Raw genomic sequence first — 72,089 nt, forward strand, 5'->3', positions numbered from 1 at the left:
TGCCTGAAGTCAACCATTCACACAGGTTTTCAACGTCAGTAAAACGCTGTTACCTCAGATTTACTTTCACAGACATTATTGCTTGATAATCTATGTTGAATGTTACACATTTTGGTGTAGAAATGCGATTAAATATATTCCCAAGCTTTCATCATCTGGCACTGCCCCTAGAAAACAGGGACACTTCTAGGGTCTGCACCTCTTCTTCTTCCCTCAGACCTCATCTGAAAACATACAACTTTTGTGAACCTTTTTGCTGAAGCAGAAGAATGTAAGGAAAGCCTGCAGGATCAGGCCAATGACCCATCTATCCCAGCATCCTGTTCTCAAATTGGCCTGTGGGAAGTCAGCAAGCAGGACCTGAGTGCAACAGCTTGTGATTTCCAGTAACTAATGTAGACAGTCCTATTGCCTAGAAAGTAAAGACGGGACAAAGCAATTAGGGCTGGCAGCCATTGATAGCCTCATCCTCCATGATTTTGTCTAATCCTCTTTTAAAGCCATTCAAGTTGGTGGTCATTGCTACCTCTTGTGGGAGTGATTTCCATAGTTTAACTAAGCGCTGTGTGAAGATCTTCCGCTAATACCCTGAGTTCTGGTATTATGAGAAGGGGGGGAGAGGGGAGAGAAGCCTCCTCTGAGTCCACTTTCTCCACACCACGCATAATTTTATACCTCAGCACTTAATCTCAAATTAAGCCAAAGTAAACGTAACTGCTTTTTCCTCGTGTTTTGTCCTTTTTATACACACCTCTCTGGGCCCTGTCTTTGTTGTCTTCCCTGCCCACTTTAATACAGGAGATGTACGGTGCTATGTACAAAAACAATCCTATATGAGACATTATCCAACTTTCATTGCTCTTGGATTGAATTTGAAATGCTCTTTGGCTGTACAGTTTTGATGGAAGCTAGTGCATCAAAAAGGCGGGGGAGCAGCCTCCACCTTTTTAGTACATGATGTCTGAGAGTAAGAAAGTGAAGGCTATAGTAGATTTCAGTTTGTTACAGAAAATAGCTTGAAGCTATCTGTGTGCATAGGCACTGGCAGACACCACATCACTGGGAAATGGGTGCTCTTTTCTCAGCAATTCTGAAGTAATGCATTTAGTTCTGGAGACTTTTGGACTGGCAAGACATAGATAAATTAAAGGGAGCCCAGGGAGACCAATACTACTGATTAGGTGGCTGGAGGGATTGATTTAACTGCCTTAAAATAATTGAAGTAAACACCCAGACTGGAGGATTATTTAACATGGTACAAAGAGTGTTAATTAGGGGTAATGGGATAAAACCAAGAATAATAAATGTGAGCTATTAGGTAAAGCATCCTAGCTGCATTACATTGTAGGCTAAGCTCCCAAAGAAAGGAAAGGTCTTGTCACTAGGGCTTTTTCCTTTGAACTATGCTAAATATCAGGGTTTGTTCATTCTGCAGGGATGCTCCAGTCCTCCTGTATGCCCCGGCCAGTGCTCTATACAAACTCATAAGAGACTATAAGAAATTAAATGTGCATGAGCTTCATAAAAAGACTAGGACTACAGTCCTGCTCATGTTTTCATGGAAATAAGGTTAAACCATTTACACATTTTAAATATACATCAAGTGTATCTTTTTAGGAGAATTCCAAAAATGATTTTAAAGAAACGGGATATTTCTCCCCCAAAAATGTTTCCATATCACCGTCACCCATACAATGGCAGTTGCAAGACTTGAATGTGTCATATTGCTCAATTCTTCATCGTTACTAAAAAGTAAAACTGTGCAAAGAAGTCTGGGCCAAAGGCCTGTGTGAAAAAATATTTTTCTTCTCTTCCATTCCTTCAACTAGCTTGTATCCTGCATACAATATTAAATCCAAAGCAGACAAAGATACATTCATATTCCCAAGTCTATGCAATTTATGATTTATGCATCAGATTTATTTTTTATTTATTAGAGATTTGTGTTCACAGATGCGGAACTCTTGCTGCCACACACTTTAACTTTGAAGTCCAAAAGAACTACAGGTTTCACAGGTTGCTGAAGAAGGAGGGTTAACCCCTTCATAAAGGAGTAAATCCATCTAATGATTGATACCGGGATATCACAGTATTCTAACCACGAAGCCATACTGGATCAAGGCATGGCTAATCTAATCCATCATCGTGTTTCTGGGAAACCCATAAGCAGAGCTTGAAGTTTAGCAGCCCTCCTGCAAGTTTCACTAAAGTTTACAGAAAAGATTAGCAGAAACTGATTTTGAAAAGCACACTGCCTCTTAACCAGGAGGCATCATCTAGCTAAGGTGACTAAAAGCCAATGATGAATTTGCCTAATACTTTTTAAAAGGGCAATTATATCCCTCAATGACCTCTTGAGTGTTTCTTCCTACTGGACCAACCCTCCTTCCTGGCACCAAAAAGAGGGAGAGATCAGGTTTTAGCTCTTGTATCCAAAGGATCATTGCAGTTGTCCCAGTGTTTTGAAAGAGGAAGGAGGGATTTTATTCAAGGGATGGGAGCAGCTGAATGGTCAGGATTGGGTTTAGGGGGTAAACTGGAAGTTCTCATTTCTTTGGAGTGATACCAAAGCTCATATCCAGACCCAAGTCTGGTGAGTTTCCTGGAAACTCATCTCCTAGAACTCATTAAAAGTTCAAGAGTTTGTATTTTGCACACTATATTAGAAGCTATATGCTTCATTTGGTGCTTATTTTAACATCCAGAGTCTGCATGTCATTCTGAGAAAATGACCCTATCTACTTATCTAGGGACCTAGCAGAGGAGAGGCAAGAGCCCCTGATTATCCAGTGGCTTTTTTTTTAACACTTTGAAAATGGATTATCTCTGATTAACTCTCTGGATCAAATAAATAGATCAGAGACTGGAGTTAAGGGGTAACAAGTGATTGTGTAAACAGACTCCTAAATGAGGTTTTTTTTTTAAATGCCTACAAAGCTCTGCTCTAATTTTACAAAGATGTTCCCTGTGGTGTTCTTTCATGAGACAGTAAGTTGGATCATGTTCTCTGTGGTTTCCATCTTCCCTTCTTTTGTTGGGGCTTAATTTAATTTAAATATTTGGCTGTGTGTAAATGGAAAATTGCCATTCTGAACTACCATCTATTACTTTTTCTGCAAATTCTGCAGGATGAATACAATCATTGTACATTGTGGAAATTTAGTCTGGCACAGATGAGTTTGGATTAGGGATGTTGCTTTTGGTTCTTTCAAGTTTTAAAAATTGTTTTCATGATTACTGCATGCATCATTAACCCCTTTATTGTTGATATCCTATGGAGACTTGATGTGTAGTCTTAATTATTTTAAAAGACACTTCTTTGTTATTTAGCTGGTGATTAAAAATACATTAAAATGGAAACAGAAGACTGTTTTTGTTCATTAGTTGATCTTAAAAAACACTAATCATCTGGTAAGGGATTAATTTTCATATAATTCTTAAAACAATAAGTACACAACTGTAAAAATTATTTGTGCTGCCTCTCTATCAGTTAATTAACTAAATCACAAGAGCCAGAGAAAGTGATTATTTTCTATTACTCAAACGGAAAAGTCAAGAGTAGAAGCCTCAGTCAGGGCTTTTAATAATAATTCAACAATTTACCAATTACAAGGGCTTGGACTAGAAATGCTGGATTCAGCAGAAGCCTGTCAGTGAGAAGAACAAAATGATGATCTTGGAAGGGCAGAGGCAGCTATAAATTCATGGTCTTTCTTTCTTTATTTCTGACACAAATTGTCAGGGGCACAAACAGAAACAAGGCAAGAACCTTTGAGAACCTGGGCACTTTATCTCGTGTAGTTCTGGTTCATTCCTGTGTATGCTTGCTCAGGAGTAAGTCTTCTTGAGTTCAAGGAGACTTACTCCCCGGAAAGTTGGTATAGGATTGCACCTTCTTTCTTCAGCCAGTAAAAACGGGCCAATGCTGAAGTGTACAAGAGTGGAAAAAAGGCAACTTTCCCCATAGAGATCCCTAGATGCGACACTTCTCCGGAATTAGCTGCTGGAATGGAAAATAATATTGAATCAATTATGTTCCATCAAGGGAGTTTTACAGTTGCAGTTTCCCTATCATCATCATGACCACCGTGGCATGGATGGGGCAGGCTTCCCTAAATAGCTTGTGTGTGGCCCAGAAGGAGGCTCAGTCCTCCTTCTGGTCCACTCATGGGCCCCACCTCCCTGAGAGCCAGCAAGCTCCTTGATTTGCTGTCAAGCAGAGCCAACTGCAAGCCATGTGACCCTGCAGCTGCATGACATGGCACATTCTGCCTGTCTCTTGAGTTGCAGAAGGAGAACCCCTAGCAAATTGGGGGACTCTGGTATATACAGTAGTAGTCAATAATATCTTTTCCTCCTGTATACATAAAAAAATGTAAAAGACTGTAGCTACGTTGGGGAGGGGCAAGCTGTCAGGTAAGGGGGATGGTTTGGGCAAGCTATAATGGTAGGTCTGGCTAAGGAAAGGATTGGGAGGGTATAAAGCAGCCTTCCTCAAACTCGGCCTTCCAGATGTTTTGAGACTACAATTCCCATCATCCCTGACCACTGGTCCTGCTAGCTAGGGATCATGGGAGTTGTAGGCCAAAAACATCTGGAGGGCCGAGGTCGAGGAAGCCTGGTATAAAGAGAGGGAGGAGCATTTGGTGAGGTGTAAAAACATTGGGGAGGGAGACTGGTGAGGTGCAGAGGGAGACAGGGTTGATCAGGTGTAAAACTGCCCTGTGATCTATGGGTATAGGGTAGAATAAAATAAAATAAAATAAATAAAAAAGGAAGGTGGCAAAGGGCTAGGGTTGGTGGGGTCAGATGGGCCTGGTGAGTGAAGTTAACATGGCAGGCAGCCCCTGGTTATATTATAAAATCCTCAAGTTCAAATGTAGGATATTTGGCAAGTCAACATAATAGTGAGGAGGGATTGGTGATTGGAGTGATTGTTCTGTGGTATAATGGCAGTGGACAAAGTTGAAGTATAACTTTGGAATTAATATGTTATTATTAAAAAAATAATAAAAAATGCATCTAAACACTTTGATTTTAGCCAATAAGTGTGTTTCACCATCCTTTAGGTAAACTAATGTCTTATCTAGATCTGTGCATATAATTTGCTGCAAGATTAAAAGATTCAGGATTAGGGGTCCCAAACCACTAAATGAAACCACAAAACTATTGTTCAAATTAAAGTTCAAAATTCCAGGTAAAGAGAAATGTATTTCCCTAAAACTAGATAAAGATGACATAAGCTGCGCCTTCCTGTGGATAGCATTTTGCGAATGGGCAACCACCACTGAAAAGGCCCATTCTCAGGTTGCCAAACTCTGAATCTCCCATAGAGGGGACACATGAAGAAGATCCTCAGATAATTATCATAGGGTCCATATTGGTTCATGTGGGGAGAGGTAGTCCTTGAGGCACATAAGGCTTCATAAAATAAAACTTTAAAGTGAGTCTGGAAACACATTGGTAGCCAGAGCAGTCATGCCAGTATTGGTGTTATATATTCAAACCATCCTGTCAGTCAACAATCTGGCTGCTGAATTCTGTGCCAGCTGCAGTTTCTGAACCATAGTCAGTTTCTATTCTATTCAGAGTAATTTCAAATAAAAATAAGAGGCTGATCCCGTAAAATTTTTTAAAAAAATAATTAGTGAGTAGGCAAATAAATAAATAAGACACTTACCAGATGGTAAAGCTAAGCTCCTGATGGAGATAAATGTAGGTTTGAAATGAAGATGGTCCCACCTAACATGGGTCATTTGAGAGGTAGGCAGGATATACAATTTGTTCTGATAAATACGACTTTTCTGGAAGTACCACAGTAATCATGATGAATAACTTACCTCTATAAATCACCCAGGGATCCATGTGACACAGGAGACAAGGCCTTTAGACTTCTTAATGATTTTATAATGGGTTGCTGGAAAGGAAAAATCTTGCTCTTCTTTGATCTTTAAAAGTTGCTTATTATTGTTTAGGGTGAATAAGCCACCAGCCCCAACACTTCCATTCACTTGCTGCATCATTTCTTCAGTCATTTCCATCTGTGTGAATGCCTCTGAATTGGTGAACAAAGGTTTTGAGACCTGGAATCTTCAGCACCAGAAATTACGTGCATAGTTGTGGAACAGCATCGAGTGTACATCTGTCTATCATCACAAAAATGTTACAGTAACCCATCTTTCATCAAGGAAGACAGGTGGTTCAGGTAAAAATGTTCAAAACTTGTAAGTCAATCAGCCAAAAGAGGACTTTTGCTGATGTCTGTGAGCCCATACTGACTATTCTACCACACATGCTCTTTTTCCACCTAAAGTGTGATAAAAAAACCACACTTCTCTCTTGGAAAGGTCATACAGAAGAAGACCAAGCTACCTCAAGGTCAGAAAGCGTGATGAGGGAAGAGCAATACAGAAATTTCATCCTAACCACTTAGGGCTTATCCACACTTCCTCTTGCCCCTCTGCTTTCCCTGGGATAAACTGCTCTTTAGGGCTCAATCGGAGCAAACAGCAATTTGAACTCATGCCCAGAAAGTGTGGGTCAAGTGGAAAACTCCTTTCTAGGCACAGCACAAGCAGGTGGATGAGCCCTCACCTGCAAATTCAGTGCTGTACATTCTGTAGCAAAAAGTAGCTGTCTCCTCCTCCTTCAGACTTCTTCCCCACCTCATGTCTTGAATAACAGTGGCTGTAGCTCAGTGGCAGAGAATTTGCTTTGCATGCAGAAAGTCTCAGGTTCAACACCTGACATTTCCAAGTAGAACTGGGAATGTCTCCAGTCTGAAAAACCCCGGAGTGCTGCTTCCAGTCAGCGCAGACAATCGTGAGCTAAATGGACCAATGGACTTACTTGGTATAAGGCAGCTTCCTATATTACAACATCAAAGATCCTCACAGAAAAAAGAAATAACAAGGGTGTGTGCCTCACATACAGATTAATCTTGAACCAAAGCCAGGTGCCTTGAGATTTTGGGCCTGGCAAAAGTGAAATGGGATCTGTACGAAGTGCCACAAAATGAAGTGGGGACTCCTGAAGTGTCTTGTGCTACCTCAGCAATTTTGATGTCAGGAAAATGTTGCAAACAAGCATCTACCAGAAGGGAAACTAAATGTCTTTCAGCTTCCCATATAAGGAATAGTGCTATAATGGGCCGATTGGGAAAGCAAATGAAAACAACAACAGCAGAGTGGACAGAGGGAGAGCTCTATTGTGACTGACAGATCAAACTTGTAATCAGTGGAATGATTACCCAAAAACCGAAGCTCCTTTAGTTCTCTCCCCTGAAAAAATCAATATCAAAGATGCCTAGCACAAAAAAACCTGGACATACTTGTCTGCAATGGGGAATTTTTACCCAGGGGCACCTCTCATGTCTGCAGTTTTCAGACCAATTGTTCTCAAAACACTAGAGAAGTTTAAGTGATTCCTTTTTTTACTCACCCCAAAACTTATATATGGCTGCCCTTGAAGCTATTCTGAAATTTTGCATTGCATTGCAGTATGTCAGGATTAATACCTCAGAAGGGCTGAACTTGTCTGTGTACATCAGTTTCCAGAAGAAAATAGCCACTTATGTTACTAAAATAATAGTATTAATAGCAACCATATTTTACAGGAGTGCACAGAACAGAAGATTCTGTTTGGATCCTACTTTGGCGCTTCTGAGAGTGGCCCCTTCCCTTCAGATTGCTTCAGGCAGTGTTTCTCAAACATGAACCCCACCTGTTTTGGGACTACAACTCCCATAGTCCCTGACCACTTGTCCTGCTAGCTAGGGATGATGAGAATTGTAGTTCAACAACAGCTGGGGACCCAAGTTTGAGAAATGCAGGCTTCAGGCATAACCTACTTTGATGCAGGCCTGAAGTGGAATGAGACTTCAAGTCTCACCACTGACTACCATGAAGAAAAATGAACAAAAGGCTACTGTTGCAGTTTACTTTCTCTTTATAAGAAGCCCCACAACTTTCAGGAGCCTAAATTCCTTCAGAACGCCAAGTGTACTTTAGGCTCTAAGAGGAAACTTGTTGAGGCTATTATATCTACGGGAAGCCTCAGCCTCTTCTCATCATCAGGAACTTGAGTTCCAAATACTGTTGGGCCACCTTGTTTAATTTTTTCTTATACAGATCCCAAGCACACTTTCTATATATTCTCCCCTCTTTACAGAGCAGTGGTGCTCTGTCACAGTGTCCACCTGACTTCTTTCCCCCAGCGTCTGGAATACTAATCACTTTCATTAGGCTTCCTTCCCCAAGATGTTAAATGCTTCAAGTTGCTAGCCTTTGTAGGCTGTGGAGCTTCCCAATCACCGTATTTTTTGCTCTATAAGACGCACCAGACCACAAGACGCACCTAGTTTTTGGAGGAGGAAAACAAGGAAAAAAATATTCTGAATGTCAGAAGCCAGAACAGCAAGAGGGATCGCTGCGCAGTGAAAGCAGCAATCCCTCTTGCTGTTCTGGCTTCTGTGATAGCTGTGCAGCCTGCATTCGCTCCATAAGACGCACACACATTTCCCCTTACTTTTTAGGAGGGAAAAAGTGAGTCTTATAGAGCAAAAAATACGGTATATAGCTGCTGCTCCCCATCTCGTTCTTCTTTGAAGTCTTTATCTATGGATAAGGGTTGGACCGCTGACCAATCCCCCTTCTGTCACCATACCAGTCAATCTCTGCCCCAACTGTCAGAAGTGGTCCTCAGGTGAATAAAGTATTAAAGATATGAATAAAGGATCTACTAGTATATTATTGTATATAGCTTCCATCAGTTCTTTTTTCTGGGGGGATGCAGGGGTATGCATATCCCTAAACCTTTTGTGAATATTTGTACTTTTGTACGTTTACAGAATTTATTTTCCCCGATTTGAACTATAAAATGGTGATTTTCTTGAGTCAAAATGAGAGTACCCCTAAACATTTTTTTAAAAGAAAAAAAGCACTGGCTTCTGCCAAAAAATAGCCAGGGGAAACTTATTTCCAACAAATCTCTCCCATTTCAGAGTTGTGTTTCCACTAGAATTTGTATGGAATTTTTATCATATTTGCTTTGTATGCAGTATCAGTCCCTTGACTAATGTACCATCCTCTGCTTTTATGAAGTGTAAGTGAAAAACACTAGAGTCATCTCAGCATTGTATGTATAGCTTGCTGTCAAATTAGCTTTATCTGTGCAACCTGTGATAGGGCATCTTTCCAAAGGTAGTCTAGAGTCTCTTTCACTTGCATTGTTTAACTGCATTCATTCTTCAAGTGAGTTTCTACAGGCAGCTTGTCAGCAAGTGCCGGCTTCTATTTATCATTCTGTGGGATATAAAATATATTAAGCCTATTTTAAGGAATTTGAATTCGCTCCTTTTCAGCATATGCAGCAAAAGACAGTTGTGGTTTAGAATCGGAGAAAGAACTGATTCTAAAATAGATGTATTGGTTCTGATCCTCCAGGCGCATCATGTGGAAAGTCCAGTTTCCCCCCCATCCCTCCTGAGGACAAACAGGGCTTAGGCACAAGTAGTGCAGAACATTCCAGAGAACAGGAAAACAGTGTACACAACTCCCAAATCCCGATTCAGTCTTGTGGTCCACTTTTCAAGTGATTCAAGCTCCAGAAGTAGTGTGAGAGGATGAGAGATTGTATAGGGAAGCTGGAGGCGCACACAGATTTCCTTTGTTGTGTTGCCTACTGTCATGGACCAAAAAGGAAAGGAAATCAGTGGTCTCTGCTGAGCCCATAGAGCACCCTTCAAGCACAGGTGCTACACCTGTGAGAGCAAAGAGATACTATGCATAATTTAGGGATATACAAGTTAAAGTATCGGAATCAAGCCTTAGTCAGAGGAATTTGCCACTCTCCAGGCACCTGGCTTGAGTTCCTTGTTGACCTCCCCGTCTGCGACTCCCGGCAAGATCAGGCGAGATCTCAATCGGCGATCCTCCTCTAACATGAGAAGAGCACACCACTCCTCCCCTGCCATCCCCAGGGAGGGGAAGAGACAGACAGAAATGTATTTACATGCCTTTATTTCTGTCCTTTCAGCAGTACAGAGAAAACGTGTCTGCACTCTCTTAACACCAACAGCAGAGAGAGAATAACTCCTCCCATGTACTTCCAGTACAGGTCAGGTGACACTCTGAGCTAACATCCGGTGCTCAGTGGTGTGAATAGACTGTTCCTTTGTTCCCACGGAACAGTCCCAAACATCAACATCCTGTTTGGCTTTCCAGCCACCTGGAGCTCGCTTCTGCATTGCTCCTTTTTCGTAACAGATATAACAAACTCTGGGTGTATAAACAGAAACAGAGATAGCAATAGATGGTATATAGCACATAAACACCCATATTCCATTAAAAAAGGCACCTGTTACCAGTCTTAAATTATTAGAGAATTTCTTTCATTGTAATCCAGGAAACGTGTATATAAGTGGATATACAACAACAACAATAATTGTCATACAGCAATTCTCACCACCACAATAATCCCCTGAACAAAGCAAAGCATTTTCAATTTTACAGTGTGAACAGCAAGACCCAAAGGCTTGCTCCTAGATACACTCAATGTTTCAATTGGTGAAATATAGTCCTCTAAAGGTGGAAGGGGAATGGGGGAGAGGAGGCATATTTCACAAAAAGAAAAATGTTCCTAATGTTTTCACTATGTCTGTGTTAGTGGTTGTCAAGATGCAGTCAGTCCAATGGTTCCAGCTTCTGTAATAAAATCAGCCGCTTGAATTATGTCCTGCATCTGCACTTGGCAGTCACTGTTTTAAGTTCTTGTAAGCCCTTTTTGTGCATTGTGAGACAGCTTGGAATCCTCTGTATTTATTACGTTCTTTTCTTTTGACATTCCCACCCATGACTAATCTCCTAGCCATTTTGATACATCACTCTGTTGGAATACTCTGGAGTTTTCAAGCTGTGGGCCATCCTGAACAACACTTAACATGATGTATTTCCAGACCACATGACATCCCAGCACAGCCCACTGGGTACTCCAGTGAAGGGGACTATGATCGCTTTGCTAGAAGCAACTCATTCATCTTTTCAGCTATCAGCAGCAAGCTGAGAAACCCCCCCCCCCGCTAAAGTTAACAAACATGTTTTGATGTGTGATACTACAAAAGATTGACTTAAAAGGATACCTGGCTTCCCCCATGGTCTTGTGGGCATAATTTAATAGGTGGAATGCTTATGGGATGGAATTCATCGCTAAGAATTTCAATGAGTGACTTAGAGATGTTGGTCAATCCCAATGAAGTCTACAGCAAGAGCTATTGGTTATTGTTCTAAGAGCCTACTCTAACAAATATCCACCTGAGATATATCTATTCACGGCAGGCAGAACAGAAGCAAACATCTTGTGAAAGCTATTACCTACCTCCTAGATCTGTAATGAGAGTTCAGGTGAAGATTCCTAGAAATTTCAGAGTAACCAAAGGGCTGTCTCACACACTCCTTCTTTTCTTCAAAGGTTTATCTGTGTCAGAAAAACCTGTGTGTCTGCATGGCATCCCGAATGTCTTTGGGCTATGGCTGTATGAACCTTGAAGCTTCCTTAGCTTCTATTTTTGTGTTCACCTGCTTTGGAAACCACATTAAGATTCTGAGTCAACATAAAGTTGTGCCAACTTTACCCTTGATTGGGTGGGAAATAGCTAAATTCTTTTCGCACCATTCACACATTTTGAGACATTTTAACATGAAGTCGCAAGGCTAATATTTCTTAATAAGTACCCCCATCTTGCTGATGTGAACAGACTAGTCACACCATTAATTTTACAGAGTGGGAATAATTGGAACCCGGTAATTATGCATAGAAATATACTATGGCGTAATGATACACTAATTGTCTGTGTGCATTGTATATGAAAACCAATATTAGATTAGCAGGTCTAGCATGAATATCACCACACGTGGTTTTCTGTCTATGCCTGAAAATCTAGCTGTTGCGACTCAGAAGGAAGTGTACTTTTTTATTCCAGTGTCACCAACTGTTATGAGCTTTTTAAAAGGCCTTTTTAAAGAGGCATTGGCTGGGAACGTATTGTAGGTAAAACAAAAATTCTGAATTTCATTGTGTTCAAGGATTGGTTTGGCAGGGTAGAATGTGGGGAAAATTGGGAGCATGAGTTTTTCTAAAAAAAAGAAAATACATAAATGAACAGACTCTCTAAGAGAGTCGGAACATAAACATCTAAATGCCACAGGTTTTAAACATATGATTCAGAATGCAGAGCACCTAATTATGAGCACCATCCTGCTAAAATCAATTAGTAAAGGCTGCAGTGCTAAACACACTTACTGAAGAGTAACAGCACACTCCTAGCCATGCCTACTTAGAAGTACTGAATTCAGTGGATCTTGCTGTTAAGTAAATGGAGTTAGGATTGCATCTGAAGTCTCCTTGAACTCAGTGGGACTTCCTTCTGAGTTAACATGCTTACCATCCTGCTGCAAATCCCATTGATTTGAATGAGTTAGATAAGTATATGCTTAAATCTCTCCAGTTCAAATAGAATGGAACTTCAAAGGGACTTTTCCACTAAGTACAATTATTTGGTAAGATAGCATGAACTGAATGTGAAATATGTTCCAAAACTGCATTTCTCAGAGATGGGAATAAACTACCAAGTGTAGATGAATGTCCACTTCAAGCATTGCAACTTAGCCTGAATAAAGCACTTCACTATGCACATTTCTAATTTGAGATAGTACTCAGAGGACGGTTTCTAGATCTTCCTTTTATAACTCCACGTATTGTCATAGCAATACAATCATCAAATCGATCTCTGAGTTTTCACAATTAACAATGAATGATGAATAATCTATTTTAAGGTCACCACACACTTTGCAAAAAAAAAAAAAAGCAACAGGAGGAAAAAAGATAATAACAAGCTCTGAATATTTCAGATATGGCTATCAATAACTCCCAATTTGCACCTGTAGCTTACTTTGTTTCTTAGGACTCAGCTAGACTGGTAAAGAAAAAGCAATTTGTGTGTTGTATATGTGTGATATAACATTGTGCCACCAGATGGCAATGTAGAGTCAGTTTTTTCTCTACCTGTTTTCCCTGTTTAAATTTACAACGCTTTAAACTGAAACACTTCTTTGATGCATCTAGATCCAGCCTAGATCTGATTATTTGTTTCCTTCACAGCCACTGTACTGCTTGTCAGCTCTATAGACTGCCTCCCCTTCCAAATGTTATGATATCACTAGAACTAAGCCACTAGGAGAATCAAGGCAGAGATAGGTGACAGCCTGCCTTCATACCAACATGTATGATAATAATCTGATATTAATAACAGCAGGAGAGTGATATATGTTAAGGGGAATGCAAATAACTGCATAATAACTGACCATTGTGCACATTCACTAGGCATCATGGAGAACGTTGACATAAGGCTTACACGAAGAAGGAATTATGCACATTTACCATTCAATATACACAGTCCTCAACAGACCTTGGGTAAATGTTCATATCTAGGCTGAATTTTGCATAGTCTCCAGTCACTATGCAAAATTCCTAACAGGGTTTAAGGAATATGCATATAGTGGCTGAAATTTGTACATTCTCTGTCCATTATGTGTGTGTTTTGAACCTGGTTCTGGTTGGCGGGCCTCAGGGTTCAGGAAAAACAAGAAACAAAATAGACTGTGAAAGTTGGAAGTCTCCCCTGCCCCCCTTGCTATGGAAAAGGCAGGAATATATCATTGCTTCTGCAACATGTAATTTTCCTTGGGCTTTTAGCATGTTCCTACTAAGTAGCTTCCTGGCCCTGGAAGCTGCTCCTTATCTTTGGCTCTTTATTTTGTTTATACACCCCCCATGTTACTGATTTCTTCATTGGGATTCCTGATTTCTTCCTTTGATGTGATGCTTTGCTTTAGCTTTGTCCTATATGGTCACACGTACTAAGCTTGCTTCCCATTTCTCTCACTCCTGATCCTGCACAGATTGCTCATGCACTTTTCCATGACACAGAATTAATTGGCGCAGCTTCCTTTCACCAGACAATACCTCCAACTGATGACAATCAGCTTTATCTCGTGTCTGTTGCCGCTTGGAATTGAACTGACAAAGATCAGCAGAATCCAAGCTTCATAAAGTTTGATGTGGGAAGCAACGAGAAAGGGCCGCGGGGAAATTGGTCTTAAAAACTCACAGCTGCTTCTGTGGAAAGAGTTGGAGATTTGTCCATGAAGAGACTCACCAGGGTACGTCCCAGTGGGACAAAATGGGAGAGCAGCATAAAGGCAGGAGTGACTAAATTTCTTAAAATGTTGTGGAGCAATTAATGTTAGCTTTGTGGCAAATGGATTTTGAATTTCAGAGTTTTGAATGTCTGACTGGGGAATTAATTGACCTGCTGGGCTTGCAGTAGGAGGCCATCTATCCTGCAGCCCCTTACAGCACTGCTTATTTCATGGTACATATTCTAATTACAATGAATCTGCAGGTTTATGTGCTATTATATTATCCGTGAAAGTAACTATATGCAACAAAGTTTTGATTTTTCATAATAGTCTATAACTGAGACTATCTATTCCATTTTCTTTTCTTTTCTTTTCTTTCTTTCTTTCTTTCTTTCAATATTTTGGTCAAGATATACACTTAAGGCTTGAGCTGAAAATGCTTGTCTCCAAAGCTGATGTTATTCAAGCCTTGGCCACATCTTTTATTTTATTGTCTTTCCAAATCTCATGCATGCAAATGTGTTACTCCCTTCAGAAGTAATTTCATTCATAGCCCCGTATACACTGCTAGCAATTTATTTGCATCCCTGGGGTCTTAGAACTAAAGAGATGTCCCGTCACTAAAGCATGGAGCTTAGCAGGTTACAAAAAATAAAATAAAAAATGTCAGCCTCTAGGACTACTATGAATTTTGCAAGTTCGGGTTTCAAACAGAATGTGTGGTTTCACAGAAACCAATTTGCCTGTGTATTTTTTTTTATTCTACTTTGCTGATTCCACGCTTGATTCATCAAACTTTTATTTCTTGGTCTATTGCTTAAAAAAAAAGTCCTGAAGCCTCTTTTGCTTCTGAAATGAAAAGAGATGCACCTGCGCCTCTGTTTTCCACTGCAGTGTACTACTTTCTGTTTGAAGATTTCCCTGCAAAAATCCCAGCCACTGCTAACTTGGCATTGTTCTAATTAGAAGACCAAGTGTGAGATTTTTTTGATCTCTAATAAACAGTGCATCAGAATGCAAACCACCACCAGTTTGTCTCTCATAGGCCAACTCCCATTCTTAGGTGGTAGAAGGCCTTCTTTCTCCAGTTCCATGATTCTTCTCCTCAATAGCTAATCAAAGATGATATTCTTTGAAACAGACAAAAATGCAGGGAGCCATGTTGGCCCATGAGAAATCTGAACATTCTGCCACTTAAGGATAGGAGTTAGCCTGTGTGAGAACTCTAGAGCCAATAAGTAATACTGTGGTACCTTGGGTTACAGATGCTTCAGGTTACAGACTCCAATAACCCAGAAATAGTACCTTGATTTACTTTGCTTCAGAATGAGAACAGAAATCGTGCTCCGGCGGCGCTGTGGCAGTGGGAGGTCCCATTAGCTAAAATGGTGCTTCAGGTTAAGAACAGTTTCATGTTAAGAACGGACCTCCAGAACGAATTAAGTTCTTAAACTGAGGTACCACTGTACTCCTCAATAGTATTTGAAGTATCTGAAGAAGTGTGCATGCACACGAAAGCTCATACCAATAACTAACTTAGTTGGTCTCTAAGGTGCTATTAGAAGGAATTTTTTTACTTTGTTTTGACTCTTCAATAAGGCATTCATCGTTTCTTTACTGGGTTCACCATCTAAAATTTATCTGGTGCTGTGTTGATATGACTTGCACATTTTTGTTTACTTCTGGTCTCTGCCTTACAGGGAACCCAGAGGTGGGGAACCTGTAGCCCTGCTGATATTGCTGGATTATAATTCCCATCCTCACTGCCTGGGGCTAATGGGAAATGGAGACCAACAGCATTGGCAGAGGTTCTTGATAGAGAGGCATAGTGTTGGGGTTCCAGGGTTGCTGTGGCCACACGTGCAATTTTGAGAGGGGGTGAAAGCGTTCCACACCAGAAAGCGTTGTGCCAGAAGGATCTGACCCAGGGTAGCAGAGCAGGCGGGTGGCAGCTCTGCCGCCCACCTTCCTCAGCCATGGCACACCTCGCACCCAGTGGCAGCAGCTTTTCCGACCCAGCAGCAGAGAGCATCCCACCTTGGCCACAGCAAGGCACATCTCCACCAGCTCCAGCTCCACAGCAGAGAGCAGAGAGCAGAGGGGAGTGAATAGCTAAGCAGCTGCCCGCTCTCCTAGGCCTGGCCGTAGCAGTTCCTCTGCTGGGTCAGGCCTGACCGGCGGTGGAGACCAGGAGGAGAGTGGGCATCAGCTTCCCCATCCCTCTACTACCTTGAACTGTGGTGCACGGGAGGGCACCCCCTGAACCCTGCCTGTCTTGGGCGGCGTGGGCATATGTTCCACCGGTGCCTGATAAAAACCTCTCAAAAGGAGGTAGCCCTTTCTTCCTCATCACAGCCCACCTTGGTGCAAACTGACTTATTTATATTTTTGTTCCAAGTCTAAGTGGACTAAATCTGCCTAACGTTGCCTTCACTATTGCAAGCTGCAGACTTGAACTTTTCATCATATCCAACAACATACTCACCTACTCCCCCCCCCCTTCAATTCAGGGATGCAGAAAAGTTAAGGTAAATTCCAAACCTTGCCTGCTTGTTTGTGTCCTTAAGATGCATATTTTTATTTTTAGTTTGGAGTTTGTCAGCAACCTGTGTCTCCCCAGCAAACTTGCCAGGGAGAGAGGACAGTTAGGAATCTGTCTAGGCTGACATGACGTTTCTCCCCTGACCTAGATGGAAAAGTACTGGGATGTCTGTTGCCTGCTCCCTGCCACAGAGTAAGCTTACTGTAGGGGTGCTACCAGGATTGGTGCTTCCAGGAGATCCCATTCCAGAAAGTTACATAGTAGATACTTAAGGGGCACAGAGGGCTATCGGGGGAAGAGAGAAAACAATCACACCACCTCTTGTTTTGCTGGTGGGAGTATCCTGTGATTCTCCAAGGCAATGTTTGGCCTCAATATGGAATCATCATGGTTCACAGATAAAGAAACTACTGGGGGGTTGGGAATGTTGCAGCCCTGCATACACAAACTTGGCTGGTACCTGCAATGTTTTTGTGTCTTTAATGAGCCATCATTCAAATGGATCTTTGATTATTCCTGTAGCTCTGTGTGTGTGATGATTTGTGATATCAGGGAGGACCAGAAATCATTTTAAATACTTTTGTTACAGTGCCATTCAAATCAACCATGGGGGGGGGGACAAGTAGCATGCTCTGCTGGCTACTCACTATCCCAATCAGAAGGGAGCACTTTAGGAGGTCCCCTTATATTTTCACCAGCTGTGTGTGCCTTAATTTAAAAGTAATTTCAAATGCTTAATTTGGTCGTTTCATTTTGAAAAAAGGACTTTTAATAATGAAATACACGCACACCTGCTACAATGTAAATACATCCCCTTGGTCTGAAGATTTTTTAAAATATATATTTAAATAGTCCTTTTTATTAAATCTGAAATGTCCAAATCACCAAATCATAGTCAGTTGCACGGAAAAGTAGTTTTGCAGGATTGCTTTCCTGCAATCTTATCTCACAGCTGCAGAATGTCCGTTGATAATGCTGCCTTCATGTTAGACAAGCAATCAAATAATTTGATTGTTCTGTGCTTCAGAGCTATGCTTTAAAAATTAAGACTGCTTTGTGTCTTGTGGTGTGACAAAGTCCTTCATTTTATTTGTTGGCAAGTTTTGAAAGCTCTGGCTTTCGCAATATTCCCTTCCTCCTCCCGCCCCATCTTCACACAACCAATTGATTCAATGTGTTTCCTATATTGAATTATTCACACCTTTATCCTACTGTGAACTCCTTTCAATGTTCTTCAAGCAGGCCAGCTGATAGTATCATTTCTGTCTGGAAAGAAAGGGGAAAATATGGGTGAATTCAACCCATCTAGTAGAACAAACATGCAGAATCCTGTTATTCAGAATATGCCTTGAGTGGCTGTGTTTCCACTATGCCACATGCAAGCACATTTAGAAGAACCAGAAACCACAGAATAATTAAAGGGATTTCACACCTCATGCTGAGATCTTTTAGAAGAGATCTTTAAGAGCTAAAATTTGAAACAGTGTAATGTTGGCTACTTCAACAGTTCTACTGTTCCTTTTAAATGGCTGCTGAGGACATTTAACTGCTCAGTGACCCTTAATAGTGTAATGGTTGTTTATACTGGTTCCCCTTAAATCAGGTTGCAGAATTGTAGGATGTGGTTCTCTAACCTCTGTTGGTCCTTTGGGTTCCTTCCCTCCTCATTCCTGACCCACATCCTCTCCAAATGTTTTTCTGATTAGAATGTGCTCTTGAATAGTGATAGTGTTTCTTGTTTGTCTGGATAGAGTTGTGTGGGGTAAAGGTAAGAATCACATCATTACTCCAACCTCTGGCACCTGCCCACCATGGACCTGTAGTCTCCAGAACATTCACCATCTGGAATGCAGCCCTCAACCTGATCCCTACCCTTGCTTTAAAGGCTCACTGGTAGGTAAATCATAGAATCATAGGTTTGTAGAGTTTGAAAGGACCCCAAGTGTCATCTATTCCAGCTCCTTGCAATGCAGGAATCTCAAATAAAGCACCCATGACAGATGGCCATCCAACCTCTGCTTAAAAACTCCAAATGAAGGAGAGCGCACCACCTCCTGAGGTATTATGGACCTAGTAATATACAGGGACGTGGGTGGTGCTGTGGGTTAAACCACAGAGCCTAGGACTTGCCGATCAGAAGGTCGCGGTTCGAATCCCCACGACGGGGTGAGCTCCCGTTGCTCGGTCCCTGCTCCTGCCAACCTAGCAGTTCAAAAGCATGTCAAAGTGCAAATAGGTACCGCTCCAGCGGGAAGGTAAATGATGTTTCCGTGCGCTGCTCTGATTCGCCAGAAGCGGCTTAGTCATGCTGGCCACATGACCCGAAAGCTGTATGCCGGCTCCCTCAGCCAATAAAGCGAGATTAGCGCCGCAACCCCAGAGTCGGCCACGATGGGACCTAATGGTCAGGGGTCCCTTTACCTTTACCTTTAATATACAGTGACGTCCCTTACAATCATACCATTTTACAATATTGAGAACCCTAGAGCAAAGCACCTGCTCATTTGTAACTAAAGGAAGTTGCTTTGGGTTGGCAACATTCACTACGCTGGGCCAGTAACCAGAACAAAAGCCCCATTAGTTCCATGGATGGGGCAATAATTATATTAATGTGCAGGTGAGCTCACCAAAGAAAGAAGGGGGGTTAAATTATTTAGGTAATTCAGGTAGGCAGAAGTTTTGTGAAGAGACTCAGCATGTGCATTTTTAAAAAGGAACACAGTATGATCCCAGGGATGAGTGAAAAACATGTTTGTTCCATGCTGTGTGTTCTGGCATGAAGGAAGCCTTATGGAAAAGAATACAGAAAGCAACAAGGTAGACTGTGAAACTTGCAAGTTACTTTTATGTGTGTCTTCTGATGGCAAGGTAAGAGGAGCCAGGAAACTACTGTACACACAATCTTGGCTTGATAAGGGTTCACAATGTTATTTTCCAAATCTTTTAAAGGATACCAGAATTCATCTAAAAAACTAAGGCAGGGGCAAAAAGTCATACACACCAACTCAATTTCCATGCCTTGTACCAAAGACGTAGGATGGGGAAGCTGAGGCCTTGCAGACCTTGTTGGACTACAATTCCCATCATACCTCACCATTCCCCATCCTGGCTGGGGCTGATGGGAGTGAAAGCCACAGGTTCCCTGCCAGTCACATAGATTGAGCATAGGTGGAAGATGGTAGTAGAAAAGTGGCTCTCAGTCAGTGCAGTAAGTTCTCCTCAGTCTCACACTTCAGTAGTCCTTGAGTTAGAGAACAGGATATTAAATTATTTCTGGTGGCAGCCAAGAACAAAGGTATGTTCGAAGAAGGAAATAGTATACTACAGTGGTACCTCGGGTTACACACGCTTCAGGTTACATACGCTTCAGGTTACACACTCCACTAACCCAGAAATAGTGCTTCAGGTTAATAACTTTGCTTCAGGATAAGAACAGAAATCGGGCTCCAGCGGTGTAGAACAGTTTCAGGTTAAGAACGGATCTCCGGAACGAATTAAGTACTTAACTCGAGGTACCACTGTATTATGTCTCATTTTTTAAAACAATCTGCACACATTTCCAAAGAAATGCTAGGAATACTTCTTTTCTTTTCTTTTTGCTTTCTGTCAATATTTGTTTCTGATCTCCCAGCATTGTGTGTTGACAAATTAACTGATTGCAGCCATTGTTGTTGGTGTCAAATTAGCTGATTTGCTGATGTTATATAGTAACGCTAGTTTGCAAGCAAACAGGAGTGAGTGATTTTCACCTCACTTTCCAATTTGTACTTTCTGTGGTCGCCTTTACAAACTGCTTTTCCAGCTGTATTCATGTTTGTTTGTTTGTTTGTTTGTTTGTTTGTTTTAGAAAACAGAAACGGTATTAATTTACAAATCATGAAGGAAAGTTACCAACGACAACTATTAATTAGCTGGCACATCTGCCGTGAAGGTGTTTCCGCAAGCCTTGTCTTAAGTATTCTCCAGCCTCTTCCATTTTGGGGATCAATGCTAATTTCCAGCGCTTACTAGCAATCATAGATGACTAGCAGTTAAAAAACCATCAGCCCTGTCACGTTTTTCAGTGAACAGAATCCCTTTCCAGATGGCCCATCATTTGGATAATGGACAGCCTGAGGGGATAAAAATGTCACCTGTTGAAGTGAGTCGCTAGTATTAATATAAACCACTATTCATGAAGTGGACAGGAACCAAAAAACAGCACTATGGATTTATAGTGCAGTCATTAGCCTTTATTTTATTTATTTATTTATTGGCAGCACTTTGTGCTTCCCAGTTTATATAGAAGGAAACACTATGTTATATTATTCCCATATCTTTTTGGCAACATATGCTGCTTCTCCATCGATCAGGCTAATGATAGGATATACAATGTGCATATTATGTAAAATGTGACAGCTAAAATGTTTAGAGATGCCACTATACAAATCAGCAAATGTGTGTGTTACATATAATATGAAATTCAGACTAGTTCATGAGCAGAGCTACAAAAAAACACAATCTGCGAACACACACTGATGTAAAAATGCTTTATGGCCTAATCAAGGCACATAGATGTGGCAGGAACTGGATGAAACCCTTTCCAGATCTCTGGTACTACTACTAAAAATAACTCATGAAAAACACTTCTGTTATTGTATGAAACCATACATAGGGTGATTCTACACCAGCACTTTTTCTCTGGAATTTCCACTTACTCTTTCTCATTTCACAGAAATTCCAGATGGCATTGTTTCCCCATTGTTGACTTCCAGGTATACCGAGCCAGGCCATTGGTCCAACTAAATACATGTTGTCCATGCCATCTGGAAGCATCTCTCCAGGTTTTCAGACAGGAATCTTTTGGCAAATTTCCTTAAAAATAGCTCCAAACAACTGTCCGGATTTTCACTTTTTGAAATATGGCAACCCTACTCTGAAGTGACAAAGCACTATTATGAAATTTCTAGATGTTTCCTTTTTGAAGGCTCAGTTGAGCAGGTATTTATTACCATTGATACCTGCGAGACTACTATTCCAACTATGATCGGAAGGCTCAATGGCAGTTCATCTGCTTTGAAGGCCCCATGTCAGTCCCTGACATATCCAGATAGGACTAGAAAAGTCTCACTACCTTAGAGAGTCATTACTAGTCAATAGAGGCAGTACTGAGCTAGGTAGGGCAATGGCCTGACTGATGATGATGATGATAATGATGATGATGATGATGATGATGATATTCCACCCATCTTACTGGGTTGCCCCAGTCGCTCTGGGCGACTCCTAAGTTTGTATGATAATTATTGACTTGCTTTAGGATTTACGCCCTACCTTTCCTAAAGAATAGTTCAGGGCATCACACAACCATGCTATCAAAGCAAGAAACATTAAAAATTCCAGTTACCAAGTAGAAGCAGCATAAAACAGAAGGATAAAATGTAATCTATCACAGTAGAGATCTTTAAAAGTAGCATCAGAAAACAAAGCAATAATTGTGACCTGTACTTCAGCACAGAAGCATAAAACCATCTCAGGTAGCTATTGAAAATGTTGTTACAGGCCAAAAGGTCTTCTACAAAGAGTGATATTTGCCCTCAGCCAAAATGTCATATTGGAGGGAGTTCTAGGGAACTGGGATGACTATAGAGAAGGACCTTTTCCTGGTCACCTCTACTGCAACTAGAACACTAAAGCAATGGTTCTAAGCAGTTTCCTGGAAGTAAATGCCACTGAGCCCACCTCCAACTGAATGTTGCCATGATTGAGATGTTGGGTGGATCAGGCCAAGCCAAGAAATATTGCTGCCTGAAGTGAAGGGCAAGATGTCATTTCTCCAATTTCCTGTACAGGAGCCAGTTGGGCAGCTAATTGAATCGTAGAGCATCCAGCACTGTATCTGAGGGTGCCAGATTAGTTTAGGGGGCAAAGGGGCAGATTAGGTGTGGCACACACAGCTCTGTCATTCAACACGTCTCCACCACTTTCAGCCCCCACCATCTGCTACCTGAGGCAGCTGAATCATTGTGTCTAATAGCAGGGCTGGCCCTGACAAGATGCTTTAAAAATATAGTAGTGTAATATTTGAGTCTTTATGTATGCTATCTGAAGATAAAGATTTCTTTGAAAGGCACTAGATCATATACATCAAGCACATAATACTGTTGAATTTTATGGACAGCCATATCTACAACAAAGGTGCTGAGTGCCCCAAATGATATTCAAGAGATTTACCAGAAAAGACTTTGAACTATTTATAATAGATCCATTTTAATACTATAAATAGTTCAGTGCTTCTCCCAGTTTTGAGCAGATATCCATAAAACAGCACATTTTCTCTCGTCTTTGGAGCTATATTTATTCATCTCTGTGCTCTGGGAACACCACCCTTTTCTTCTTCTCTATTTTCAGCTCAGCTTAATGCTTCTGTAGTCTTTCCCATCTCATTTCTCTCCTCCTCTTGGGCTGACCCTCTTGAGAAATGCAGAACTCTTTTTATCCCCACATAATGAGTTACTTAGGTTTCTTTCCATTTCTTTCTATCCTCATGGCCACCTCCGTCATCTCTTTTGTGTTTCTCGTTATCCATTTGTTTTTGTGGTGAATTTTTTTAATCATTCAGTGATGATGTTGTTTTCATTACCTTGTGTGACACTCACTTTTTCTCCTCATTTGTCAATGAATTCCCAAGCTTCTGTCCTTGCGTGTAGAAGATATATGTGCTGTATACTCTTCCTTGCAGGTAATATGTAGAGTGGTCCTCAAAATATTTTCAGGACTGTGAGCATGCTGCCCAAGCCCATTTAGTTTTCTAAGCAATCTTTGCACCCAAATTCAGAGACAAAGGAAGTTTCACTTCATCCTTCAATTGCTTGTGATAACGGTGCAAGAGGGGACACTTTGGGGTTAGCCTAATGGGGTGGGGAATACTTTAAGGACAACAAGCCAGGGAAAGTTTGTATCAGCCATGCTCTCCAAGGCCTGCTCCACATGCTACAGGTTAAATTTTAGAGCCCTGCCTTTTGTATACCCTAAAACAGTATGGGAATAGAGACATAGATATCACCTCTTAGCCCATGTCCCTATGCACATAAAATAGGGATAAGGATTTGTCAGCAAATCACCTGGAGGTCTGGGCTCTTGACATGTTGGAAATACCTTAATTATTTTTATAGAGGTTGCTCCTGTTATGAATGTGATATTGTACTGGATAATCTGGAATATAGTTAATATGTTTGAAATTTAGTAAATTGTAAGAATTTTATGAAATCAGTAGATTTCGTAAAGCTACACATCTATGACTCCTCAGTAAATAGAAATCTTTCTATGCAGTGACAAATGAAATTATTCAGCATACAAGAAGATGTGTAAGAAAAGCTTCCACGGCATTCTTTTGAGTTAGCTTCAGAACAACATTCCAGGTTTACACACACCTTGTCTAAGGACCCTCATGATCTGAGTCTATATTCCTTTCCTGCAGACACTGATTTTGTACAAAGTTTTGTGCAACTGGAAACTTCAAGGGCCGGCTAACTTGTAACCATGTGTGCATGTTGTTAAGAGAGAGAGAAAGACATATGCGTATACTGTATATATATTGTGATAATTAATAGCTTTATTGTGAGATACAGGCAGAACTATGTGTATTTCCTCATTCTATGCAAGGTAGAAAAACAAAACATGTTCCCTAGAACTTTCTCTTTTCATATGGAATTTTTGCTAATCCTTATTATTCCGTGGAGAGGTTTAAAAGAGTGTGTGGACAAGCTCAGATTAAATGAATAAATAAGGCTTCAAATGTTCAAGGGACAAGATTCAGTGTCCTGTGAAGAGCATTGCTATCCCCATGACTATTAGAAGCAGAATACATTAGGCAAAATAAAAATATGCAAATGTGATTTATTTGCATAATTTATACAAGTCCCAGAATTCTACTTTCCTTAATGCAGAAATTTGTCTCTTGTGGCATTTGTTTTGTTTGGGCATGGAGTACACTGGATACTGGTGTATAAAAATGGTAAAGTTAATAGACGATAGTTGTTTGCACTATATGGAAGTCTGTTTTACTGCCCAAAGCTTAAACTAGTGGTGTGCCTTTTTGCTTATAGCAAAGTTCTACAAATACTTTGTCAGGGGTGGGGAATTTCCAGTCTAAGGACTAATACTGGCACTCCCAAAAGGTCAAATTTGGCCCACAGAGTTATATAAACAATGACGTCACACACCTGCCAATCAGCTGATATCACTCTGATGCCAGCTGATGGGGCAGCGTTTTATTTTGCATTGATTTAGTGTGCCAGTTCCCTGCCAGGGACAGGTGCAGGCAGACAAAGCACAGTGTGGGCCTGTTTGAAAGTGCTTTTGCAGACAGCCCTGCCCTACTGTTTGAATCTGCAGTCTTTGGAGGTTCAAAGAGTAGCACAAGGCTGTTTGAAAAAGGGCTTTCATGCAGCTCTGCTCTTTGAACCTCTGGAAACTGTTTCAATGTAATTTGCTGAAATCTGATCCAATGTAATTTCCCAGTAGCGGATTGCTCAGTCCATAGAGCACCAGACTCTTAATCTCAGGGTCATGGATCCGAGCTCTACACTGGGCAAAAAGATTCCTGTGCTGCAGGGAGTTGGACTCGATAACCATCAGGATCCTTTCCAATGCTACAATTCTATGAGAAGATTCTGGAATGCAGGGTTGTTAAGAACTCTAGAAGCGCAAGCATTTAGTCTCAAGGCAACTTTGATACATCTTGCTTTCTGTTATGAAACTGCACAAACCCATTTTCATTATCAAACAAGGTAGCTCATACATCATGAAAGATTGTGAGAGATGAAACCAGTTCATGTGACATAAATTAGGAAGAAATGTGTTGCAAATGCCAGATGCTGTAAATAGTAAAATATTCATGTGTTGCACAGGCTTGTAATCAAAGCTATCTAAATTATAGGAAATGGTGTGTGGGTAGCAATCGTCTGTTGCTATTTTTAAGCAGGCAAAATTAGGTGAAACATCTTGAAAGCAGGAGTATAAAGAGAGATTAGTCTGCAGTATTCCTACCTCCTTACAAAGACATACCTATGTTAACTGGATCTGCCAAGACTTGTCAAGAGATAGAGGCATGCATCCCTTAACTGTATGCCAACAGCTATGCTTACAAGCTTTAAATTAAAGCAGAAAAAAATCTGGAGGATGGAAATGTATTGACTTGGTATCACTGAGAAGGCAGATGCCACTGGATCAATGCTAAACTCCGACTCTGACAGAGCTGTAATGGAGGGCTTTTCACAGAGCCATCACTTTGTTGCGTCCTAAGCAATGGTGTGGAACAGTTACTGGAAATGGGATGTGTATGTATGAACTCTACGATCTGTGACCTGATAAAATGAGAAAAATAGATGGACATGCCCTTGAGTAAAATAACAAATCTAACTGGACAGAGATTCATGGTGGAAACACCTCTGGAAATAATAGTTGCTATTTCTAAGTGTGTTTTAAAGAGTTGACTCAATTGTAATTCAGGACAAAATTAATAGCCATTCAAGGCAATATTTTGGTTTAAGGAAAATACATGTTTGTGAGTGGTACGGTAAACTCCAATGCTGACAAACCTTACTCACCAAACAGTTTACATCCAGTAGGGACAGCGTGTTCTCCTTCATGGAGAGCATGTGTTGCGGTGGGGGCTGGCAAGACACCCACTGTTGCTAGGTGGAGAGAGTTTGGCCACCATTAACATTAAGCTTCCTGTTGCTGGGGAGATTTAAATGTTGCTATTTTGTGGGAAGACACAAGAACTACCCACTTTGGAAGAATGGCAGATGAAGGTGATGGACTATATGGGATTGGCAGAAATGACTGGCAGAATCCGAGACCAGGGAGAAGAGTCGGTGGAAGAAGATTGGAAGAAATTTAAAGATTATCTACAGAAATATTGTAAAATTAATGAGTGTTAGAATGATGTTGGATTGAAATTAAGTGGTTTCCAGCTGTAATGCTTTAAGAGATATGAAAAAAAAAAGGATTATAAATAGGTAATAATATAATGGTAAGGATTTGCTGAACTAACAATTTGGGGTGGAATACAAAAAAGGGAGGTATGAGGAGGTCCGGGAAACAAGTTAAAAGAAAATAAGTAATTGAAAATGTATGTGTGTTTTTCTTTTTTTAAAAAAAGTTTTGTTATTCTGTATTTTTGTTATTCTGTTTTTTCTTTTTTATTTTATTGTGATATTATAAAAAATCTTAATAAATATCTTATAAAAAAAATAAAATAAATGTTGCTATTTTGTGATTGACAGCCATAGCTCTTAAATACCCTGAGCGTAGCGTTGAGCTTCCTCTTTTCACTGCACACATCAGAACACCCGCCCTCCCTCCCTGTTTTCAGGTTGTTCGCTTGACCTTGCTATGCCTGTCATGGGGTCGTCTGCTTTTGGGGCTGGGGCCCAGTAGGAATTTTGTCCATTTGGCTGATTAGTGGGTGCCATTTGATTTTTGCCTACTGTGTAGCAAATCGTCACAACTTGTAAGGTTGTGGTTAGACATTGGTTTTGGAATTGGTTGGTGGAGGGGTATGGATTGGCTGTGCCTGCCCCTCCAAAGTGCTGCTGCTGCAGGGGTTTTCCGTTAAAAGAACCCGGGGGCTCGCCATGCTTTTGTCTGAACCGTGTCAAGGGGTTAGGGCCACGCAAGAGCCCCTGGGAGCATTTGGGGAGAGGTGAGGCATGATTCCCAGTCCCATCTCTCTCCCCAAAATGTTTTCCCCTTTCTGACTTTGTGGGCGTGCAATGTGAGACTGTCCCCGTGCGGGGTCAGATAGTCGCAACGAATGCCTAAGCAACCACTCACATCTCTTGTAATTTTAATAAAGTTGTGGCCAAAATTATGACAAAAATCTTAAACAAAAATTATGTGTCAATTGTGTTTTATTTGGGGTGTCTTGGGGACCTTGACACACAACTTTTAGGCAGCATGAGACAGGTGGCTCAGGTTTGCGGTGCCATGCAGGGGTAATAAATTGTTATCATTAATGTGTTTTTTACCGCCAGGGATAGGGAGAGGTGCTTGTGGGGTTTTCTGCTTTAGATGCCAAAATATCTTCAATAGTTCAATCCCCAATGGCATGTTCAGGCAGGGCTGGGAGAGCCCCCTGTTTGGAACCCCACGGAGCACTGCCAGTCAGCTAGATGAACCACTAGGTGTGACTCAGTATAACAGAGCCCATGTGGTGTGGTAGTCAGAGTGTCAACTAGACCTGAGAGAGCAGGATTCAAATCCCTACTCAGTCATGAAGCTCTCAGTGGGTGACCTTGGGCCAGTCCCTGCCTCTTGGCTTCACCTACCTCACAGGGTTGTTGGGGAATAAATGACAACCATGGATTCCACCTTGGAGAAAAAGGTGGGATATAAATGTGGTAGGTAGGTAGGTAGGTAGGCAGGTAGGTAGATCTCATTCGCCAGTACTGAATGGTCTGTGGTATCATTGATGCAATTGCCTCTGCATAATTGTCCCTCTGCCCCCAGACATTATGTTTCTGCAGAAAAAGAAAACACTTGGTATTATACCAATAAAATGGAAGTGCATCTTTGAATAATACTTCTAATTTATTAATGTAATTGTCCTTAGAAATATCCCCCTCCAAGCAAAGCAAGAGTTCAGAATGCCATTTATTTTTTAACATACTCTGAATGCAACACAGCAAACTGCTAGCAGAATGAATGCTATAGTTGCCAATTTGAAAAAGAAAAGCCACTGAGCATGTTGCTATGATGCTTTTTATGTGCACAATATCAAATAAAGCCACAATTTTATTTAGGCACTTACAATTATGCACAATGACTATTTTTATCCAAAGTTGTTTTCATAATGAATCCCTATTCCCTTATTTTCAAATTGGCTTTAGCAGAACAGAGTGATTATAAAGCATATTAATCTTCATTTTTCACACTGAGATTCATTTCCTAAGGCTGGAAACAACAACAACTAAAACCATCAGCATCTAGGATACATGAATGTAATGTAGATTGAAAACCAAGCACAAGGAATTAGTTAGCGGCTCTAGTGCCTTGTTGATTTCTCAGTAAATAGACTTAGATTGATGAATGGGATGGGGCCAGGGAACCAAGCAGGTAAGCTAGATAGCCAGAGTGAAGATACTTTGCAAAACAATAAATGAATTCCACTCCCACCCACCCACATTTATTAGGGGAGGAAATCAACATAAACTGTCTACTGTCATTGTCATCCTAGGGTGAAAGTTCATATGGGAAACTTATGCTGGTCATAGGGAATCATTTATATTGCTATTTAGAGACAGACCAGTAGTTGAGACTAATTCCCTCTGCTGCCTACCATCCTGTCTACAAGGGGGAATTCACCTTGCAGGCACTGGAAGCAGACCCCAGCCCAGAGAGACTTACTAAGCCTTTCTTCATTTACCCAGTTATTTCAAAACTGAAGCCAATCTGGTCAATAATAGGAAAAAGGCATTCTATGTGTGTAGGCAGAGCTTCATAATGGTTCAAACATGAAACAACACTGCTGAATTTCCCCACCACATCGCCCTTCTCCCCTCCAAGTTCTTTCCTTGGAAGACTCAAAGCAGAATCTCTAAGACTACCCTGTGAGGTAGAGCCATTTTTCCTGTAATAACAGTAAAGGTATGTCAGTAATTTTGATCCAGGAAGTATTGAAATGGTTCATGTGCCTAGATAACCCTAAGACACTATGGTATGTTATCGGCTTTTAAGACTATTAAGTTTCCTATCAGGGAATTAGATGTGGAGGGATGGGACTCTCGCTCGGAAGCATCTTGTTCTCCAATTTCGGAAAGATCCCAAAGGATGTTTTTGGGTAATTGCTTATTCACTCTCAGAGCTTTTTGCTTGTTATCAAATAAATAAATGAGCAAAAGTCAGAGAAGAAATTACTGAGACATGGGGAGATGCTAGTTTCTAAGTGGTTAGCACTTAGAAAATGGGTAGTGTGGCTGGCAAGGATTTTGTTTCTTGTACAGTATATAGGAAAATGGGCATAAGTCTTTATATAAACTCAAGGCCAAGGCAGCTGTAAAGTTGGACAGTTCCTCTTTTCAAATATAGCTTAGAAAATATACTGAGTGTTTTCCCCAGTCATTAACACACTCTACACTGCACTTAATAAACAAAACCTGGAAACACAAACCGTGGGGTTGAGCAGAAGGTATGTGTAGCAATTTTGCCGCTTGGGAGGAATGTGTGTGAGAGAGTCTGTTTTCTCATTTTCCAAAAACAATTCACAGGGGTGTTATATTGCCATGGAGTTTTGACTTTATTCGTAGAGCGGGGATTTCCCCACAATACTGAACTAAAGAGGTCTTAGAGAGCATTTTTCTGAGGTAATATCAGAATGTTAGCTACTATATTTAGTAGCCACTCTTTCTGAGAAAGTCATCCGCTAAGGTTGTCCTGCCAACTTTACAAGTGTACTACATTTGTACAGTCTCCACTGCTTTCTACAGGATGTCATGAGTGCCATGGAATTGTTATGGAGGGAGTTGGAGCAGGACTACCATGAAGAGCATCCTAGCAGGATAGGGGAGGGGATATCAGGACGCCAAATATCTGGTCCCAGCGAGAAGGCCAGTAGTCTAAGGATTGGAGAGCTAGATCCAGGGGGTGGACCAAATTGACTGGCAGAGGAGGTAACTCCTGATGTGAAGCTATCTCCTGTCAATGAGGAGCCTCCTCCTTCTGGGAAAGTGACTGAGAGTAAATTCGACTGAGAGTAAAATGGATACTGAGCTAGCATTGACACTGCCTGTGGCTCAGAGGACATGGAGACATCAGCACAGGTGCAGACAAAGCTTGCAGACCAAAGCCACTTGAAGGAATGCCTATTTTTGCTTGTCCAGGTTGACTGGCACTAAATTATATAATACACCATAGTTTTGTGTGAGAGAGTGGGGGTTGACATCTTAGATTCACCCCTAGGTATGCACTTAAAAACAATCTCTACCCAGCCTAGTACTTCGCCATTATGCAAACATAACCCTGTGTGGAGCTGAGGTTTTTTATGTAGCCACATAACAAGCTCCTTGAAATGAGGACTGCAGCAGTATATCCTATCTTGAAATTCCAAACTGTTATTGCCCACATTAAATCCAATCATGTAACAATCCTAAAACATTATTAGTGCCCAATGATGTGGAGTCAAGTGCTTATAGAAATGGCCTCTTAAGTAGAGTACAAAGAAAACAACACCCTGAGAGAGATTTCTGACAGAGGACAGCGTATTAAAATGCTATGAGATTATATCCCAGCTTAGGTTTAAAGAATTAATGAAGAACAAATGTTCCAACTGACATGTAAGCATGAAATTCTCTCTGTGGGTTGACCTTCATTCTTCTGCAGTTAGCTAATGAGGGTTTTCTTTGTTATCTATCTTGCTGGAGGACCTCTGGGCCTTGTATCATTATTGAATGAGCACAATGTCACCTCAGCTGGCAGAAATGTTTTGTCTTTTGTCAGGGAGCGAAGTTTCCTTATGCCAGCCAGTGAAAAGCATAATACAGCAACAGGCAATTGAGATCAGACATTTCAATTCAGCTAAGTTAGCCCCGTGGAGATGTTTAACCTGCTGCTGTTGTTTAGATCAGAATATTTACGCTTGCTTGTTATATGACTCTTGTAGCTACTTCTGGAGTTTGAAAAGGGCTGTTATAAATTAATGATCAGCCAAAGCAATTTATCTTGAGATCTGCTCACCACATTCCCTTTTAGCAGTTAATTATCATCAGTGGACTGAACTGTATATATTTGGAAAATGAATACTTGCAGAGCAGCTGCTTTTTATCTTATTCATAATGGCAAGTATATTGTATCTATCAGCGATACTTAGAGTTGGGAAAAACACATCTGCTCAGGGAGAAATCTAGAGACCTTGTAAAGTGCATTGTTAAACAGTTTGACATGCGAGGGCACACCCCAACATACTTTGATAGCAGACATGTAAGCTTTGCAGACATGTAAGAGATTTCTATGATTTTGTATTTCGTTTGTTTTCAAAATGGTACAGTGAGTGCTTGCCTTCAGCTGTTGTAAAATCTGTTCTGGAAAGATAAATAAAATATTGGGGAAACATATTGGTCCAAAAAACTCTGTTGAATGCTTGCATGTATTAGTACACATATTGCTGGCTTCTCGGTTCTTGATGATCCCTACAATCTCAAGCCCTTTCTCAGGAGGCAGATACAGTCATCCATACCCTCTTGTAGGGAGCAATGTGACACCAGCATGAAGATCCCTCACACATAAGGGTTTCCTCCTTCCCTGAATTGCAAGGGGCAACGTGTCACCTCTTCTTTACCATTTCCAAAGACTTCTAAGTCTGAATCAGACATGACAGAGGTTAGGCCTCCTACGTGGCTGAAAAGCCTTTATGCTGGAATGCAAAAGACTCCCAATAAAGCAAGAGTTCTGCAGATTTTCCCAAAGCTGTAAAGGTTTCCCCCAGTTGGGATGTCTCTTTGCAGAGAGCACACCTGAAGAAATTTAACAACCAAGTTGATTCTTCCTTACTTTTCACAGTTTAGTTATAAAAAATATATTCTGTCATATTGTAATAAAACAGGATAAGACCAGAGTGGCCAAAAGTAAGTAAAGATGGCTGAAATATAATTAATTCATTCATTCCCCAATCATAGCAATAAAACAAGCAGGCAGAGCGCTTTTTTTGTTGTTTAGTCATTTAGTCGTGTCTGACTCTTCATGACCCCATGGACCAGAGCACGCCAGGCACTCCTGTCTTCCACTGCCTCCCGCAGTTTGGTCAGACTCATGTTTGTAGCTTTGAGAACATTGTCCAACCATCTCGTCCTCTGTCGTCCCCTTCTCCTTGTGCCCTCAATCTTTCCCAACATCAGGGTCTTTTCCAGAGCGCTTAGATTCCTGCATTGCAGGGGGTTGATCTAGAGCATCATGGTCCCTTCTAATTCTACAATTCTATGTTTCTATCATTGTATTATTAGTCACATATTTTAAAACCCTGCTGTCCCATCCTGTGAAAAGACCTTGGGGTTACTAGGTTTCTGCATCTCACCAGGAACACAAGAATGATAGCAAGGCCTGGCATTGTGTTCCAATATGGACTTCAAGATACGTCTCTCAAAACTTATCCTTGGCAATAGAGCACAGTTCACTGTTCACAAAAATTGCTTCACTTCCGCATTTCGTCTGGATCATTTTGAGAGGCTTAAGTTCTCTGTTAATGACTAAATATGAAGTGCCAAGTGGGCCATCTGTCACCGATCACCTGAGCTCTGCCATACCCCATCCCTTCACTTTATTTCTCTGTATTTGATTCCCATGTGTATAGTGACTGGAAACTGATTATCTGAGCTGGCTGCATTGGAGGTGATATGAGCATTTTATCTGTGGTGTCATCTGTGGGGGCATAGCTTGGGGGGCTGCCAGGGTGATGGCTCTGAATGCTGCTCACACTGCCCTCCCTGAGCTAGCCCTGCATCGCTTTGTGAGGGATCTGGTCAGATTACATGTACAGTGGTACCTTGGGTTACATACGCTTCAGGTTACACACTCCACTAACCCAGAAATAGTGCTTCAGGTTAAGAACTTTACTTCAGGATGAGAACAGAAATCACATGGTGGTGGCAGTGGGAGGCCCCATTAGCTAAAGTGGTACTGCAGGTTAAGAACAGTTTCAGGTTAAGTACGGACCTCCAGAACGAATTAAGTACTTAACCCGAGGTACCACTATAAATGTAAATGAAGACAAGGAGTGTCTGCCCTTTGTGAGCAGGGCAATGTGGTATGACTTTTGTAGCAGACTCTTGTTAATGATGTTATCTGATGAGTAAGATTCTTTACTTCTGGTTATGATGATAAATATGCTCAGTGTGCATTTACTTCATAGTCCTTTAGCTTTTTTAAAAAATATAACAGAACAGCGGATGAAGCATGTGGTTTATAATGCTTCCATTAATTATATGCAGATGCAGTTCAGAAGGGTCAATGGCCTATAACTGGATTCTGTTACTTATCACTACTTAATGGCAAGAAGGCCAGTAGAGATGATGCCGGTATCTGATAAAGTAAACAATACCTATCTTTATATATTATTATATTTAGGGTAGGGATGGACAGATTTCCATTTTTCCATTAATGTTTTGCTGTTTTCAATTTAAATTCTCTTCAGTTTCAATAATGCAGATTGTTTTGAACTCTCCAGGTATAAAGTCACTAAATTATATATGGCAATTCACAGTTATATATATCTGTGCAAATCTTGTACTGTAATTAGCATAGCTCTATATGTGCATGTATTTTCACCTTTATGTATTCTGGCCTCTTGCTAAGTTGGCTTCCACTTGGTTTATCTAATTGACTTCTCCCCTCCTACTTCCCCTTTTTTGGGCATCAACTCCCTTAAATAATTTTCTCCATTTACCACTTGTTCTTCCTGCCTGCCTGGCCAGCCAGTGTCTCTGTTTTATCTATGGTGTTAACCTGATCATTGCCAATCTAACTTATGCACTGAAAATATACTTTCTTCGCACATTCACATGCACACATTTTTTGGGTAATATACAATTGTGGGGTCCCACTTACGCAAGCAGAACTTACGATTCCACACAACTTCTATTCCTCCATCTTTTGATTTCTCTAGATCACTACAATAGTAGCTACCCATTTGGAGCATTAGGAAGACCGTTCGCCCCTTCTCAGGTGTGTGGCCTCCTCTGTGAACTGGCCTATTGCAGGCCAGATTGTCTTCCTGCTGCCAAATTGGCCAACGGTGGCAGGAATTAGAGGGCATTCACCTGGGCGCAGGACCAACTGAACAATTGTGGTGCATTGTCCTGTACCCAGTGGAAGGCTAAATCTCAGGCCGGGGGGGGGGGGGGGGGCTTGTCGCACCAGTTCTCCCACCCACCCTCCCTCAGATTAGGATTTAGCTTATGGTACAACCTTGCCATGGACAATGTTGGTTGCCTATTTTTGAGTCTGGGCAGGAATTTTTCCCATCTGGCAAATTGGTGCCGCCATTTGGGTTTTTGCCTACTTCAAAGCAATCGTCACAACTTTGTAAGGCATATAAGCATTGGGTAAGCCTAGTCTTGGTTGGAGGGGAGGTTGTAGCCTCTGCCTGCCCCTCCACAGTTAAGAGTATCCTGTTAAAAAGATCCGGGAGGAGTGGCTCCTGTTCGATGCCCAGATGGGGGCTAGGGCCATACCACTCCTCCAACAGGACCGCTTGGGGGATGCCCCGATTTGACGTAGGTCATAGGGCATCCCCACCACCACCACTGGCTTCCTCCTTAGAAACAGCGGACGGGCAGGAGTGACGTACGGCATTGCTTACCACAATGCCTATGGCCAAACCTTCACTTCTGGAACCAATAAACTTGTGGCCTTATTTGATCCCAAATCAATATGCTGTGTGTTGTCTAGTTATTTACTCCCTAGGCAACAGGGTGGTCATGGGGCCTTGCTACGCTTTTGGATCAGCATGAGTCAGCTGTGCTTTCTCCCACCAATACAGAAATTCTGGCCTGGTGACAACAGGTGTAGGTATGACTACATTGATATATTCTAGTCATTTGATTCCTTTCTTTGCAACATCTTAATGCTCTGTCATTTGTCTCCTGACTTAGGTGCAGAGTTCCTTTTTTTCATGGGGGTGGGGTGTTCTTCAATGAATCATCTCCAACTTCATCTGCTTTTACCATGGGCATGTCACTGAGAGTACAAATTGATTAGTGCAATCACACCCCATTGAGATTTTGGGAGATTTCACCTCTATTTGATACAGTTCATCTTGAAGTGCTGGTGTTCTTTATTTAAATAAACTAAAATAGAAGGTTCAAAGATTGCAAGAAAGTTTCTCAAAGAGGACTCCAGATACATCCACAATATCCTGGGTATTATTAAATATGTCTGTTTATAAGGCTAACTTTAAAATAAATAAACCTGATAGACTAAATCAGTTAATGTGAGCACAAAGTTCTATATATCAAAATTAGGCAGAACACAGAAAAAATTACATGATTTTGGAGAATTCTAGGCAACACTAAAACAGATTTTGGACAAAAACCTCTTTCAGCTCTACTTGAAAATGAAACAAGGGAAGTTTTATTCATAACTCTTAAGGTACTAAACATTTTTTCTACCACTATTTTGATGTGCAAAGTTCATGTGCATGTTGTTCCTTCCCTACATAAAGAAGTCTCAAAGTCCTTGACTTACAGTTGCTAATATTGGTACCATTGGTTGTAAGCATGACTCAGTTGCAGTACAGAAAAAAGTGATATGTGGTATAAAACCAATAATTTGATCACTGTCTACCTACAAATAGTAATGTCCGGAAATATCATGTACATTGCAGACATCTTAGTGCGAATTAATTTGCAAGCCCTACAGGGGACAGTCTCTTTATTCATACATAAGAGCAGATGCAGTAGCATATGGCTTATCTGCTCATATCTATGGTAATTCAATGTAGATCAGTTTTTAATAAGGTAACATTAGTTTGTGCTTTTAAAAAATATCACAGCCTCTTTTAAAAGCGACAGAGCCTAACTTTCATTCTGGCAAAATAATGAAAGAAAAGGCCACTTCTGCATCTGTTAGCCATTGTTTCCACACAAAATTTATGATCATCTACTGTAGTGACAAGATCCTTACCTGTGTTAAATGTTTTCCACTTCTTGTCTTTATGACAGATGTCATTTTGGTACTCAGTAAATTGCCATATCTATTTTAAACTGCCAGGTTTTATCCAGCTTCTAACGAGTTGCGGGATTATTGTCTTGCTCCCATGAACCACTTGGCTTCTCTGTTGGATAGAGTCAGATTTGTCATCTTTTCCCACCACTCTTATCTGTTGTATTTGTCCAGAATTATCACAGTTGACAACTCCATACTGCACTACACAATACAGTTGATGTTGAAGCAGTGTCAGCTTCATATCCTCTTCTAATTAATATCAGCATCTGCTCCTCCCATCTTGGTTCCAAATGGCTCAGATAAAATAAATCATGAGAAAAGTAAGTATTATTTCCACATTCATTCTGAAGTTTGGGTCTCATCATGCTCCTGAATAGATCACCAGCAGCACAATTGGACCCTAGCATCCCTTCCCTCCTTGTGAGTTCCTTCCTTCTTTCCTTCCTTCCTTCCCCCAAAATGTACCTGGCAGTGGAAGTGGCAGCAGGAGGGGCAAAACTCATTATGAGGATTGCTGGCACCAGGACCTTCATTATGCTTGGGAATGCTGTCAAAACAGTGTTCCAGGCACCTGGTGCCCTGGGAAATGTGCTGCTTCTGGGGAAGAATGGAAAGTTGCTGACTGCAACTCCTGTTCTAGGGAGAGGTGGCTGATGAGCCCATCATGAGCTGGAACTGAGCTTCAGAGTGGGTTGGACTCGGCTCATAACAGACTCAGAAATTTTGAATTGGAGGAATTGATTCCCGAACCATTTATTTACTACTAACAATTGCTAGATGTTAAGGGTATGCACCTTGGAAGCTCAGTCAAGTGGCTAAGCGCATCACAGAAAACAGCTGTTTAGCAGGGTTGTCTTTACTAGGCCAACACCAATTTACACCACTATACAGATGTTACAAGTAGTCTTTGCTCTCTGAGACAAGTCCGCCATCAAGTCCTAAGTTCAGTTTCTTGCAAAGTCCTGCAACTCTTCACAAAGTCTTCAGCCTTGACCACAGTTCTAGTTCTTCTTCTTCAAACTGATCCACACTGTTTCAGACAATTTCTCCTATTATTGGACCACCCTGAATGCTGTAACCTGAGCCCCTTATCTACCCAGATTTTCATGCCAGTTCTGCCCGGCAACTGTGATCTGACAGTCACAAGATGCCTGCAGTTGCACTGTGGCAAATGAGTCATCTCTGCTGACTCATGGAGAATTATTCTTTGCCAACCATTGGGAGCAGAAGGGATGGGTAACTTACAACTGGAGGAGGTACGATTTCTCCACAATATCTTGCTCCCTGGACAGTGCAATCCCTTATATTCCTATACAGGACTAATACCCATTAAGATCAATGTGATTTACTCCTAAGTAAGTGTGGATTGCTTTAAAGCCTTCAACATTTATACTGACAAATTTAAGGGAAGGAACTGTACTCCATATATCTTGTTAACTTTACACCTGAGCATATCAGAATGCAAATACTGGTGTGTTGTAGCACACCATACTTCTGTACACATTCAGTGTCCTGGTTATGGTTAAGCAAAGTTAAAAAAAAAAAAGGTTAATAATAAAACAACTGGAGGCTTATTGGCTGGAGTTGCATGCAGCAGGATCCCAGCATTCCATTACTCCACTAGTTGTACCCAATGATAGCACTGATGACATATAACCTTTGTTGCCCGTTTTAGGATATGGTTGCATAATTTAAAATGCATGGGGTTAATACTTTAGGGAGTGTTTATAAAATAACTGCTGGCATTAGGGGTCAAGCATCCAGGTTATTGTTTCCAGATCAAGTTTCTCTGTGTGAAAGATCCACAAAGAACAAGTTCTCCTCATTGAGTGAGTAGTGGGTGCCAGACTCAAACCAATTCAATATTCTGGGGTGCAGAGGAGATGCTACTGAAAGCACAGATGTAATAGATTGCCTTTGTAGCATTCTGCTGTTATTGCTTAATAGAAGTGTTTAACTCATTGCTATGTAAAGCACTTTCCAATGTCTTGCCTGTAAAAGAGCATTATACAAAACAAATTTCTATTCTATTGGCTAATCTAGCCCATCATCTCCTGTGCTCTGTAATGATACACATGTTCTGAATAATATTTTCTTAGCAGCACAAGATTCTACCATTAGAATCTCATTGCAAGAGGAGGAAGAGCAATTTGATGGGGGGAAATGTTCAAAATACTAAATATGCATACGGGCAACCGATTACGAAGTGGTGCATCAGAAAGAGGCAGAGAACATTGATGACATTTTGCTATCTAATCCCCTAGGAAGCTAAACCAATATGCCCAAACTGTTTCATGGTTGCTAAATGCAACAGAATATGAAATAGGCAAGGGGAGGCAAGAGTATTAGAAATCTATAATGAACCAGGTACCTCGAGTGGTCAATAAATTACACTTCCTCCCTTACCCTGAGCTTTATATCTCTGCTTCCTTAAAGAGTGGGACAGGCTAGAAAATTCATAATCTGTCCAAATTGAAGCAACTGTTTGTGTCATCAGCAGCAGAGAGATATCAGGTTGTATATCTTCACTTGACAAGAGGTGGCAATTTAATCTGACAAGTTTCCTGCCAATGAGGACAGCTTTAGGAGTTCAACTGCCGTGGTAAAGATTTGACATGTCATTGAGCGATGTTGTGCAGAAGCTTGACAATAAACTGGAACTTGCTAATGCAGTTTAGGATTGCTGTAAAAATTTATTAGAAACCAGAGACTGTAAAATTACTATACTCCTCAAGAACTGTTTTCTTTGCCTTGCTGAATATTTAACGTACAGCACATGTTTAAAACCTTGTTTTCTCGTGGACTAAAAAGTCTATTATAATGCATGCAAAATTGCAAGAAATTCAATTCAATACCTGAGAGGATAATAGTGCCTTCCCATTCCTGATTTGCAGCCACAAGAATAGGATCAAACCCCCTTGTATTAGTAGGACACAATGCTATATTGACAGGATGGGAGGAAGAGAAAAGAAAAACCATGGCAATAATAATAATAATAATAATAATAATAATAATAATAATAATAATACCCCGCCTATCTGGCTAGGTAGCCCCAGCTACTTGGAGTGGCTTCCAACAAATATAAAAACATAATAAAGCATCAAAACGTCCCAAGCATTAAAAACGTCCCAAACCAGAGCTGCCTTCAGATGTACTGAATATGTACCCACCACTATTGTAATGGTGGGAAGTTATGACTAATGTAACTGTTATGTCAGAGACAACTTTCCTGCACCTTTTATCACCACACCTAATGTAACAATGGAGGGTGGGATGCTGCTCACTAACTCAGAGACCAAGCACAGAATGACACCAGACCCTTCACAGAGCACAGTTTTATATAACTATTGACAGCGTTTATTTTCTAAAAAAATTATAATGTTTAGGGGTACTCTCATTTTGACTCGAGAAAATCACCATTTTATAGTTCAAATTGGGAAAAGTAAATACAGTAAATGGACAAAAGGACAAAGATTCACAAAATGTTTAGGGGTATGTGTACCCCTGCATTCCCCCAGAAAAATAGCACTGCCTATTGAGAAATTTAGCATAAGGCCAATCACTTTGGTCCATGTCTTAAGAGAAAGAAAGATAACTCTTCCCAGCCTTTAGGTTATAAACTTGGTTGTTGGTAGTGATTGAAGCAACAGTTCTTTCCATCACAGCCCTGAGAAAAGGGCGCTGCTGGTTTTCTATGGGGACTGATCTGAGAATGCCCTGGAGATGTGGCTATGGGTGGTTTCTGACCTAAAAGCACAACAGACTTTCCCTAACAGTTTTGGGTACATTGTATATGAGTGTCGATGTGGAGAGAGTAAATTGTCATCATCGTGGCATTTTCTCAATGCTACATGTTGACTGATCCTTCTATATTAACTTTTATTTCTACAGCTATTGCTATGGTTTGGTTTTTGTCAGTGTGCAGGATTGTAATTCTGTAATGCTGTTGGTTCTGCTGTAGATAGGCCGAACATGATGGACCCACAGTAAGTCCCTAAGTAAGGAGAGGGAAGATGCTGTCAATTATGAGGATGATGTAATTAATTATTACAATTTATTACCGTCCCTTCACCCCAAGGTTCCAGGAGCTCTCAGTGGGACAGGCATTTGTGTGAATTACTGGACTTTCTCTGTCTCTGTATAAAAGTGTGATCTGTAGATGGGACCAATGGTTGAAACAATTTCATGCTTTTGATCTTGCAGTCATTAACTCTGGCCTTGTTCCTCAGCCTTGAAGTTCCTCTCCTAACCGGGTTTGGTTTTTTCTGCATCACTGGCACCTAAGGGCATCTGGACTAGTTCCTGCTTTTCTCCTGTTGCTGAGCTTATACTGACTGTCTATGTACTAGAATAAAGCTGGGCTTCCCAAGAAAGGGTCCCTATTATTGATATGGGGTGGGATCCAGTACACTGATTAAGATATATAAGTTACAGGGAACCAGGCAGAGGGCCTTCTCGGCAGTGGCTCCTTCCCTGTGGAACGCCCTCCCACCAGATGTCAAAAAGAACAACAGCTACCAGACTTTCAGAAGACATCTGAAGGCAGCCCTGTTCAGGGAAGCTTTTAATGTTTGATGTATTATAGTATTTTAATATTTTTTTGAAGCCGCCCAGAGTGGCTGGGGAAGCCCAGCCAGATGGGCGGGGTATAAATAATAAATTATTATTATTATTATTAGTAGTAGTAGTAGTAGTAGTAGTAGTAGTATTGCAGTGTGTTTGCATTCTTGCAAGTAGCCTATCACCAGCATTCCACATTTTCCCAGCACTGTAATGCAAATAACATTCATCCACTTGTAAGTCAGTTTGGAAATGTTGCAATCTTTTCATTTTGAACAATTAAAGCTGCAATCCTATGCACATTTGCTTAAGGATAAGGATAAGCATATTAGGCAGTGTGGACTGTGCAAATTGCACTTCAGGGAATTGGGTAGGTATTTAGAGGGGGGGGGCTTCCTCAATTGGTGTTCTGGTTCACATTGTTATTATTAATTAATTTTCTATACCATCCTTCATCCAAAGGTCACGGGGTAGTTTACAATACAAAAACACAAAAATACATACCATAATAACACATAGAGAGAGACACAGAGTAAGAGAGAGAGTTTAAAAGGCCATCAATTTTTAAATTACCCAAAGGCTAATAAACCTACTCCATACTGCTCCTTATGTGATTGGTTTAAAGTGAGTTTGGGCCTCATTGTTTGGCTGTTTCATTTTATTCCAATCGGTTTTTGGCGTGAGCAAGTAAATGGATTAAAATGAATACCAATGGCCAGCATCCTGAGGCATTCCTGGATGAAGGGCAGTTCCCTAAGCACATTCCCTTCACAGCCATTTGGGAGGCTTTTTGGTTTGCTTTTCTTGGGACCCCTATACATGGACCCCTGTACAGGGCAGTAGAAAACATTGCATCTCATTACAGACATATGGTGATGGGTCTCCACTGAAGTGCTTTCCCCCAGAATGATGGGCATGAGGTTTCTGCTTCTCCAGTTACACAGGTTTCACATGCCCACACTAAATGGTTTGGTACAGTTTGCTGCAGATCCCCACATTATCTTTGAACATATGTAACATTTGAGGTCTCTTGAGTCCTCATTTTTGATGTGCAGGCAATATCACCATGCAGGCAATGTACACCAGTTCAGGACAATCAGAAGTTACATGTCATAGTACTTAGCTCTATGTATAGGCCGAAGCCCTACTCTACAAAGGTCTTCATTTCTTATAAGTTTAGTAAGGTTTGGGCCAATAGAATACTATGATTCTAGCAAGCTTCCAAATCTTGCATAGAAACATAACCCCCACTGAGTTCTTTATCAGTAATTTGCCATTCTTGAGATGGCACTCTGTGTCAGTTGTGGACAAAATGAACAGCGCTGCCCTGTTCCCAGGGGCTTCTAAAAAGCAAAGAGCACTGAACAGCAGAGCATGAAATCAACATTTAAATGTTTTCAATACATATTATTCATTTCTATCCGAGAAAGAAACACCTTTTGATTTCCCCCCTCTTCAATCATTAAAGAAAGATGTGCATAAGCTGAATGACTATATTAGAAGGCAAAGGAAAGGGACTGATTTACATAGCATTTGGGAAGCTTTTGATTTGTCTGAAATTATATGATAAACAATAGACCGTGTCTCCAACACAGCAGCGCTTAGTAATGTCAGACTTGAAAGAAACAGCCATGGCACTTTCAAGAAATACAGAACTGCACGGTCTTTTGTTTGCTGTATTTTCTATTGATCCTTTGCATAATTCTCAAAAGCCAACTCAACTTGTTTTCCCCCGCTCTAAAAATGAAAATAATTCTGAATATCAATAATGGATACACTTCACATCATTGTAGCTGATAGTTTATTGATTCCTAATGAAATTTTAATTCTTTGCAGATTGAGTAAATTATAGAGCTGTTACAAAGATTCCACTGTATTTCATCTAATTTTTCGTTAATGAGTTACAAATTATTGAGCTTGGTGCTTGGTGCGCCATCCTCCAAACGCCACACTGGACAAGTCGTATGGAAGCATAAGAGTCTGCTATTGGTACAGCCCTCTCAGAATGAGGGTGTTAGCTGCTTTGTCAGCAGAGGTTAGTTCAAATTAGAGATCCAGAAATGAGCAAACATCAAAATGAATAATTTCTTTTAGACAAATTAATATCTGTGCTTTGCCTGTTATACCACAAAGCCATGAGATCTTAGTTAGCCATGTAAATTTGAGAACTTAAGTGTAAAATTAATTCTTTATCTCTCTATTAATAGAAAAATATCTATCTAGAGATCTGTGAATGTATTATTGCCAAAATAAAAGACACTAATGACTGCATAGTTTTGTTCAGTGAAATCCTAGAGAATTGTGAAGTACAACACAGTTATTCACTGTGGAGAAAAATTGTAACTTAATCCTGTTAATGAACTCCTGCTGCCACCATGTACCTTAAAAAAAAAAAGGAAATCTTCCATCTCTCCTCATCCCAAGCCAGCACTCACAGAACAGCATTAGTTTCAGTTCCGAACTTACGGTAAGTCTTCTCTCAGGTCCATCCCTCACTCCCCATCTCATTGGCCTAATGCAAACTTTCTCAACCTGTGGGTCCCCAGATGTTATTGGATCATAGCTCCAATCATCCCTGATCCAGTCCTGCTAGCTAGAGATGATGGGAGTTGTAGTCCAACAACATCTGGGGACCCTAGGTTGAGAAAGACTGGTCTAATGGACATTCAGTCAGAATGAGGGCTTTTTCCCTGAAGTTAATTTTTCACATGAGCCAGTATAACTTGAAGTTTCCACAAGGAGTGCGGGGGGAGCACACCACCCCCAACAGCACGATCCTGGCAGGGTGCCATTGCGGCTGCTCCCCCGCCTGCACTGGGTGCCATGCCCCTACGGGCGGCACGCCATGCTCCCAGGACGTGCGCCAGCCCCACCCCGCCTGCTCTCCACCCCCCGGTGCTGGAGCATGAAGCTCCCCCACTGGGTTTTCAGTTACTTCCTTGCTGAAGACTTGTTAAGTCTACCAGCTTTGGTAGCCTGCTGAACGTCTCCTCAGCCTTGGGGCCATTCTGCACTTACCACTTACAGTGGAATATTTGCTCCCCCACCCATTTTCTTTTTGCTAGGGTTGCTATACACCTGGAATTTCCCGTAGATAGCTGGAATACTGCAGCTGGACGCAGTGGCCAGGTGTAAATCTGTCCACAACTTTGCCAAAAGAAGTTCAACAACTTTTGTGTCTGGATTTTCACTTTTTGAAATATGGCAACCCTATTTTTGTATGTTGTCACATGACATTGGCACCATTCAGCTAGTATTCTGGAAGAATGTTTCTTTTTTCACTGGGGGCGGGTGTTGAATGCAACTTTTGTGAATTCAACTATTGCGATGGATTCTCAATATTTGATTTGTGTGGCATGTATACAAGCATGATTCCAGTTTCTGTGGGGAGGGGCTTGGGGTTGGTAGGTGTGGCTTGGGAGGTGTTTGTTTCCTGCCACTTGCCTCTGAACAGTGTGAGCTGTCGGTTTGTGAGCTCAGTTCAAACGAGGAACATGGCAGATAGAGATAGTGGTACCTAACTGAAGTATTGCCCATAATAGCACTCATTAACGGAAGATAAAATTGCATCACATTAGCCAGTTCGCCATAAGCTCAGGCAGACACATAGTTCCTCTTCTAATCTCCATTGCCTCCACAAAATCAGTACCGAGGAATACTAGGCATTCAATAACACTTTTTAAAAGCCCTGAAAGCACTTTTATATTTGCTGTTAGCTGCCCTGAGCCCGGTTTTTAAACTGGGAAGGGTGGGGTATAAATAAAATTTATTATTATTACCCCGGTGTGCATGCTCATAACTGCAATATTTACTGGCTGGAGGAACACAAGGGTTTGTTAAGTGTGTAGCTACAGCCATGGAACTATTCTCAATTCAGGTACAATCCACCATTAGTGTGGAAAGGAAAACCCCACACTTTCTAATAGCAGCAACGTGTGAGCAAATGTTAGGTGTGGAAAGGCCCTTAATCTCACCAGTTTTATCTCATCTTTCTTAGCCTTCTGTCTGCCTCTCTCTGGTTGATTCCAGTGCCAACTGACCCCTGACAGGGCTTCATGTGGCCTTTTATTCTCTGATGGCCTCTGGCCAACGGCATGTGGTCATCTTGCAGGGCCTCCTGCTACATAGGAGTTTTAAGAGTGACCCTCAGAACCCCAATCAGATCATTTTCTTCTAATACCCCTGATCAGTATACCTAGGACATTCCCCTTCAGTAGTGTTAACCGCCAAAGATGCTGTGTTCCTTAGCAACAGTCACCAAGGCTCCTGTAAGCAGTCATGTTCATAGAGTTCAGAGGCCTAATCAGATACAGTTTTTCTTCGTGATTTATTTCAAGCTATGGTATTTAACCATAGTACAAAACATTCATAACGCTAAACACTTACCCTTGTACATAAAATAAATGAATACTCCACCCACCTCCTCACAGCCACCAGTGGTCCTACCTGGGCATCTCATGAAAATGTTTGGTGGTTTAGAATCCAACACTGATGTTACATTTACACTATCAGTTTGTTTCATCCTGGAGTATCCAGGGTGAGATACATACTTTGCTTCCTCACGCAGCACTTCTTGTTTCACCTCAAGCAGTGAAACAGGACGTGCTGCCCCTGGCTTCAGCTGCACATCCTTCTGCTAGGGATCTGTGCTAACTATCAGTCTGTGGATTCACTACCTCAGTTAGTGCAAAATTCACCTGTATTCTCTGAATGCCTTCCTATGGTAAATGCATTTTTCTGTTAATGAACATGAAGAGGATGTTTCACATCTACAACAAAGAAAATTGGCATATTTCCTCACATAAAATATACAGAGAAAGAAAAAGTTGGTGCAATGTGTTCCTGGTGATTTATTTCATCTTTGTTTCTGTCTTGCTTTGGGTATAGGTAATAATCTTCCACAGGCAACAATTGTAAGCAGCCATCCTGTTGGCTAGAAATGAAAGCTAGCAAACATAGTTATAGATAACCCCAAGGCTAAAGCCTGAGGTCTAGGGTCTCTAATTAGCAGCCCTCTTGCTGTGTAGAAGGGAAGGTAGGAAAAAAGAGATTGCTGTCCTTTGATAAACAAATAGGAATTTCTTGCATATAGTTGGCCCAGGCAACCTGAGCAACTTCCCAGTAGTAGTATTTAGGGCTGGTATCAAAACACAGAAGGTGGATATGCAACCAGCATGTAATAAGTTGCTACCTAATTAACTTTACACATGAAATTCACCACATAGATATGTTGCTAAGCTGTGCTAGTTGTAAATGCTAAAATTGGCCAAAGTGTTTTGCCAGGACTGATCTGATGAATTTGGGCACATGAGGCAGAAATCCAAACTGTGATTTCCACAAGTTAAAAATAATGATAAATGAAATAGCTGACTATATCCATCACTCTTTAATGAGACTTCGGATTTGCTGCCTGAGGATAATTCTGGTAGAGTGATCTGTGTTTTCAGGACTAGTGCAAAGAATGTTTAAATTTGAGGGTGGAAATATTTCATTCATTTAGGACAATATCCAACAAAGTAGTTCATTTAGTACAGGCATAGGCAAACTCCGGCCCTCCAGATGTTTGGGACTACAATTCCCATCATCCCTGACCACTGGTCCTGTTAGCTAGGGATGATGGGAATTGTAGTCACAAACATCTGGAGGGCCGGAGTTTACCTATGCCTGATTTAGTACAAGAATTTCTGGCTGCCCCATAGAATTTCCCTTCTCTCTTCTCTTCATCCCCCCCCCCAAAAAAACACATTTTTTTTCTTGGTTTCCCCCAACCCTCTGGAGCAGTTTTGGGGAGGATATGCAGGGTGAAGAGAAATTCCATTGCCCAGCCAGAAGTCCTTGCACTAACAAATCTGCTTAATTAGATGCCAACTAATGACTACCATCCTTCTTCCAAGGAGCACGGCATGGTGTGCAAGCCTAAAAGGTAGCTCAGGCTAAGAATAAGAATGACTGGTTCAAGGTCATCCAGCATCACAACTGAGTAGTGTTTTGAAAATGGATCTCTCTAGTCTTAGGTCTCAGCTACATAGCTGCAAATACAATGTTTTGAATGTGTTGTAAAGTGCAATATACATTTGTGACACTAGATGGTGACTCTAAGGCAGGCATAGGCAATCTTCAGCCCTCCAGATGTTTTGGACTACAATTCCCATCATCCCTGACCACTGGTCCTGTTAGCTAGGGATCATGGGAGTTGTAGACCAAAACATCAGGAGGGCCAAAGGTTGCCTATGCCTGCTCTAAGCTATAGCAAATTCAATGCATTTTTCAAAATTGATTTTTAAAAAAAAGCATTTTCACAATGTTTTTAACGTGTGTAGATTGCACCCTAGTCTGCAACTTTAACCATATGGATCAGCCCAATGGAGTTTCTATACCGTAGTTGGCAATTCCTGGATGTGGCCATTGTTTACATGGAAACTCTTCATGCAGTCCAGAGAATTCGTGTAGTCAGTCACTCAGCATATCAGTGACATAACCACAGTGTGGTGATAAGAGTTTCTGTATACAGGATCCTAGTTGCTAATAAAGTGCAAGGACCATTCACATGTCTTATTTGGTGTAGCTGAGAGAAGACATGTGGAGATCAGCACATGCTTCACATTGTGGTGAAGCATTTGCATGACTGAGTGAAAAGCTTTCAGTTTTATCAATCCAAATTTACTACTCTGTAGGAAGCTCCCCAAATTTAGATTTCTATATAAAAAACCTAACTGAGTTCTGTGGTGGTGCAAGCAGCCACTCTGCCATTGCACATTATGGGGCTAAACACTGGTAGCAATTAATGTTGTTGATTCAGTTCTCTGTTAAAAATAACAGCTTCATTCAAAGTGACAGTTGATTGTGATATGACACAAAGTTGTTATCAGGCACTGTTATGACCCAGCCAGGAGCCCAACAGACAGGTCTTCATCGCTTGGGCAAGCCTTGGGCATGTCTGGTGGGAATTCTCATCATGACAAATAGTTTTTACTGAATTAGATTTCTAGTCCCATGCCTACATCTCTGCCCTATATGCTGATCCTACATATGTTCTACTAGGTTTGAACAGAGGTAACACCTGTTTGTGATTTACAGTGGTACCTCAGGTTAAGAACGTAATTCGTTCTGGATGTCCATTCTTAACCTGAAACTGTTCTTAACCTGAGGTCCCACTTTAGCTAATGGGCCTCCTGCTGCTGCCGTGCTGCCACCGTGTGATTTTTGTTCTCATCCTGAAGCAAAGTTCTTAACCTGTGGTACTATTTCTGGGTTAGCGGAGTCTGTAACCTGAAGTGTCTGTAACCCAAGGTACCACTGTACAAGGATTATTCCATGAAGTGTCTCAAATGTGAGCACAATTGGAACTTTCAAATAATTACATGTAGGGAGGAATTCAATGTCACACGAAGGTGATCGTTCTGTGAGGGCAAGCATTTTGGCTTGCTAGACGGAACAATCCCCTCTACTCCCCCTTCATGTCAGGGACTTCTTGTCAGCTCCCCTATGATACTTTGTGCTGTTCTGGGGGTTTTCTTTACACACACACCCCAAGTCAATTTTGTGGTGCACAGAGCAAGGAGAGGGAAGAAAGCCCCTTTGTGTAAGTGGAGATTCTTTGGTTGAAGGGACTCAGTAGTTGAATCCTGGCCATAATGTTTTATATAATTTTAATACAACACACAGGAAAATGGGGGATAGATGAAATAATAAAACGAAGAAATGTCTCATGTTCCTTTCATTATGAGACCTTCTCAACACTGGCGGAGGAAGAGGAGTGCGGGGGGAGCGCACCATCCCCGGCAGTGCAATCCCGGCCGGGTGCCATCGCGGTTGCCCCCTGCCCCCAGGACGTGTGCCAGCCCCGCCCCGGCTGCTCTCTGCCCCCCGGTGCCGGAGCATGAAGCTTCTCAACATTCAGGTTGATTCCAATATACAGAAAGATGCAGCTCAAGCACTGCTACTTTAATAATAAAAAATCTGAATAAGCATAAATAGTGTACAGGACTAGCTGCACTATTGCGCAGTGAGAGATGGCTGCCTCAGGCAGCTTATTTTGCATATCATGAAAGGACAACAGGTTGTTTATTGTGTCATTTATTATTATTGTTGTGCTTTTACTGTCAGAGAGAGGCACTTATGGTATTTTATTTATTTATTTAGCCAGCCTTAGGTTCCAGAATAACATGGCCACCCCTGAGTATTATGCAGGTTGCCTTAAGAGGTGAAACACAATTTGTTGTTCTGCCTCAGGTAGCAAAATGTCTTGAAGGCAGCCTTGTATAGGGAAGTTTTTAATGTGTGATGTCTTACTGTAGTTTTATAACTACACTAGAGTGGCTGGGGCAACCCAGTCAGAACGCCAGCATATAAAATATTATTATAATAATAATCTGAAAAATACAAAATAGCCATTCATTCAGCTTGAAACCACATGGTCATGAAGAAACAGACGCAAGCCACCCAATGAAGTTGGTGGACGGGGGATGAGAAAGGAGGAGGCATGGAGTTAGGATTCATTCTGAACTTTAAAAACCTGCCCAGGAGAAATTAAGGCTTAAAAATTTATATTATTCTATTAGATAAAGTGGCTAAAATGGTGCTTGTGACAGAAACACTTCTGCATAAACCCTGTGCCAGGCAGCCAATATTCATTAGCATCATCTGTGGAGTGCCATGTTTGAAAGGCAAACAGAAGATGGCTCTGCCAGTGCTTGCTTCTAGCTTCCTGCCAATCAAATTGTTGCACCTTTATTGTTAATCAGGAGGCTGAAACAGCAGAGCAGCTTTTCATTTCGTAATTTTTTGCTTTTAGTGGCAAAATGATTTGCTTTGGCTTTCAAACAAAATGCCCATCCATATTTTCCTGCTTAAGCTTTGGTTGCTCTTCTAGATAACATTTCATTCTTCTCTTTTTGTGCAACTACATGGCAGACAAAATGTGATGGTGTCGAGACACTAGCTGGACTGTCATCCAAAGGGCTTTCTGCTCTTTTCAGATCATTACAGAGCACCTTGGCAAACATTTTTTTTTTTTTGTAAATATCTAGGTAGCAGACGTAGTCTGGCATTCATGACACCTCTGCTTTTTCATTTTGTGAATTCAGCATGTGTCTGCCCATTTGATGGGCAGAATGCACTCTTGTTTGAAATTGCTGCATTGACATTGATGCCCTTCTTTTCCCCCTCTGTGGGTCAATTAATAGATTACAATTTCTTATACAGAAGTCCATCTCCATCAATGAAAAAGTGTGTGCATTGCAGCATCGCCGATTCAGAGGGATTTTTTTCTTCTTCCTTCCATGAATATACCTCCTCAGTGCCAATATGTGCAGCAGTTATCTTTGTAGACATGACACTTGCACTGTACTTCAAATATTGCAGTGTACATAGTTTCTCCTTTGTGGAAATGGATCTGTCTGTAGGAATTGTAATTTACAAAGCAGGCGTGTCTCATCCTATTCCTACACCCATTTATTCCTTCCATGTTCTCCCTCAGCTTATGTACTTCAACCTTGTTATATCCTGCTACTCATTTTTGTGCTGATCCCTCACCAAAGGCTTCACTGTGGGAACAGAGATCACCTAACCTGAAGTGCATTCTAGTAGGACTTGCCTGTTTCAAATTCCCATTCCCCACGTCATTACTAGGCATGAGAGCTGCAGTTAGCACATTAAAATCATGGCCATATTCAGTTCATGTTTAAAAGTACAGAAAGAGATTGAGAAGAGCTGCAAAAGGACTTCTGCAAGCTGAGTGAATGGGTAGTAAATGGCAAATGCAATTCAATGTAAACAAGCACAAAGAGATGCATGTGCTTAATTTCAGGTATACATTCATGAGGTCTGAAATGGTGGTGATTGACCAGGGAAGAGATCTTGGAGCTGTAGTGGATAGTTCAACAAGGATGTCAGGCCAGAGTGCTGTAGCTATGAAAAAGAAATATTCCATGCTAGGGATCATTGAGAAAGGAATTGGAAACAAAACCACCAGTATCTTACTGCCATTATACAAATCTATGGTGCAACCATTGGGACGCGAGTGGTGCTGTGGTCTAAACCACTGAGCCTCTTGGACTTACCAGTTGAAAGGTCAGCAGTTCAAATTCCCATAACGAAGCAATCTCCCATTGCTCTGTCCCACCTTCTGCTATCCTAGCCGTTCGAGAGCACACCAGTGCAAGTAGATAAATAGGTACCACTGCAACGGGAAGGTAAACAGCATTTCCATGCACTCTGGTTTCCGTCACGGTGTTCCGTTGCACCAGAAGTGGTTTAGTCATGCTGGCCACATGACCCAGAAAGTTGTCTGTTGACAAACGCTGGCTTCCTCGGTCTGAAAGCAAGAGGAGCCCCACAAGCCCATAGCCGCCTTTGACTGGACTTAACCTTCCGGGGCTCCTTTACCTTTTTACCTATGGCGTAACCACTTTTGGAATATTATGTACTGTTCCAGTCAGCTCACATCAGAAAGGATATTGTAGGGTTTGAAAAGGTTCAGAAAGGGCAACAAGAAAGACCAGGAGGAGGAGGAGGAAAAGTTGCAGCATTTGGGAATTTTTAGTTTGTAGAAGAGGCAAGTAAGAGGTTGTCATGATAGAAGATTATAAAGTTATGCATAACATGGGAAAAGTGGGTAGAGAAAGCTTCTTTTTCTCCCTCTCTCATGACACCGGAACTCACAAACATCTAATGAAGCTGAACGTTGGAAGATTCAGGATGGATAAGCGAAAGAACTTCTTCATGTAACACATAATTAAACTCTGGAACACACTTCCATAGGAGGCTGTGATGGTCACCAAGTTGGATGGCTTTAAAAGAACATTCAACGAATTCATGGAGGATAAAGTTATCAGCAGCAAGTGGCCATGATGGCTGTTCTCTGCTTCCAGGGACCTGGGAGGAAGCCCACAGGAAAAGCATGCATGCAGTAGCCCTCATGCAGCAGTACAAAAACCGGCACCAAGCTAGGAGCTTTGAGAGATAAAAAGCTGTGGATGGCAGCAGCATTGACGCCAGCAAAAGCATCAGGTCTGGCCCATTTTGCTGCCTGGGCTGGAGCTGCAAATTGCACATAGGAGCAAAGGCCAGCTAAGCTATTTTGGCAACTGAGGCAGAAATTCCATAAAGGCAATAGAAATAAATTATATAACCAATATTTTCCTGCCCTTTCATGATATGCCTCACTTTGCCTGATGGTAGGATTAGGCCTGAGGACCGTTCTCCAAAAAGCACATACTTTGTCCAGGGGTCTGAAAGCAATTATACCATTAGGGAAAATGGAGAACAGGATGTTTGTTGAAAGGGAGTTTCCAAGGACGTAAAAGGGTTGCTAATATCAAGGACACTTTCTAAAACTAATGAAGGCTCTTGGTGTTGCCAACTTGAAGAATGCTAGGTGATATGCTCAGGCATTATCTGGAAATGTGGATGGGCACAGGAGTATGACTCAGTATGGGTATGACTTACCCATAAGGTCCTGGTGTGGATCTCTCTGCCCACTCAGGCTCCAACTTGCCCTGGGTTGAGGGGGGAATGTATGAAGTGGGCTTTTACAAGGCTAGTGTTCTCAGCCACATGCTTCCTACAGATGAAGAGGTTTCCTTTTTGAAGAGCAAAGCATGAACAGTACTAGGGTATTGCATTATGATGTGGAGGACAATGGACTTTGCATAACCAAGCCATAACCCAGGGCATGCATCATCCATCCATCCATCCAATTCATATACAGTGGTACCTTGGTTCTCAAACTTAATCCATTCTGGAGGTCCATTTGACTCCCAAAAACCAAGGCATGGCTTCCGATTGGCTGCAGGAGCTTCCTGCACTCAAGCAGTAGCCACGTTGGACATTCAGCTTCCAAAAAACATTCAAAAACTGGAACACTTACTTTCAGGTTTTTGGTGTTTGGAAGTCAATTTGTTCATCAGCTAAGCCGTTTGAGAACCAAGGTACCACTGTACAGCCTTTCCTCCTGAAGGAGCCCACGGTGACACCTAATGGGGGCTAGGCCTCACTCTTTTCCATTTCAATGCAAGGTAGAGGAAATTCAGTCAATTCAGAATCATTGTCCTTGGCGCTTTCCAGCTTAGCATACACTGATAGTCAAGATCAGGCATAGGCAAACTCCGACCCTCCAGATGTTTGGGACTACAATTCCCATCACCCCTTATCACTAGTCCTGTTAGCTAGGGGTGATGGGAATTATAGTCTCAAACATCTGGAGGGCCGGAGTTTGTCCATGCCTGGTCAAGATGAAAGCTAGGAGGAAAAAATGAAGGCAATTTACAACAATACTCAATATCACAACTGTATGACTCCTGGCTTAAACCATTAGGAATTCTAGGCAAATGGTCATAATCTCAGTTTCATGAGTCCTTTTCTTCACATATTGGAAGACCAAACATTTCTCAACCATTTCATTTTCAAATTTGTTGCCAAATATCTAAAAGCACTCTACATGTGATTTTAATTGTGTGAGACAGCCATGATATTTACCTTTTCTCAAAATTATTCTTTTAATCATATATAACTTATTTTACAAGCTGTTTGGAAAAGAATGGAAATATCATTTTCCCCTGGACTGTTTTAACAGACTTGAGAGACTATTGACAAATACATGGTAATGAGATATTGGTACATGATCAAAATGAAAAGTACGATCAGTTTTAATGAAATTGAAGTTCTATTGATTTCAGGGAAAGCGTTGTTAAACATGTGTTTAGCTATCTGCAATAAGTCGAAGTTAAAAAGGGGAAACTTGCACATTTTTGCCCATATTTTTCATAAGAAATCATCTGTGTTGGATATTCTTTTAGACTCTGATCAATATCATTTGGTTCTGAATATTAAAGACCCTGGGTATGTAGCGGTACTTGCCTATGCACACCAGCACTTGTTTTAAGTGTGTTATATTGGTTTTTCCATATCTCACAAAAGGTTAAAATACAAAGAAAAGTCCCTAGCAGTTACAATGGAGGAAAATTTATATCATCTCAGTTACATCCACACTCACAGAAAGTTCATATCCTTTCCCTTATATGTGGCACACTATTTTATGAAATAGCAACAAACTTTATGGTGTTTTCCACCACTCATTTTAGTGTTGTCATAAAAGTTGGTTTCCCACTATACCTGTAAAAGTCGTAATTTGCCACAGGCTGAGTGGTGTTATTTGTACCATTATTTTAGGTTTACCATGATTTCTTATGAGCCATTGGGCAGATTTACTCCCATAAGTAATTCCCTGCGGATCAGAGGGGAACAGGCCTGACTTACGTGTGGGGAGCTTGCTAGAAGGACAAAACTTGTTTTTTCCCCACCAGATCCTATTTCAACCTAATTGCACATTTCAAGGGTAACAAAAATTTAAAAAGAATGCAGCCAGCCATACTAAAGCAACACATTCTGCCATCCTAAACAATCTCGGTAAACAGACAAAATCCTGTCTCAAAGGCATGAGGCGTTACCACAATTAGCAGTCATGCTTTCATCCTAAATGTGTCTTTGTTTCTGAAGGATCTGTAGTTATTTATTAAAAGAAATATACATGAGGGATGCTCTTTGAGGCTGCTGATAAATGCAAATCCAAACTCATTCAGACTTCGTGTCTTTACCTTGACAATCATTTGAGAATAAATCATTTCATCTGATAAAAAAACTCCCAGAAACATTAATTGAGCCTTTCTGCTAGACCTGGCAGACTCAGAATTAATTTTGAGCATTAGCACATTTAAATATCAAATATGTACATGTTTTATTTACAGATTAACTTAGAATCTATTGTCCATGTGCCATGATCGGTTGGCATCTGTCTTAGTTGAGCTTAGGAGAATGTAATCTTTGCTTGGGTGTTTATTTTACTTATAACTCATGAAGCAATTCCCTGTGGCAGAAGAAGCATGATTTGAGGGCCATCAACAATAACACTACCCAAGAGTTGTTTTAAGACTCTCCATTGGACCTTGGCCATGTGAGATCTATAAAGAGCTTTAGCATTTCACTTTTATGAAGGTTAACATCACTTGCTACAGATAGATTGCAACAGCATTAATGGAAATCCACTGGAGAATAAATATTCATCCTAGTTCAAAAACCTTATTAGCATATTTTGAGGTTTGAATGGAATTTGGGGAATTCAAGTAAGGTTTCTATGGCAGCATCATATGATGGTTATTTATACCATGATATGACCAATGTGAGGCTGCCGGGAATGCTAAGGTGCTCTTCATTCTCGCTGACATTACCAATGAAAATGAAATAAATAGTATTAAAGTTTGGTGCTTTCCTACCTGGATTGAGCTCATTGTGTTTTAGGCAGTGTTATCTCAATTTCCTGCGCAAGTAATGGCCCATCTAAGTGGCAGGATATAGACAAGAAAACCAAACAGACAGACAACAAACAAACCAGTTCATTAATGGCATCTGTTGACTTTAGAGGAGCATGTGAAAGTACTGTATACAGATATGACTATACACTAAACACTACTGTTGCAATGGATACCATCTGGTGACTGTACCCTCATGGTCTTCTACCCATGTAGAGCATGACATTACATATAATGATATTAGTTACCAATGCTACATATATAGTGAATGTTACCAATGTGGTAGCACATCGCATGATCTGGCATATCCTCTTAGCAAAGGGTATGGCTATTCCTTCAGGTTCCAGTGTGGCTTCTCAGCCCCGTGCCCTGGAAAAGCCATTGATTTTCCCGTAACTGTGAAGGCTATAAAGGCTTCCAGGTCGGTCAATCAATCATTCATTTATTATATAGTCACAGACCTGTTAATAACTTCCGGGTCAACATCTGGGCATTTGTCTGAGCAATAGCCAGTCTTCGTCTTGCTGGCAGTCAATTGTCCTGCATTCCAGCTTCTCTGCCAATTCCACAAGTCCGTCATCCCTCAACATGGTTCTGTTTGCTTTGTCCTTTGTTTACAATGCTTTGAACCTCCCAGATCAATCACTCAATCAATCTTTATTGTGGTCAAAGTTAACAACAGCAACATATGCCACATCCGCATCAAGAAGCAGACATGATTAAAAAATTATCTATAAACTTATTTACATTAAAAATAGCTAACATCTGCATTCCAGAGATTAGAATCAGTACTCATTTGCCGGCCATCACCGTCACCATGGCCTGTCTTGTCCTTGTTGCCATAAAACAGAATTTCATGACAGGCCTGATGATATCCAGATCCTTATTGGCAAAAGGTGTTTAACATAAGTTTCCTCTGAACGGCCAGGTCATTTCCTTAACAACAGTTGAATTAACTCTCTTCAGGTATCACGATACAACGCACAGTATAGAACAACATGCCCAATGGAGTCAATCTCATTAGAGTTGAATGGGCATAATCTTTGTTCAACAGGGATGTCATGATATCTGCCCCTCTAATAGTGCTGTGCATTGTGTGTTGGAGGTGCTGTGGACTGGCTTTTGTGATGTCATAGCTTCCTGGTCATTGCATCATGCTGGTTGGCTCTTTTTGTGCACCTATCTGTATTGTGGGGTTGCTGTTAATGCACATAATTGTGATTAATGGGTGGTGGCAGGAATGTTAGAATGACTGCTTGTGTTGCCACATTAGCTTTTGTTTCCCATGGCATTCTTCTCCTATTGACTTTGCTGCTTGGCGATCATTAGGGCTGTGACTGGTGTGAGCTCTGGTGTCATGGTTGCTGGCATCCTACAACCATAGAGACTGAAGAGCTTATCTGTGCCCCTTGGCTGATAGAGCAACAGTTTAAGATGCAATTTATTATATTTCTACTGAACCAGGACAGACATTTGTTTGAATTCTCTGCAGTGGCAAGTTCTGAGCTGCTGTCCATCTTTGCTAATCACTTTACTCCCAATACAGCTAGCTCCATCTGTAGACTTTTCAGCAGGCAGGTGCTGGCTTCCACAAACATTCATTTTCCACAGCCTAGTGCTGTTTGCCATTATAATGAGTTGGCTTCTTTTCATCACATCTCATGCTCATAACTTATATGGCTGCCACTACCACAGATGGATTAGTGGCTGCCTGCTAAAACTGACCACACAGGTTAAAGGCCAGCCCATACAGTCTTCCTACTCTTTGTTTGGGGGGGGGAACTGTGTACACTCAGCAATGTGTCATGGGCACGGGCAATTCTTTCCACTATGTGTACACAATGGGCACCTGCTGGATCTACTAGTTACCTGGTAGGATCACTTTCACTGGGGAGGGGGAAAGGAAATGGACTCTACACTTCACTACATTTTATTTATTTATTTACAATTTGGTAGTTGCTTTTCTCACAGACTGACCCGAAGCGACTTATTTCAAACCTATCAGAAACATACAGTAAAAATCTCAAAACACAGCTAATCAGATCAGAATTTACTGATCCCATTTACTGATTATGGGAGAAGTATTGGAGTGGTGGTGGAGCTGGTGACACCCATCACTACAAGTGTAATAGTCTTGCAGCGAAGGAACAGGAGATAAATCTCCTTCAGAAAGCCAAGTAGCTTATCATTTGGACCCAGGCAATGAGAGTGCTTCTCCCAAGCGTGGCAGGATAGGCTCTGAATCACAGTCTGTGGCTGCAGTTCCATTGTAGTTTCACCTGGATTACACCAGAAGAGCTAAACAGCAATGGAGTCAGCTATAGGTGACATCTCAAACTGCTTCCACAGAAACATAATAACAGCCTTGCAGCAGCATATCCCGTATCAACTCCTCTTGTATGTTGACTAATTGAGCTGCTCTCTACAGGGATGTTTGTGTAGTATTTTAAGGTATTAGTATGAAATAGATACTGGTAGGAGATTTCCTCCAAATGCTTCTTTAATCCAAAATCCTTTGTGATTTTACACTTCTTTTCAGTGTTCAGATTATGTTGTGAAGAGAAAAACAAATAAATTTAATACTGCCCCAAAGCAGGAAAAATAGGTCAGGGGACTTTGCAAGCAACAGATTTCTATATATCTGGTCAGTGTCTCGCGGAAATCAATGTGCTCTGAAACATTCTACATCAATAAAAGTTTGCCATTGTTCTTGACCCCTTCCTTGACCTGGAAGCCTCATGCTGTCACTGTATCATACTGTTTGCACAGACTGCCTGCCCAGCCACTTGCCTTTTATGATTTACTATTGAATTCTGCCACATAAGGGAATTACCATCTTAAACCAAGCTGCTTTTCTTTCTCATCCATCTTTCTGCCTCTATTTTCCAGCTCCAATCAGCTGCACTATTCAAATATTAATTCCCATAAAGGTGTGCTTCCAGTAATTCTATTCCCCCCCACTGCGCACACACACACTGATCCACAGGCAGCACTTTGGTCATTCAGCTTTTAGGTGTTGTGTCCACTGGTAGGTACTAGAGCTGTGCAAGGCACCCCCAATTTGCTTCAGGGTCCAATTCCACAATCCTGCTTGGGTCCTGATCTAACTCAGACTGATCAGGACTTCAAACCAAATCAGGGGGCATTGAGATCAGCAGTGGGGTGGGGAACAGGAAGAAGGAGGCATGCAGACTCTCATTGGCATAATCTTCCACTCCCCAGTTCTCCTGGCCACCAACCGTCCCTGCTTTTGATAGTCCCAGATTGCTTCAGATGGACCCAAGCCAGGGTGATTCAGGGCTTACTTGACCTGCTCCAGACAATTCCCAGTTTGGCCCAGTTCAGGCTCTGGGATTTGTCTGGACTGGATGCATATCCCTGGTAGGCACAAATGGCTATCATATCTGTAGAGCTTCCAGTTCACAGTCACGGAATCTTTTATTGGCTAGACTTGCTACCAACTGGTTTTCAGACTCTGTTTCCTGTCCATCGGGTGGCTTTATGGTCTGAGACTTTGTTTTCCTTTGCATACCCACATTTTGAGCAGTGCCCACAAAAGATCACCGACTCCTGACCAGGGATGAATCATTAGAGGAAGATTGAGAACTGAGCCACTTTGTGCAAACCTGTTTTCATTTAGGTCCTAAATATTTATAGCTGCACTCTGGACTTTAATATGAAAAGTTGTAAAACTGCCTAAAGGCATAAACAATGTCTGAAATGCATTCAAACACAGCTGGCCATGAATTATAAGTATACTGTGACCTTTAGCAAGTAAACTGGTCACCAGGGTTAGCTGTCATCTATTGGGGTTTTTACAACCCAATAGAAACATGGGCCTTGGCTCACTTTGAATTCTGTATTCTCCAAATGCTTCCAGAAACAGCCCAAAGCAATTATAAGTTGAAAATTGAGGGGAACACAAGGTACTTCAGCTTTATTTTTATTGTGTTAATCTGTAGATATGTTTTTGGTCATAAAGAAGGGTGGGAATGGTTTGTCCCCCACCACTCCAGCAAAAAAGTAATTTTAAACCTCTGTTTCTCCTCCCCCCTCCAATTCGCTAAGCCTTCCCCATGAAATGTTAATTTATCTGCAATGTTAAGTAAATTGCAGACTAGATAACACATTTTTTTAAAATGACTATATACTGGTGGATGCTTGATAACCTTACTTTTGTAAGCTGAACTCCTACTACCAATTTTGGAGCAGCTAGGAAATCACCCACAGTCCTGATGATCATAAGAAGTGAAAGGGAAGAAAGCAGTAGGAAAGAGATCTTCTTCACAGTTAATTTATAATGGCCCAGAGGAATAAGATAAAAGGTTTCTTAGGAAAGATACAACTTGGACAAAGCTATACGGGACATGTTTTATGGAGCCATACACTTCCTGACACCAAAGTGAGATGGGTTTGATTTTTCTTAGCTAGATAGTCCTTTTCTGAAGGTTGTCAGCTCAGCCTCAATTCCATGGATTATCACATATATCAGGAACTTAGGAACATTGTTGAAATACTGTATGAATGTCTCCCTGGCCCATGTACACTGCATTTTCAGTCTGCTTTCCTCAGTTGTGGCTGGTGCCCATTGAGAATGGTGGGGCAGAAGGAAGAGAGATCAACTGTAGGTGGAGCCAAAGCAATTAACAGGCAGGCCTCCTCCCTGCTGAATTCTTCAAGGGACAGCAATGAGACTAAACTGACAGGCAATGCTACCCCCTGGGCTTTGTTATAAGAAGGAAGGTAAATGAAAGCTGACTGACAGTAGACTGAGTCTGGTGGGGCAGTGCCCTATTCACCCAGATGGTCCACTGAGAATGTTTACAGATGGTCACACACACACACTACTTCGCCATAACAATTAGCTTCACTAAGTGATACCTGGATTGGGGCCAGCACTTCAGCCCCATTGCCCAGTTACCATACAGATCCCATGTGCACACATTACACATGAAGGCAGTTCTACTGACAAAGATTACTCAAAGACATTACTATGACAGATGCTGCTGCCTTAGCACAAAGTCCAGTAGATGCCTCAGCCTTAGTTCCACAATCAAAGTTCAGTGCTAGGCTTCCCTATATAATTTTTTATTATTTGCCACTAAACTGGCACACCTGGAGGATCCTTAGATCATTTTAATATTACTTAGGGTCCATCCACACTTCCCTTTGTCCCATGATTAATAGTCATGTGTCTGAGAGGTTCTTTTGTCCACCACTTTCCCCAGGAAAACCCTCTGTTTACTGCTGAATCGAAACAAACGTAAATCCGCAGAAAACACAATTGATATTTGTTCCTACATATTTCATTTGTTCATACATGTGTGAGGTTTCAAAATATTAGATGTGATATATAAAAGCCATCTTCTTTAAGAGTTAGCCTGAAATTATTTTAGCAAGAGATGGTAATGGAATATGGAAAAAGTCTAGTAGCATATTGGGATCAATGGATTTCTCCCATTTTATTCAATTCTTGTTATACAGCATTTGATCTGCCCTGTGTTTCTACTCTACATTTATTCTAGTTTAGTTTTTCAAAATTTCTAAAGTCACTTTCAGAAGTGGCACATGTTTGCCACAGCTTTCAGTTTATGTCTTTTCTCTTCTTTGTACAGGTTACTGGTGTGGTCCAGCATATATGCATATTGATTTCATCACAGGAAGAAAAAGGAATGTTAATGTTCACATCAGGATTCCTTTTGCACTGTGGCTTAACTAATGTAAACATACACACTAGTGCATTGATCAAATGCAGCACCAAAAAATAATTTCAATGGCAATCTGTGATCACATCAAGTTTCCATTTATTTATTTTTTGTTCCATGATTTGATCAATGCACTAGTGTGTTTGAGTGCAACTGTAATTTGTTACCAAAAAGGTCATTGTTTGGGGGGGGAGACGAAGGGGGCCCAATTCACATACAATATCCCAGGCCCAGCAAATCCTGTTGACATCCCTACACCTGTATATTCATTACGTTTCTCCATATCCAATTGGATGTAGCTATATATATATATATATATATATATATATATATATATATACACACACACACAAGAAAAAGAACATGATGTTCTTTCAAGAGTCATTTTTTTCACCTGAATAGAATAGGAACTGGCAGTATCAATAAGAGTGACCATATAGTTTGCAATTGGATCAGAGAGGGAACCTATTTCAGTTTAGCTATAATGGCATTCATATGAAGTTTTGTGCTCATGTATTAAGAATGAGAATACTGAGTGACTCTCATACTGTTCCTTGTGCCCATCTGACCTAAAATATTTTGACACAACATGGGATGGTTGTGGATTTCCTCCTCTGGCAGGTTACATGATTATGCCGTGATTGTGAATGATAGCCACCTTATGGATCAACTTAAGAGAGTGAGTTTGTGTGCAGCCAAGAGACTGAAACAGCAACACACTTCCCTGTGCTTTATAGTTAAATTTATAGCCCCTTGCTTTTCTCCTGATCTCTTCCTATGATGGGTAGATTTTCTGCACTGAAGCAAATGCTGCAAAGCCTATCAGTTGCAAATAATAGGGAAGGGAAAGGGCAAACTTGAATGCGGGTAGAGCAAGCAAAAGTGCTCTTGACATGAGACCGTTCACAAATGCTTACACAAAAGCATGTCCCAATTAATTTTGGGTTCCAATTAATGCCTTGCAGAACAATGGCTTGGCCTACTTATTGCCTTGTTGGTCCCAGAGATGAAAGGTTGCAGTAGCAATGTATTGCTGCTCCTCCTTACTGCGTGTAATATTTTTTTTTTTACAGCTTTTGTCTTAGTCAGTCAAAACAACTCTAATAAACTAAGGTTACTGAGCAATTTTGTGAAGAGCACAGATCAAGGCAGTGAGAGTCCTTGGTTTCTTGTGCCAGATGCTCCAGACAAAGCTATTGAGACGTGGCAGTTATTCAGCAGAAGAGGACTATGTTTCCCCTTATTTGGCTAACCCCAGAGATTGCTCTCCTGATTGAACACTGACTTCCTTGGACATAAAGCATTCTAGGTGAGGGCTGGGCTCCTGCTGAAACAACAGCTTTTGCTGCCCTGAGGTTTAGCAACATTTGGAGTGCCACAGGTCTTCCATTTCTTCCTAGTGCAAATAGAAGCATCAAGCAGTGGAGTGTGTGTGTGTGTGTGTGTGTGTGTGTGTGTGTGATGTTTTAATCAGGATGGCAGCAGGTTAATTCCTACCTTCTCCCCTGTTGCCAAGTCTCAACAATTATCAACACTCCTCCCCAGTGTCTGCTGTTTGCATTAAAAAATGTGCACAGAAAAATCACATCTTGTTTTCTACTAAGAGGAAAGGGAAACTAAGGCAAGGGTGCAGAGTAAGTGCTACCTAATCTACATTGCTCTTCAAGCAGCAGTTTCCTTCTGTTTAAAATCTCTCAAAAACAATTCCAGCAAAACTCTCTGTAAATCTGAAATCCATTCTTCTCCACTAGTGGTCAGCAATAGAGAGCAAAGTGACCCCTTCCCTATTGAAGGGTTAAAAAAACAAGGTGTAGCTGCTTAGCAATCACCTTTGAGCCCTGAATCTGCTTTTAAATGGGTTGAGTCACCATACAGGGGAAGCTTAGGGATTCAGATTTATAAAGCAATTATCCAGTGCCACTTAGAGTCTTGCCAAATGTGCTTCCTGAAATGAAGAGAGGAAGCAAGCTTGGGCTACTGGATTTAACACCCAGTGCTTTTGACTGTAAACATCTTAGCAAGGAATTTCTCAGCTGTTTTTGGTAAATGAGAGCCACACTAATAAAAACCCAGAAGGGAGACAGACTTTGAGGACATCTGTGCGTTTTTGTGAGGGTAACAAATGAGTCTTTTTTCAGTAGACTCATACAGAAGTTTCCCTTGTTCAGCAGCTGTGATATATGAAAGCTTCTTCCATAGTATATTAATTTTCCTGACTAGACTAAGCTGATGAAGCTCAGATAAGTGACACAATACAATTACCTACCTTTACCAGCTATGGAATGTTAGAGACCTACTTCTCTAACCTTACATCAGTTCAGGTATCAGTTCATTTAACCCCCCCCCCCCAAAAAAACTATATTTGTTAGGGACCCAATAACCTAAATTCTCTTATGTCAGGGAACTGCCATTGGCTCGGATGGATTACAGAGAGCCCCCAGGTATCGTGGGAAGCAACACCTCAGTGGAGGAAAGAAGCCACGCCTCTAGTGAGGAGGAGATGCAGGGCTCGGAGGCTGCAAGGCGGTGCCAGGACACCTTGCCGAAGCAAAGCGGGGAGGAGGGAGGTCCACCATTGCCCATGCCTTCCTTGCGCAGTAGACTTACACGCCGAGAAGGGAGGCGTAGACTGGGGGTCAAGAGATTACTCTGCTGGGGAAGATTCAAGGACCGCTCACTCTCAGATTCTGCTAGTGAATGAGCAAGATACGGAAGAGAGGCGCTCTGCATGGTGAAGTTTTTTTAGCACCAATAACAAAGCTTTACAACAGATCAGGGAGGCATTTGCCTGATTGCTCTCGAGCAACCCCCTAATACCCCATAACATTTGAGAAGCATGCTGTTGAAAAATTTAAAGTCACTGAATCATAAATTCCACAAAAACAATTAAACAAACAGCAGCACAGAAGCAGAGCAGGAAAAACATAGGATCGCTCCAGATCGGTGGGTTTGTTTGTGTGTGTTGATGTATTCTGCAACATGCCATTGATGCAATAATGGTCCATCGGTGGTGGGTTTATACTGTACTGACCACATGTCATTCTGCTTTATTCATTGGGGAAGCATTGCTGAACCACGTTATCACATTTCTGTGGGCACTATAGTGCAACAAAGTTGAGACCAAAAAAGCCCAGGAACATTTATAGTATAACTGGATTTCTGTAGGAAGTTCACCCCAAAGCTTTTGCAGGTGGAAGCAGTATTTATAACAGAAATAGTCATGAATGCACAACAAAAAGGATGTATAGAGGCCCCCATAAATACTAGTTAAATCATCTGTAAACTAATCCTAGATACTTTAAAAAAATCACACATAATAAAAGAAAAGACTTAGAGATATTATTGAAATTAAATGTTAAAGCATTAAAATGCTAAGAGGCCTTGAAGAACAGAAAATGCTGTGCCTGATGACAAAAATGCATTGACATTGGGGCTAGTTGGAGAGTCTTTCATAATCAGGGGGCTTCCATTGAGAAAGCCTTCCTCTTCATTGCCACCAATCAAATTATATATTGAGGAAGTACTCAGACTGGGGCATACAGCTTCCATTATGTGCATGTTCTCCACCTATACTGCATGTCTTACTTTCCACATCCTTTTCTGGGATCAGGAAAAATAATCTGGCTATCAGAAAAATTACAGGCTATGCAAAGGTGATGTCCTGAAATCCTTTTGTTGTCAAAGAATGTCTTTTGGGGTTCCAGTAATTTGCTGCCCTAATCTCCAGTGATGCAAACTAATAAAAGCTTAGATGAGCTTAGATGAGCGTTATTGCATTAACGTCAAGAGTGTCAAAACTAGGAAGTGTGCATATCATTATTGGGGTGAGCACTGAAGGTGTGCATTGATTGAACTTGAATATGCAGAAAACTTTGGAAACAGTTTCCTTAAAACATAAAACTTTGATATGGAATTGACAGCAATTCTAGATATGTAAATTTGAAGAAAAGCCCTTTGAATAAAATGGGGTTCACACCCAGTTTAGGTGTAGGATTACAGCATGAAGCAGTTCCCTGGTTTTATTAATTCATTCCTTTACCTCTCTTTTTTTTTTTTTAATAATATTTTTATTGAACAATTTTTAATATAACAAAAACAAAACATACATAAACAAACATCAGACAATAATAAAACATAAAAACAAGTACCATTTCATAACCCAATTTGTAAACCTTACTTCCTCGACCTCCCCTTACTTCCCGTTTCTGTATTCCAAATTCTTACAGTTATTCAGCGAAATCTTGCCTTATTTTATTATAAATTTATAATATTCACCCTTATTCTCTTTATCATAACCCTTACTGATAGTAACCATTTATTTTAATCCAACATCATTCTAACTGTCACCAATTTTATAATGTTTCTTTAAATACTCCTTAAACTTTTTCCATTCTTCTTCCGCCGCTTCTCTTCCCTGGTCTCGGATTCTGCTCGTCATCTCCGCCAAATTCATATAGTCCATCACCTTCATCTGCCATTCTTCCAGTGTGGGTAGATCCTGTGTCTTCCAGTACTTTGCAATGAGTATTCTAGCTGCTGTTGTAGCATACATAAAAAAGGTTGTATCTGTCTTTAACACCCCCTGGCCGACAATACCCAAGAGAAAGGCCTCTGGTTTCTTGGTGAAAGTATATTTAAATACCTTTTTCAGTTCATTGTAAATCATTTCCCAGAATGCCTTAATCTTCGGGCACGTCCACCAGAGGTGAAAAAAAGTACCTTCCTTTTCTTTACATTTCCAACATTTATTATCAGGCAAATGGTAAATTTTTGCAAGCTTGACTGGGGTTATGTACCACCTATAAATCATTTTCATTATATTTTCCCTTAAGGCGTTACACGCCGTAAACTTCAGCCCGGTGGTCCACAACTTTTCCCAGTCAGCAAACATAATGTTATGACCAATGTCCTGAGCCCATTTAATCATAGTTGATTTAACCATTTCATCTTGTGTGTTCCATTTCAGCAGCAGATTATACATTTTTGACAAATTCTTAGTACTGGATTCTAACAGTTCAGTCTCTAATTTTGATTTTTCCACCTGGAAGCCTGTTTTTCTGTCTAGTTTAAACATTTCATTTATTTGGTGATAATGTAACCAATCTCTCACCTTCCCTTTTAATTTTTCGAAACTCTGCAATCTCAGTTTGTCCCCTTCCTTTTCCAAGATTTCCCAATATCTTGGCCATTTCGACTCCATATTTAGCTTTTTAACTGCCTTAGCTTCCATTGGTGATAACCATCTTGGAGTCTTATTTTCCAGCAAGTCCTTGTATCTAACCCAGACATTCAATAGTGCTTTTCTGACAATATGATTTTTAAAACTTTTATGCGCTTTAACCTTGTCATACCACAAATATGCATGCCACCCAAAAATATTGTTAAATCCTTCCAGATCCAAAATGTCTGTGTTTTCAAGAAGCAGCCATTCTTTTAGCCAGCAGAAAGCTGCCGCTTCATAGTACAATTTAAAGTCTGGCAGGGCAAACCCCCCTCTTTCCTTTGAGTCCGTTAATATCTTAAATTTTATTCTGGGCTTCTTGCCCTGCCAGACAAATTTAGATATATCTTTCTGCCACTTCTTGAAACAGTCCATTTTATCCATTATTTGTAATGCTTGAAACAAAAATAACATTCTTGGCAATACATTCATTTTTATCACTGCAATTCGACCTAACAAGGAAAGCTTCAAGTTTGACCAAATCTCTAAATCTTTTTTCACTTCTGTCCACGTTTTTTCATAATTGTCTTTAAATAAGTTCACATTCTTAGCTGTCATGTTCACACCCAGATATTTCACTTTTTTAACCACAGCCAGCCCCGTCTCATTCTGAAACCTTTCTTTTTCAAACTGTGTTAAATTTTTCTCCAATACCTTAGTCTTTAACTTATTCAATTTAAATCCTGCCAGTTGACCAAACTCTTGAATTATTTCCAAAACTCTTTTCGTGCTAGCTTCTGGCTCTTGCAGTGTAAGTACTAGGTCATCTGCAAATGCTCTCAATTTGTATTGTTTAACTCCGACCTGAATCCCTTTAACCAACTGGTCCCTCCTGATCATATTAAGCAAAACCTCCAGGACCGATATAAAAAGTAAGGGGGAGATAGGGCACCCCTGTCGTGTCCCTTTTTCAATCTTAAACTCTTCTGTTACAACATTATTTACAATTAATTTTGCTTTCTGTTCAGAATATATTGCACCTATACCATTTTCAAACCCTTGGCCTACCCCCATCCCCCGGAGGTTCTTCAGCATAAAACTCCAAGAAATGTTGTCAAAGGCTTTCTCGGCATCCACAAATATCAAAACGGCCTTAGTGTTTATATTCACTTCCAACTTCTCCAAAATGTCAATTATATTCCTTACATTGTCCGACAAATGCCTTTTCGGGAGAAAGCCCGCCTGGTCCCCATGAATCTCCTCCATCAAAACTCTTTTCAGTCTCTTTGCTAAAACATCAGCAAAGATTTTGTAATCCACATTTAGTAAGGAGATGGGTCGGGTTCCGGGTTAGAGACTTCCGGGTTAGCGCCAGCGCTTAATGGCGGATTTCTCCCGGAGCTCCGGGAGAGATCTGCTTCGTGGGTTCGGGTCCTGTCAGCTACGGCGGAGCGGGGACCCTAAAAAATCACAGGCACATAGCCTGTGAACTGGAGACTCGGCGGGCACCTTTGCGCCCCCCCGACGCTGTGAAATAGCCTTTTTAAAGGCTGCGGATCAGCGGAGGGAGTGTTGGAGCGGTGCTGAGAGTCGTCTTCACCCAGCCTGCGAAGCGAAGCCGCGTCGCCATCAGCGGAGAGCGCTGACTTCTTCCAGTGAATTTGGATTAAAAGGAACGTCTATCCGTGAGTAGGATTGACCGTTAAAATATAATTTGACACTAAAATTGAAGAAATTGGATACCGAGACGGACAAGCACCAAAAAGGAAGTCTGCTTTCCGTCCTGCAGAAAGATCAAAGCGAAAGACATTTCAGCCGTAACCGATTGAAAGGGGAGCTGCGAGAGCTAATAAATCCACCACCAAGTAAAGAACTCCCTCCCCGAAGGCAGGAGGGGGAGGGAAGAAGATTTTAAAGTGCTTTCCTGCCTTTTTAAAAGAATTCGAGTTATTTACCGCTGCTCCTGTACCTGGGATCGGACTGCCGGAGAAAAGGAACCGGCTTAGGACTGTTGATACAAGAAGGTAAAAAAAGTATCTTTAACTAACTGACTTTGGTTACTCTCAACTTGAAACATTTACTTTGTTGCATAGTAAAGCTATTCTGCAGGATTTTACTGACTTGGATTTTTCAGAAAGAGAAAGAACAATTGGAAAGAACTAGTAGGACTTTTGCTTGACTTATGGAGAGTGGGAGACTAATTTGAAAGTAAGGATTTGACTGTACGCCCTCTAGAGGACTTATAAATTGTTTCAGCAACAAGTGGAACTTTAAATCTGAGAACTTTTTGTCTGACAGCTCTAGAGTGTGGGAATGACCTTGAGTAAAAGACTTTGTTATGGCAGATGGTAAAGAGAAACTTCACAAGAAAGAGGATTTACAAGAAACAACCTTGAGATCTGGCAGACAATACAAAGTTGACTCTTCCATGCAAAGAAGGGCTTCTGTATCAGGAGCCTCGGGAATTACAGCTATACCAAAGGCAAAAGTGAAAATAATGTCTTCAGAAGAATCCTTTGCTAAGGTACTGGAGAAGATAAGTGACTCTTTAGAGGAATTAAAAAAGCAAGGTGCAGAAACTAAAGTACAAGTTGCTGAAACAAATAAAAAAATTGAAGAAATCTCTGGGAAAATTGATTCAAATACAAAAAGTATAACTGACCTTGGGAACAAAGTGAATTCAAACGCAGAAGCAATTGGGAAATTATTGGAAGAATCATCTACAACAAGAAAGATAGCTGAGGAAGCTAAAGAAATTGCGACTGCTGCGGAGGGAAGAATTTTTTAAGAAGCTGCATGAGACTTTAATGGACTATATGGATTATAAACTAATCATGATGGGAGATATGAATGGAGTAGTTTCAACAAATATGGATAAAGCACAAAGACAGGTAGTTACAAAAGATGGAAGACTACCAAAAACTTTCTTTGAAATGACTGACAATATGGACTTGATTGACATTTGGAGAACAAAACACCCATTAGAGAGAGAGGGAACCTTCTTTTCTGAAGCCAAAATGACATGGACTCGGATCGACCAAATCTGGGTGACTAGCAGTATGGCGTCAATTATAAAAAAAGTGGAAATCTGCCCAAAAACTCTCTCCGACCATAATGCAGTAAAGATGGTGATGAAGCAAACGACAACTGGCTCTTTCAGATGGAGAATGAATGACACTTTATTTAGAGATGAGGAGATCTGTAAAAAGGCCCAAAAAACCCTGAAAGATTATTTTGAAATTAATCTAAGGACTAAAGTAGAAAAAAGAATAGTATGGGACGCAAGCAAAGCCGTGATGAGAGGGTTTTTGATACAACAAAATACATTAAAGAGAAGAAAGCAAAATGAGAGGAAGGAGAAAATTCTGGATAAGATAAAAGAAGGGGAAAGGAAATTAAGATTGAAGCCAAAATCCCAAGAGATTCTAAGAGAAATTAAATTGTACCAAACACAATATATGGAACTGATGAATCAAGAAATAGAATGGAAAATTAAACAAATGAGACAGAAGTCTTTTGAATCTGCAGATAAATGTGGTAAGTTATTGGCTTGGCAAATAAAGAAGAGACAAAAACTCAACACGGTAACAAACTTAGAAGTGGAAGGAAAGAACATATGCAACCCAGCAGAAATTAGAAATTGCTTTCAGAACTACTTTAGACAATTGTATACACAAGGGCCGCAGAATGAAACAGATATACAACAATTCCTCGAGAAAAATGGGTTGAAAAAGATTTCGCAGGAAAGTAAGACAATTTTGAATCAGGAGATATCAATACAGGAAATAGAAGATGCCATTCAAAACATGACGTTGGGCAAATCACCTGGACCAGATGGACTGACTTCCAAATATTACAAAGTTTTGAAGGAAGGACTTACACAACCTTTGAAGGAAGTCTGTAATGAGATCATGAAGGGGAAAAGGGCACCTGATACGTGGAGAGAGGCCTATATTACACTTATACCAAAGACAGAGACTGAAAAGACCCATTCCTTTACCTCTCTCACATGCACACACTTCCTGGCTGCAGCTATCTCTATGCCTTTCCCACTTGGCTTGTGCAAAGCCTTGTGTTCACTTCATTCTTCTAATAGTATACGACACTAGGCATTGTGATCTAAACTAGTTTTTACTGTTTGTGGCTAGAGCTGATGATCCTCTGAGTCTTATGAACAGCAGTCAGACACAAAGTGTGCAAGGCTTGGTCACTGGGCACAAGCACACAAGGAAGGCTTTTGTACCCAACTGGGTGCCCCTGCATACTTCCTGTTAACATACTGCTTTGAAAGTGGCTTTGCTGTGTCTTGCCTTTGCAGACTTCACTTCTCTGTTGTGTCAACATCAATTGCTGGTCCCTGCAGCGTTTTTTTATGTACTACTTTGGCTGGCTGTGCAACCTGTGTATCCCTGATTCTCCTTTATCTCCTATGCTTTATTTGGAAACTTCCTTAGGTGTATTTCTCTGTGTGACTCTAAATGTTTTCTGACTGTGCGTAATGATGTCTCGCCATTGGTTTGCAGTCTGTGTACAATACCCATAGCGTCTTGATTTTACTTGGCTACTTTGCCATCTGAACATCAACATTTGCAGAAGCTACTGGTTCTAATTTTTTCCTGACATGAATCTGCCATCTTAAGGTAACCATTCATCACTAAATTGAGCAGCTCGTATGCTGGGCTCAATGCAAAACGTTAGGCTTCACATTCCACCTTGTACTTAAAAAGAAGAAGTAAAAATATATTGTAGAATCAGCAAGGGTTCCTTTTGCAGTGTGCACGCAATGTACAGGAACAAAAATGGTGAACTTCAGTGGCTAGACAGCAGTGCTGATGAGAGTCTGCTGTTAGGAATGAAATAGCAGTTTCCAAAATGTGCATAACTTTTACAATGGAATGGGTGCCTTGAGGCTCCCTCTCCATATCCATACATTCAGATGAATGTGGAGGGAGGGAAATTGTACCAACGTCCTTTCTTTTTTCTCTGTAGGGTTCAATGGATTGTGTGTATGTGTGAATTCTTTTCTTTTTTTAAATGATTGCTTTCCCCTATGTTTTTAGCTCTTTCTATTATAGCTGTAAGCCACCTTGAATCTGTTAGAAAAAGAGGTGGGATATAAATGCTGCTGCTGCTGCTAATGATATAGATATATTTCTCTTGATCTCCATGCAGTCAAATGAAAGTGGAATGAATCTACTATATGCCTATAAATTTATGCATGTAGGATTGCTCCATACGTTTGGTCTCTCTACACAGGTTGATTCTCTTCGCATCCTCCAGTACACATGGAGAGGTCAGGGGTTGAGCCAGCAGGTGCAATCTGTCTCCCCACTCCCCACTACATACACATATTGGAAACAATGTGAACAGGATTTTGTCAAATTTAAGTGTTTGCATAGTTCACAAATAAGAATGCCACTCTGCTGGAGGTATAATGATGGGATTAACTTCATATGTTTTATAGTTACCGTCCCAAAGATTTAAGTATTTTGACTTTCCAAGGACATTGTGACCTCGGTGAGTAATGTTCACATATAATAGGAAAGTGTAGAACATAGGCAAAAGGACTACTTTTAATTCAAAGTTTTTGCTTACATAGGCAAGATGACTCATATGTCAAAAATTGGCTGGACACTTGAAGGCTTTCTAAACTTGGACAACTCTTGTTTCTTGATCAGAACTACCTTGTGTAAAGCATAGCACCATTAGCAGGCCACCTAGAGTTATACACAGATTAACTTTGAGTAACTGAGTTGTTATAATGGACATTTATTCCACTGTATCAATGAGGAGTTTAGTGAGTTACAGAGTGTGAGCATGTAGCAACCTCCCCCTTGTTTTCTTTTACAGCACACATTGAAACTAAAAAAATTCCCTTTCTGCGGCTAAAATGCTTGGTGGGGTAAATCTGGTGCCAATGAGAAG

The 72,089-nt window shown here is 41.0% G+C and overlaps 1 long non-coding RNA gene across 1 annotated transcript; it reads right to left on the reverse strand.

Annotated features, from left to right (window-relative positions):
- Nucleotides 1-17,554: 17,554 nt before the first annotated feature.
- On the reverse strand, nucleotides 17,555-45,205 carry LOC128409597 (uncharacterized). Its single transcript, XR_008329264.1, has 3 exons — nucleotides 44,967-45,205; nucleotides 36,391-36,541; nucleotides 17,555-18,003 (listed from the first exon to the last, which is right to left on the reverse strand). It is a non-coding gene; the product is annotated as an uncharacterized LOC128409597 (long non-coding RNA).
- Nucleotides 45,206-72,089: the final 26,884 nt, after the last annotated feature.

This window comes from Podarcis raffonei, chromosome 2 (assembly GCF_027172205.1).
Source record: "Podarcis raffonei isolate rPodRaf1 chromosome 2, rPodRaf1.pri, whole genome shotgun sequence".
Classification (NCBI taxonomy): domain Eukaryota; kingdom Metazoa; phylum Chordata; class Lepidosauria; order Squamata; family Lacertidae; genus Podarcis; species Podarcis raffonei.